Here is a 72,089-nt window from a genome sequence, read left to right as displayed (position 1 = left end):
ATATGAGAAGAAAGGAAATATTTCACAAATACACTGGTGTCAGCCCAGAAATAGACAGAAGTATACAATTCCAGCTGCAATCTTCATCTCCGCCTGCCACTTGTCCTAACTCTATGTCAACCTCCAGATGAGGTGCAATTCATCCATTTTTAAAATGTAGTGCCTGTAACAATCTGATTTTCTTCAAAATCTTTTTAGTGACGTAAAATCTTTATCAAATCTCTCCTTTGCTTTTGTTTTTAGAAACATACCAGAATGAGACTGAACAGAGATCCATCATTTCTTTTTATTTTCCTCTAGCTATTACTTTGCTTTTAATTAATCCTTCTCAGCAATGCTAATTCATTGTAAGTGTTCAAAAAAATTTCATACTGATCTCCGTTTTAGTGTGTTTTTAAATATATCCTTATTTTCCTGAAACAGAAAATATAAAAGAGGGATAGAAGTAAGGGAATTTACCATCAATGAGATTAAGAAGATTCATTGCTATCAGATAAATAATAAATTAAAAAGCAAATGTAAATACTAATCATCAGGGGGCACCTGGTGGCTCAGTTGGTTAAGCACCTGCCACCGGCTCAGGTCATGTTCCCAGGTTCCTGCGTTGGAGCCTCACATCAGACTCTCTGCTCATCATGGAGTCTGCTTCTCCCTCTCCCTCTGCTGCTCCCCCTGCTTGTGCTCTCACTCTCTCTCTCTGTCAGATAAATAAAATATCAAATAAATAAATAAATGTCAATAATCAATATCAAAATAAAATTACTTAAAACTGAAGATAAACTAGAATGTTTTATTATAACTTTTTAATGTCATAGAGTTTAAAAATGAAAATTTAAACAAAAAACCTCAAAGCATGCTGTAGCATGGTGGGTATACAAAAATATAAAGCTGCCCACCAAATCTCTGAACATGTGAGGGGAGGGAATAAACTAAATGCTGGGATTATTGTTCATATCAATTTTACAGATGAAGAACTTAAAGCTCAGAGGCTTAAATGATTCAGGGTCACATAGTATGATAGGTGAGGCATAAACTCATAGTTTAAACTACTATATAACTCTATTTCTTATAGAACAGTTGCTTCTCTTGAGTGTTAAATTTATTCTTAATATTATTTTTGAAATTAAGACCATGATAATTAGGTATTTCTAAGTAATCAAAAAAAATCAAACATGTAAACGCTCTGATGGAGCATATCCCAGTAATGAAATGAGTAATCAATTCAATGCTCCTGAATGCGAGCTTTGCTGGATTTATGGCAAGGTACTTTGAATCCCTGCACATTGGGATCAGAATTCCCTGAAAGGTCTAGTTCTTGAAATAATTCTGTTGCATGCACATCAGAAATAATTGCCTGCCTCACTTTCAGTTCAATTAGACTCTCTTAGTGGTTCCAGGTTAAATAAAGCTAAACTGGCATGCTGCCGGCAGTGCCAATTTTGAGAATAATTGTAAATAGACATTTTTTTTTTCTATTTGTAAAATCTCCAAACAGGAACATTTCTGATAGGAAAGCATGAGAGTGCACAATGGCAGAGTAGTGTCTTTGCCCATCTTAACAGCCAAATTGGATCAACTGCACAGATTTTTTGACTGATTGGGCAGGGATTATTTAAGACAGCCAAAAGAAACCAATTTAGCCAAAAAATATCAATTTTATGGCCATTGAGCAAGACAGTGAGAAGGATGGAATTACTAGAAGATTTGAGAAGCACCGCAGTTCAAGGTGTTCCTTTGAATCTTTGTGAACAGGTGGGATGTTGGTTTCTCTACACAAATAATAATATCTCTATTGATCTGTTGCTGAAATAATGGCTAAAGGGTAAAACATTATATTAGTTACATGAAGCCAAATAACCACTTACACTGATATTTTAAACCTTGAGCCCTTTCCGTCCTTCTTGGGGGAAAGGAGGAACTTTTCTGGTTTCTGTTTGGGGGTGGGAGTAGGAGAGGTTCAGTTTCAGGCCCACTAGTTTCTTCCTACCCCAGTTCAGTTTGCAGGGGTGCTGAGAGGAGGAGAAATGCATTGTTCCCATCCATAGATCCTTCTGGTAATGATGGTTGATATAAATATGAAACAATGGGTCCAGTCTCCTTACCCAACCCTTTTTACACTAACTCCCCTTTGCTGGTGTCTCATTGTATTCTATTATTGGGGCTCTATTAAATCTACTTTTGCTTTTACTTTTCCTCTGATTATTATGCTATTATCATTTAGGAGGTAATCTGCTCTCCTAGGAATATGTCCTTGTTATTGAGGCCAACGTTCATGGTTTTCTTCAAACATGTACCAACCATTTCCAGAGTGCACTATTCTATGCCCTGTATTCTTTTCATTAAAATGTAAGTTTTGCACTTTCACTTGTAAGCATGTAGTTACTTCAGGCCTGCATTTCCTCAGCCCATGTAAAAGAATCTCTGGATCTCTTTAAGACCACAGTGTCTCCAAGTTACTAGTTTCCAGTAAATGAATTTCTGGACAGGTATGAGAGAGAAGACAGATGCTAATGTAGGCGAATAAGAAGAAAAATGCTGAGCAGTCTAGGGATTGAAAAACTTAGGTTTTTAAAAATAAATTGGATTGTAAAAATCTTAAGAACAAGGACATGATATGAACCTAATAACCAATAAGTGTTTCTTAAATATTATCTGTGAATACCAAATAAAAAGACAATAAGATTTTTGATACATCTAAGGACTGTGCCTAATTTCTGAAATTCTTTTATTATTATCAACTATAAATAATACTCTCCAAATATGTATTTTTAATTTTAGAAAGTACATATTCAGTTACTTTGTCATCCAGAAAACTCTTAGAATTACTTCCCCCCCACTCTGGTTCCTTTATCACTAAAGAAATCAATGAATTTGGTTGAATTATCATAAAACAATGTGGGAGCCATTATTTTCATCACCCTAAGTTTATGGTTCCAGTAATAAAGTTATCCATACTAAGAACTTTATATTTCCTTCTGGTTATATCTCACTAGTATAAAGCAGAACATGGAGTTTTCAATAGATTTTCTGTTTTCTGAATTCCCTCTTCACACTTTGCCCACTTTTTCTACTAGGTTGTTCTTTCTTCTTGTCAATATAACACCTTTTACCAGAAAATAGTTTCTCAAATCTATTACTCATTCTTTAATTGATTTGTGACATGCTTTGTCTTTACCTTGGCTTTCCATTTTTTTCAGGGTAAATGCATCCTAACTTACGGAGAAGGATAAATACAATGTAGAAAATGTTCTATTTTACCTGGACACTGGAAGTAGAATAAGTTTAATGAGAAATTCAGAAAGGAGAATTGAGAGAGAAAATGTGCCTTTATGTTTTGTATCATTTTCCCTTACCTGTATACTCATATATGTTTATTTATATTTTACTAATGTATATAAAAATACTGTACATTTAAACATCTGGACATTTGGGCATCATACATGCATATATAAGAATATTGTGTGTGTGCATACTATACATATGTAACATCCCGTACATTTGACTAGATATGATATGCTGAGAGATATATACATACATAGATATCTGATAGGAAAGTTTTATAACATAGGTGTTAAGGGAAACAGAAAGTCACTCTTGGCAAGAGTCCAGAAAGGCTGCATGAGAGGTGGTGCTTGGCTACTAAGGACCTGGATTCTGGAATGATGGAAGTTGCTGAGAGCTGCAATCATCCAGCAGTGGCCTGAGTAAAGGCCTGGGTAGGGAACACAGCACTCGTGCATGGAGGCAGGCTACTTTGCAGTGCAAGGAAACAAGAAAGATGAGGGCTTGTCATGGAAGGTCTTTGGGCACAGTGAGAAACTGCATAGGTTACAGGAAACACCTATAAGGGAACACTGCTCAGATATGGGGCTCATGACAAGAGGACCCATGACATGAATGGAATCCTTCTATGTCGGTTCTAATTTTACGGTCCTACCTGTTTTTAGTCTTCTTCCTTCCTTCCTCCTTGGTGGGGATTCTGCCTCAGGGACCATCTGCCTCCATAGCTATATTTCAGAGCAGATTTGGAGAGGGGTTGTATAGACCTTATAAGGCCCAGAGTGTGCTTCAAGAGTGTTGTACCTTTACAGTAAAAAAGAGAAAGGAAAGCAAAACAGTATTCAAAATGCAATTATTTCTCTTTCCTAGGATTTGCCAAAAATGGTGGCTCTGTGAAAAAAAAAATAATAAAAGCAATACAAAGATACAGTAAGAGCCTTATTTAACCAGTTATTTGTGTGGATGAGGTAACAGGGCTAAGGATTTACATGCCATTTTCAGAGGTATTGCTTTCTGAAAGAAACAGAAAATCTCCTACATGTTTCTTCTTTTACTGCAGTGGGTCTTTGGAAAGGCAAGTTCAATGGGGATAAAAGAGGGGATCATGTCATTTCCTAGTCAAGATCCAGAAAGAAAAGTGAGAAAGCAGTCTCTCCACTAGCCCAATTCACTCTAATTTCTCTGAGGAACAAATATTTTAACCAAATGTATTTTATGTTTCACCCTTTTTAGAACTGTCAAGTCTCTGTTAATAATTTTCTTCCTCAGTACAATTGGAAGAAAGATTAATCATTTCACTCTATATATACCACAGCATCAATCTGGCATTCAATCAAAACCTAAAATTAGCTACTAAATTAAAATTTCTCTTGGTTTTCTACCTTTCTCATGGAAATTAGGTACAATTACTCATGTGGTTTTGTAGTCACAATTTCTTTCTTTATCTATTTAAAGATATCTAATAAAACTAGCATGAACTGTAGAAAACAAGGAAAGCATGGAAAACAATGGTCTAAAAATAATTGCTTATTGCTTATCAATGGGCTTTGACACAATATTTGTGACAAATTTTCTTTGTTAGTCTCCTCTAAGTGTTGAATTCTCCCATTCAAGTGTATCTTCAGCAGCCATAGGATAGCTTTGCTCTGATGTTTCTCTGCATAACTAATAGCTGTTTAATCATGACATATCATAAAATGCAATTTCAGGAATTTTTTGACTTATTTAATCCATGCTACCCTTTGAAAAATGGAAGCATTTGAAATACTAACAACCTTCTTTAATGTAGTTTGAAATGTTTAAATAGGCAGTATCATTAAAGTCCAAATAAAATTAGATTCATTTATTTATTTTTTAAATTTTATTTATTTACTCATTATTTACTCATTATTACTCATTATTTACTCATTTACTCATTTACACAAAGAGAGAGGCAGAGACAGAGGCAGAGGGAGAAGCAGGCTCCCTGTGGGGACCCTGATGTGGGACTTGATCCCAGGACCCCAGGATCATGCTTTGAGTCAAAAGCAGACACTCAATCATTGAGCCAGCCATCCAGGCGTCCCTAAAATTAGATTTAAACACTGTCATCACCAGGTCCCACTTCATTCTTCCAAATTCTGGAGCCAGGTTGATCCCCAGAAGCAGGGCTACCTCGGGAATAGCTCAATATAGCAAACACTAAGTCAAACAGCACTCCAGTAGGCAGAGAAGCCACAATGGGAGGCCACAGAGCAATTAGAGAGAATGAAACTTTACAAGCTCTTTAATGCTTGTCTAAGAGAACACGGTCCCTACTTGCAGATGTCAAAGTATAAACTGTTGACAATACCTTAAAATATTATTTCCTTATTTGAAAGAAGCCAGTGATCAGACATTTATGTTATCCTTTCAGTAGTTTCTCTTGTCCTCCATAGCAAGTATGACATCACTTGCTTCTGAAAGCTCAAAATTGCCACTTTCCCAGATGAGCTGACTTAGCTGTTATTTGATATTTCTGAGCCTCAGTGTCCTCATGACCAAACACTTATTTCATGTATTTTTGTGAGGGATAATTGACACAGGGTAGTAAAGAACTTAGCAGAGTTATCTGCATTCAATGAACTCACAAAACCATATCAGCAATTTTTTTTTTATTAGCCGTCAGTCGCTGTCCCAGTTGGTAATGTTTTCAGTTTATGTTAAAAGAACATTCTTTTGTTCAGACAACAGGTGGTCCAGAGAAAGAAAAGTGAGGGTTGCAGCAAACACAGAGATGTGTCCAGACTCAGGCATTTCCTATCCTTCAATCTCCACTCCGTGCATTGGGTTTGTCCCAGGCTTGCTGCCTTTTAGTATCAAACAGGTGTCCAGAGTCCCAGGAATCAATTTCTAATGTGAATGTTTCCAAAATAGCAAGGGAGGATCGAAGTTCAGATGGGCTTTCTCATCACCTATCTTTCATCTATGAGAAATCTTTCCTGTATCTCTCACTGGCTGGAGAGGGATCACATGGGCATCCTTGGGTGTGAAAGACTTCAGAAAACTGTTCAGCAGGACTTTTAAGACTCTTTAGCTTCTCTGCCAGTGGGTTGAGAAAGAAAAAGCCAATTGAGATTATGCAATAACCCAACAATATTTACATTAAATGAATAAATCTTATCTTTTATTCTGAATTCATCCGTTCTGTGACCATTAAACCCTTTCTGTTACACTGAACTGTTTCCATCAGTTCATTGTTAGCATCTTTTAGATTGAGATTGTTGCAAATCCAGATGAATTAGATGGCATAGCTGCTGGATGTTATCAGAATGCACAAGGAGTCCCCCTTTTGCCCAAGGCCAGATGCCAGTTGATATTTACCAGTTGATTGCAAAGCCAAGGGTGTGTCAAGGAGAGGCAAAGTTGTCACAGTGGACATCTCTCTACTAAAAGAATATACTATTGCAATTTGTTCGGATGACCTAAAAACTATCATATTCATGACTGGTCCTTATTCATGTTAAGTAGAGAATTATCAGAAATTCAGTGCAATCAACAACAAAGTAGTCACCAAGTTATGCACAAAGAAATATATTTTTAGGGGATGCCTGGGTGGGTCAGTGGTTGGGGATCGGCCTTCTGCTCAGGTCGTGATCCTGGAGTTCCAGGATCCTGGAGTTCCCTGCAAGGAGCCTGCTTCTCCCCCCTGCCTGTGTCTCTGCCTCTCTCTCTCCGTGTCCCTCATGAATAAATAAATAAAATATTTTTTTTTATAAATAAAATATTTTTAAAAAGAAATACATTTTTAGCAATGCTTGAAAGTGCTGTTTATTTGATAAGCAAATCTCTCACCTGTCATTTTGTTGAATACATTTAACACAAAGTACAGGTTCCACAAAGTTTATTAAATATAACAATGATAAATTCTGACTTCGAAATGTTTTTTTCTCCAATAGTTTTGAAATAAAATGATAGAATCACTCTGTAAAAGATCAATTATGTAAATACCTCTATTTGGTTTGTGGTATGAGTGTATTTAAATGTAAACATTTGTTTTTCTCTATTCAAGTGTTCTTAATGTTCTTGAAGCAAACACTTTTAGGTCTGCCTTTTTGGTGGATTTAGCATTTTTAGGACACCTATTTCATGAGTTGAGCTGAAATTGAGAAAAATGAGAGATATAGATAACAGAATTCGAGAAACAACACAAAAATGAAAAGCATGACCATGTTGGCTCCTAGCCTGGTTGGAACTAGGCATGCTTTTAATCTAAAGACAGAAAAAGTGATAATAAAATAAAGGGTCAGAATTCAAGCAGCATAACTTCAGAGGCTTCTCTTGGCAGAAATGAAAGCTGGATATGGAGGGGGGTCTCCCATTTCTCTGATAACACTGAGTTTCATAAACAGTTCAATGAGGATCAAGAGGTCTGCTGTATCATTTCATACTTTGGAGTGTGCAGATTTGGAATGTTTTTGATAAAAAATAAGATTTTCTCTGTCATTGCAAAATGCTTCCACTGAGTGGATTTAATGATGCAGGTACCTGAAAAGATGCCATAGTGAAAAAAAAAGAGATAAAAATAGTTATTAATATATAGCGAGAGCCTCAGTGCTACCAGAAATGAATGGAGAGACTTTGGTGTTGTGCTGTGGCCTGATTCTACAGGTGTAAACTATACGGTGCCAACTTAGGATCATTGTTTAATTGTGCACTAAATTTGTCATTCTTAGAAACAATACATTAATATCTCAATGTAATATTTCCTATAATTCTATTTATTTTTCTTTTTAAAAATATTTTATTCATTTATTCATGAGAGATGGAGAGAGAGAGGCAGAGACACAGGCAGAGGGAGAGGGAGAAGCAGGCTCCATGCAGGGACCCCGATGTGGGACTCGATCCCAGGACCCCAGGATCATGCCCTGGGCTGAAGGTGATGCTAAACCACTTGGCCACCCGGGCTGCCCTATGTATTTTTTTGATACATGTTGATTTATAGGTTTTTATGTATATTGTTTGGCTTCCAAAGGTTCTAATCTATTTACCTTCATTTCATACCTATAATGAAAAGCAGCAACAGTTTAAGAATGGAGTCAAACTGCTTCACCCCAAGTGACTCTGGGAGAGTAAGTTCATCATCCTGTATCTTTTCTCACCTATGTAAAATAGACATGATATAAACTTCTTAGCAAATGAAGAAAGAAGCAAATTACCAGCATGATCCTGGTACTGTTTAAATGTAAAATAGAAGTTACTATTAGCCTTGCCGTTATTATTGTTAACATCATCATGACATGATAAAAGCAGATATTAGCTGAGAACAAGCCTTGGTATTATTGTTTCAGAGAAAAATTTTGTCATGAGACAAGTAAATAACTTCTGACACCTACAAATAAAGCCACTTATTGGTATGAGACCCACTTTGCCTCCCGTTGACTGCCTTAACCGAGGAATCTAGTTGACGGCATGTGTGCAGATAATGCTCAAGATGATTTTTGTGAAAAGATCTAGTTAGTTGTCATGTATTTGCTCACAGGCTATGTGTAGTCTTTATTTTATGACTATGAGCTATGTTTGGCAGCATTCCTTCTATTATGCAGATGCACGTTCTCATTACCCAGAAGAATAACATTAATTGACATCCTTTACTTTCTTCTTACCTTCTGGAGGAGGATCGACTATTGATCAAGGAACCATCAAACAAGAGATTTTAAAGCCACCCTTTCAGATAAGGTATGTTGAAATGGCTAGGATTACTTTGCTATTCAGAGCCTTTAAAAGTATGACATGAGAGTTACTCTGACAAACATAAACAACTCAACAGTGTATGTTCCAAATAAATAAAACAATAGTAAGCTGTAGATCAGCAAGGAAGAAGACCTCCGTGTTATTGTACCTCTTATATGACTCTTTGCATCAGGGGGGACCCCATGATAGTGCATAATGCAACCAAAAAAAAAAAAAAGAAGAAAGAAAGAAAGAAAGAAAGAGACATAGAGAGTAAGAGAGAAGAAAGAATATACAGAAATAAAACCAAAAGGGAAAAAACCCTATGGGTTGATATGATGAAACATTCATTACATTGTGGGAAAGCAGCCAAAATGATTTATACTTCAATACTCCATACTGAAATCAAAGAGAATGGGGTAGAAATGCCGATACAACTCTGGATGGAGAGAGCTCTGAAGCATGGCACTGCAAAAGAATATTTTGATTGAGACATTTAATGGCAATTCAAACAGACTAATTATGAATTAAGGTACTAAAAATGCATGTGATTTCACTTCTGAGGCAACAGCTGAATTTTTATTTCTAGATGCAATATTTGGCTACTCATCATAGTATGATTGGGACAATATAACTTTATTGTGTAAGTGATTTTGTGCCAACAATGTGAAAAACGAATTTTAGATCCTACTTATATGCAAAATGGAATGCATTCAAGATATCGGTTAGACTCCCATGGCTCTTTAGCATTTACAAACAAATCACATGAAAACTAATGTTTTTCATGTTTTTCCAAAAATATTGCTATTAGCATTATTCTCACAAAAGTAGACACTTTAATCTTGACTACATACACGTAATACATCATGTTCAAAATCAGTTTTCCTTAATAAGGAAGGTTTAAGAAACGGTAAATGATTATAAACAATGTCTGGAGTAATAACAGAAATTGAAGTGTCTGGAATTTATATTTTTTTTAATTCCTTGATATAATTTATTTATGTGTTATTTATCTTTAACGTGAAAATGTGTAGATTTGCATATGACTATGTATATAGTAATGTAGTTCAAATCAGTGAGGTTGAAAGTGGATGCGTGTGTTTCAGTTTGTTGTGACTCTGGTTGTCACATACGTTATTCTGTATAACAGAGGAAGTGAATGTTGACCACTAATTTATTCTAAAAACCCTCCTAGGGCCTCATTTATAAATAATTCTTGAAGTTACTCTAGTTTTCCTTTTCCTTTTTATTTGTTATTATGCCCTTATCACTTGTAGTATATTTTCACCTCTCCCTGAGTTATAGAAATGACAATGCCCAAATCAAAGTGATATCATAACAACTTTGATCTCATTGCATTACACAGGCAAGTGAATCACAGGTGATGCAATTCTTCAAACAAAATAAACAAATGAAAACACTCTGAAATTGGTTTAGGGTACCAATTTATATATTTTTTTGCCATTGGTTTGAAAGTAGCTGACTTTATATAATGAGGCCATTTCTAAGTAAAAAGCTATAATCCACAAAATCATTTTTTAATAAAGGGAAAATACAGTCCATGTTCTAATAAGAATGACTTTTTAAAAAAAGATTTTATTTATTTATTCATGAGAGACACAGAGAGAGGCAGAGACACAAGCGGAGGGAGTGCTTCTTAAGCAGGCTCCATGCAAGGAGCCTGATGTGGACTCGATCCCGAGTCTCCAGGATCAGGCTCTGGGATGAAGGCAGGCGCCAAACCACTGAGCCACCTGGGCTGCCCTAATAAGAATAACTTTTTTTAAAAGAACAACCCCATTAATGGGCATTTCTTTGTAAAATATGGGAAACTTCACGTAATTTAATTGTTTGGCCATTAGTACACACATGCTTATTACGTATCAAAAACTGACAAGGAATTTCAAATCTTATGGTGGATTTAAATTCATCTTTTCATGACAAATTAGAAACATTTTAATGTACATATTACATTACATAGTTAACTCCAAACATGTATCCAAGTGTCACAATTACATACAATTAAAGCTAATTACAATGCAATATTTTCCATGGAAACAGTTAATGAATTGATGTATTTATAGCTTTCTAGAACTTTCTAACTTGGCCAGTTTATGAATAGTTTAGTAAAAGCTAAACACATAAAAAGGCACTCATGAATGTCTTATCAGCAAAATTAAGAAACACTATTACATTAAGGATATTTACAGAGGACCTGTAGGTATATTAAGACTAAAGAAATGTCTTAGCTATGAACAGCATAAAACATGTAGATGTAAATAAAAGGACAATTATTCCACTCAGACATCAGTTAACATTTTAAAATATCTTTCCATTGACAAAAGATGATCTTACTAAAAATATTAAGAGTCAGAAAACCAGGTCTGATGGGAGAATTTTTCATCCATTAATAGGATTCTAAAAGCAAGAGTCAGATGTGTGCAGTCAGTTCTGATTAGTGAATACATTATAGTACTTTTAAAGTTCTGATGTATTGCTTCCTAAATGTACCTCTTGAAGCATGTCCCTTGTTAATTAGAATTCCTGAATCACCTGCCTTTAACTTTCTGAGCTCCATTCTGAACTCCGTCCCTGAAACTTCCTTAAAGATACCGGATAAGACTAGCCATTTCCAGAGTTAATCAAATACAGTCACGAAAATGGAAATCTTTGAGATCAAAAGACTCCATCTTGGCACTTCAGGACACATTCCTTAACATGGCAGTGTAGGGCAAATAAATAAATATATGCATTTAAAATAATTAAATTATAGCTTTCCAGCTTGTCTACCTGATAATCCTATTGGCCCTCCAAAGTTTTGCCTGAAAATCACTTACTCCAAGACCCCTTCCCTGACTGCCTTCTCCCTGTCTGTACATCAGGAATATTTTATCACACTGTCTGCTGAACTACCAGCATACTTCATCCATGACACCTCTGTTTCATTTTACGCCATCATAGTGTGCATGTCTGCTCCCCTGATTAGACTGCACTTTGGAAAGAGCAAGAATTACATCTTTTGTCAATGTCATATCTTGTCTCTTTGGTATAATACCCAGTACAGAGTAAATGCTTCAGTAAATATTTGTGAATTAATTTGAAGGCTAGCTCCTTCCAGGGATTTTTGTCCAGAGCGTGACTTTACAGAGGAAAATATTTCCCCTGAGTTAAATAACTACATTTCTTAGATCCACTAGAGCTTACCTACTGCCATGTGACTGAGTTCTGGTCAGTAATAAGTAATGCAAGTGTTGTCTGGACTTTCAGAAAATCTCCTTAAACCAGAAGGGGTACATCACTATACTTTCCTCCTAGGGCACGCCTTAAATATGTACTAAATGTGTCATACGCAATAATTGGAGGTCCAACAACCATCTTGCACCATGATGTAACAGGTCCTATCTTAGGCATATGGGAGAAAGGAACTAAAAGAATGCTGAGCGGCTTTGTGGATGGCTTAGTGGAGCCATCACATTGGGCCAGTGACATGGGCTGAAATGGTTCCTCCTAACCAATTCAAGTCCTAACCACAAATACCTCAAAATGTATTTGGAGGTAGGGTTTCATAAAGGTAATTAAGATAAAATAAGGTCATTAGGTTGGGCCCTAATGCAATACGATGTTTTTTTGTGATAAGAGGAAAGGCAGACACAGACACACACAGAAGGGAGAAGACAGCCACCTATAAGTCAAGGAGAGGAGCCTCAGAAGTCATTGATCCTGCTGACATCTTGATCTTGACTTCTAGCATCTAGAACTGTGAGAAAATAGATTTCTGTCATTTAATTCACCTAGACTGTAGCACTTCGTTAAAGAAGCCGTAGCAAATGGGTCTTGAAACAGGGAACTGGGATGCTGCTCTAGCAAATACCTACACGTGAATGTGTCACGGGCAGAGGCGGGAAGAATTTTGAGGCACATGTTAGAAAATGTCTAGAATGCCCTGAAGAGGTTGCTGATAGAAAAAATGGACATTGAAAAGATTCTGGTGAATGCTCAGGAAGAAAGGAGGAGAGCTGTAGAGAAACCTTCTACATCTCAGTGGCATACACGGATGATTACCAATAGAATGTTGGCAGAATGTGAACATCCAAATTGCTTCTTGTTAGGTCTTCGATGGAAATGCAGATGCTTTTGGAACGTGGATGAAAGGTGAGCCTTGTTATAAGGTGGCAAAGAACTTGGCCAGAATGTTTTCTTGTGTTGTGGAAAGTAAACTTGTAAGTGACAGATAGTTACCTCAGGAGATTTTTTTTTTTAAGATTTTATTTATTTGTTTGATAGAGAGAGAGATAGTGAGAGACAGCAGTGAGAGTGAGGGGAGGAAAGGGAGAAGCAGGCTCCCCACGGAGCAGGGAGCTTAATTCAGGGCTTGGTCCCAAGACCCTGGGATCATGATCTGAGCTGAAGACAGATGCTTCACCATCTGAGCCACTCAGGCACCTCTAGCTGAAGAGATTTCTAAGCAAAATGTTCAAGGCCCAGCATGATTTTTCCCTGCTGTTTATAGTAAAATATAGGAGGAGAGAGATCAGCTCAAGAAGGAATTGTTAAGCAAAAAGGAACCAGAATTTGAGGATTTGGAAAATCCTCACCCTTTTCATATTGGAGAGAAAGAGAGAGAGAGAGAGAGAGAGAGAGAATGTTCAAGTCTTGGAAAAACATTTGCTAAAAAGATTATAGTGTGTGACTTATGGATACAATCAGCCATCTCACCAGAAATCAGGAATAGAGATGGGAGGCATACAGAGATCTGCGGGGGAACTTCTTGCCTGATGCCTTGGCCCTTGTGAATTGCATGAAAGACCAAGAAGATTGTTGAGAATTTTTTACCAGGAGAAATGTACAGTTTTGACTGAAGGAGAGGGAAACAGGACAAAATCAAGGAGGATGTCAGACTTCTGTGATTCTACAGGATAGGACCATAGAGATAGCAAACATTCACTATCCTCCACAGCCAGAGAACACGGACCCTGCAGATGGTTCAGAGGTTGGCATAGGCCCAGAAGGCTCAGGTCCAGAAGGCAAGGCTGTCTTCTCCGTTCCAGAGACTGGCGCTACCTCCTTAGATTCTGAGGGCAGGGCTATTTTCTGCAGGGCTTTGGGTGTGGGGTCATTCTGGTGGGCCCAGAGGACAGATCATGGAGCCAAAAAGCACTATGCTCAAACCTTAAAATCCAATAGAATTAACCCTCTTAGTTTTCAGACTTGCTTGGGATCCATGACTCCTTTCTTCTTTCCTCCTTTCTCTGTCTGTGTTTTGGAATGGGAATGCCTAGCCCATGACTATCTTTACATTGCATTTTGAAAGCAGATAATTTTTTTTTTTTTCTGGTTTCACAGTTTCAGAGCTGGAGAGGAGTTTTGCTTCAGGATAAATCATAACTCAAGTCTCACCATTACTTGATTTAGATGATATTTAGATGAAATTTAGAATTTAGAGCTGGCGGCTGTTGTGATAGGATAAATATATTTTCCCTGTGGGAAAGACATGAATTTGGAGGGTCCGATGGAATGCATAGAATTCTGTCCCTCTCAGATTCATGCATTGATATCACAACCCCTAGTACCTCTAAATGTGACTATTTAGAGATAAGGACTCTACAGAGGTAATTAAGGTAAAGTTAGGACATTAGAATGGGACCTAATCTGATGTGACTCATGGTATTCTTGCAAGAAGGGTTTAGGACACAGACACACAGAGGAAGACCAGTGAAGACACAGAAAGAAGGTAAGTATCTACAAGCAGGGAAAGAGGTCTTAGTAGAAACCAAACCTATTAACACTTTGATCATGGATTTCTAGCTTCCAGAATTATGAGAAAATACATTTATGTTGTTTATAACACCCAGCCTGTGGTACTTTGTTCTGGTAACCCTAGCAAATTAAGAAATCCAGGATGCCTACTTTAATACTTTTGTTAGGTGAAAGAGAAATACATTTATGTCCTATTGAAGGCACTAGCATTTGGGGGTTTTCAGCAGCAGATAACTAAATCAAATCTTATATACTCCAGGGAGTTGGAGAATGAAATAGATCAGAAAAATGTCATCAGACTTTATAACAGAAACTTTAAGCCAAAAGAAAAATTCACTCAAGATTCTATGCTATACATTCCAGGTTAGAAATCTATATTAATCAAATTAAGAATCAAACACAATAGATATTTTTAAAATAGATCCTATCAAGTATGTCAATGCACCCTTTCTCAAGGAGTACTAGAAGAAATTGTCCTCCAAAACAATAAATAAGTAGTGAAATCAAGTAGCAGGAATTTCTATCATGATGCTGAAGAGAAGCTTCAGGGCAAAAAAAATGTGGCAGCTGGTTTTTAGAGCAATAGCCAGATTGTAGCTGGGGAATAAAAAGGCATTTCGGGTGGAATTCAAACTATTTAATGAGTCATATGCCATCAGCATTGAGCAATTAGAAGCAATGCCAGCCTAATCACAATGGATGCAAGCTGAAACATGATGAATAGTTAGACTGTGCTTTACTGACTAGATATTAGCCTTACTTGGGGCTGGCTTCATGGCCACACAATTTGTGCAGTATGCACCAACACTTTTGGAAGAGCCCTGTGCTTGGTTTTATGCTGTTTTTCAGATATTAAATTCTTAAATTTATCTCTGGACTTGTGTTTTATGTGAAGTCCAAGGGACCAGTTGGAGCATGTGTGAGAGAAAGGGAGACCCACCAGGTGGCATTGTGTGCATATGGGCTCAGGCCCTTGGCAGGGCAGACAGCAGGCTTGGGCAGTGTGCATTCTGCATGCACATTAGGGTCAGTCCCAGGTGTAGAACCTGAGCTAAGATTAGTACGTACCAGCAGTGACAGCAGAAGTGGGAGCTGCAGAGAGAGCCAACTTGCCTTGTGAGAGGAGGCATTTCTTTTTGGGACAGTTTTCTCTGGCTTTTCAAACTGCTACAACATGTCAAAACAAATATCCACAATCTAATTAAATTTAAAAATCATCACATTTGATTGAAAATAACACAATTTTCATATTGAAATGTCCTTGCCCTGAAAGACACAACAATCAATGCACAAAGACAAATTTCAAATTATATAAAAATCATGAAGCCATTTTCATTACTGGTACAACCACTGGAAGTAACAGCAAGTAATGGAGTAACCATTGTAATGTCATTTTATAAATTTACATTTAAAATTGAATTCAGACTTATATGAAATGGATGTGTATGAAGAGTTAAATCTTTTGAGAAAAATCGTCCTGCAACAACCATCAGCTCCCCTTATATTAAAATTTAAATTCTGAAATAATTCATCCAAGTGTATTCCAATGTCGTCATTGCCTATAAAAGACTCTTAACTCTGTATCAGTTGTATCAGCAGAAAGATCTTTCTCAAAATTAAAAATCACATGAAATTATTGTGATCTTGTTTCATCCAAGAACAGCCAAAGTCATTTCCAATTATATTGATTGAAAACAAGGCTGGGAAAATAATAGATTTTGTTGAAGCAATAAATGAATTTATAGAAAACAAAGCCAATAAAATCTTATAATCAATCAAGATATATTAATAAATTAATATTACTTATATTATTTTAAAGTATGATATCAGATTTTTTTGTAATTTATGTCATAATTCATATAGCACTATTACCCTTACTATGTTTTACAAATAATGTCATATCTTTTAAGAAACAGACTTTATCTTTTAGTACCTTTAGTGGGATTTTTGAACCAGAGGACTTGTTTTTTCATTTTGTCCTGGAAGTGATGTAGCCAGACCCTGCCTTACTGCCAGGAAAAATAACAAACAAACAAACCAAAAAAACCTAACAGAATGCCAACTATTCTTCTACAAAATGAAAAGAGCTATAATTTTATTAAAATATTTGGAGATGAATTAATGGTAAGTGCTTAGGAAAAAAAACTAAACAAACAATGAAAAGTAGCATTATTTATTCCAGAGGAAACCAAAAAGCCTTAGGAAAAAAAATGCAAACCTCACTTCATGCTATGCCATGAATTTTGATTATATTGTCATAATAATGAGAACACTGGCTACGACAGCCCAAAATTATGTTATACCTATAATGGAGGCATTATAAGCATAGTAGTGGCAGGTGTGTGGGTGACTAAAGGTGTTAGCTTCTCGCTTTCCAAAACAGCAAGACAATAATAAATGCAAAACCATAAAGTCAATCCAGAAATGTTAGTAGGAGCATGCTAATTAAATTATAGGTTTAAAAATGAAAAGAAATTTCCAACAGTGGTGAGAATATGATCTCCATGAACACAAGTGAGTGAGGGATGGGAGGAATTATGATATTGCTTTCTTTGTGTTAAGCCTGAAAGAGGATATTTAAAAATATATATTTAATCATAATATGTATCACTTGATAAGATTTCAAATTAAAAAATAAATACTACTGTACAATATGGAAAATTAGTAAAATAGTATGTAAAAATATAAAAACCAAATATTAGAAAACATTTTATAGGTCAAAACATAGAAAAACAGAGTTTAGTATTTTGGGGGAACATTAAAAGCAAATTATTCATATATAGATCATCCTTCTCTGCTCTTCTCTGTAATATATATTTTTTATAATAAGTGTTATTCACAACAATAGTTTTGAAGCTGCCAATTTCAACTTCTTTTTTAATCCTTCAAGCTCCCCCAAAATGTCTGCAATGTCTTATTTAACAGCATGGGGAGCCCTTACCCACAGACAGCTCCTCACCATTTTATCGATGTATTTTGCAGCAAGTTTGCCACAGGAGTGCTTTAAAAACATCTGGAATACATGCATACAAAATGTTTGTTACTTGCAGCAAATAAGTGCAAAAATATCCATGACAAATATTTCAATTATAAGAAGCTAAAAATGATTTTTGGATTTACAGACTATTGTTTGACAATAACCTATTGCAATATTGTTTTTGTATATATTTTTGCTATATTTCTATTAGGTGAATATTCAGAAATAACAAAAATCAATTTACATTAATTGACTCAGATAGTTTATAATTGCCAAGGAAACATCGAATCCCCAAGGTTTGGTTACATAGGTTTATTTGCTATCTTTAAGTGAACAGAGTTGGTCAGAGAACTGGGTTCTCCAAAGAAACAGTTCCTTTAAATGGGTACATCTTCATTCTCCTCCCTGATTTTAGTGTAAAACAGACATAAATAAGCAAATATATTGTTGTTAAGAACTACTTTTAGAAAACAGCAATTCATGGTCCAGTTAATGGCTAAGTCACTACTTTCATCTATTGAGCATGAAATGTCACTCTCTCTTCTGTCACTAGGACCCGGCTCCACCCACTGTAATGTCAGACAAGGGAGTGTTTCACATTTGGTGGAAAGGAGGCAATGGATGGCTTATTTTTTCATCTAAAGACCATTCATATATTTATTAAAGTAATTGCAAAAATAAAGCAAAGAGTGGAGCCTGGGTGGCTCAGTGTTTGAGTGTCTGCCTCCGGCTCAGGGCGTGACCCTGGGGTCCTGAGATCGAGTCCCACATTGGGCTCCCTTCATGGAGCCTGCTTCTCCCTCTGCCTGTGTCTCTGCCCTCTCCCTGTGTCTCTCATGAATTAATAAATAAAATATTAAAAAAATAAAGCAAAGAGAAGCCACCACCAACAAAAATTATTAGCCACCACCCATATAACCATATTCAAGATATTTGGAACGTAGTGGTGCTAAAACAAAATTTGTCTTTATGTAAAAGAGTCTAAAATAAGTGTTCATTTTTCCCTGAAAGCAGTCATACTACTGCAGAATATATAAAAACTCTGAATGTATATTCGACATTTGACATGAAGATCTCTAGTAGTGTTATTTTCATGCTATTAAGCTACCATTTGATTGGATAAATATATAATTAAATATAAACCTCTAAAATAAGTCCTTTTAAAAAAAAAAATAAGTCCTTTGTAACATGGTGGCTGGAAGGAGTTGGAATGACTACTGCAGGTTATTTTCTACCACTATTTTTTTTTCCTTTAAGACTTACTTTCCCAGGGATCCCTGGGTGGCTCAGCAGTTGGGCATCTGCCTTCAGCTCAGGTCGTGATCCCGGGATCCAGGATCGAGTCCGTCATTGGACTCCCTGCGAGGAGCCTGTTTCTCCCTCTGGCTGTGTCTCTGCCTCTCATCTCTCTCTCTGTTTTTCATGAATAAATAAATAAAACTGTAAAAAAAAAAAATAAGACTTACTTTCCCAAACTAAGTATACTGAAGGGTTGTAGGCACAGGTTGTAATCTCAGGGTCATGATCTCAGGGTCAAGATCAAGCCCCACCTCAGGCTCTGTGCTCAGAGCGAGTCTGTTTAAGATTTTCCTCCTCACTCCCCACTCTCTCTCAAATAAATAAATCTTAAAAATAAATAAATAAATAAATAAAACATAAATTTATTACTTTATAATACTGGAGATCACAGGTCTAAAATGGACCTCAAAAGCTAAATTTAAGGCATCAACAGGGCTGCATCACTTTCTGGAGTGTCTAGGATAGAATCCACTTTGTTGTTTCTTCAGGTTCTAGAGGCTGACTCCATCCCTAGGCTTATGGCCCCTATTTCATCTTCAAAGCCAGCAACAATGGTTTGGATCTTTTGCACATCACATCTTTCTAAGCTAGCTGTTTTAGTTTTTCTGCTTTTAATGATTTGTTAGATTAAATCAGGTTCACCCTGATAATTCAAAATAATCTTCCCATCTCAAAGTCCTTCACTTTAATCATATCTGCAAAATCCCTTTGTCATGTAACCAGAGGTAAAACATCCTCTGGTTCTGGGGATTAGGGGATGGACATTGTGTGTGGGCCATTATTCTGTTTACCACATATTCCAATATATAGAATGAAAGCATATTTTCATTTATATGTTTTTTTTAAGATTTTATTTATTTATTCATGAGACACACAGAGAGAGAAGCAGAGACACAGGCAGAGGGAGAAGTAGGCTCCTGGCAGGGAGCCCAATGCTGGAATGAATCTCAAAACTCCAGGATCATGACCTGGGCCCAGACGCTCAACCACTGAGTCTCTTATATGTTCTAATAATATTTTCACTTATATGTTCTAAAATACCATTCATCCATTAGAATAATCTGCTGCAGTCTAAAATAGAAAAGGTAGAAATTTTATTTTATTCTTCTATATACCCGTGGTTCTCAAATTATGATTCCTGGACAGCAGCAGCTGTGCCATAGGAAATTTGACAAAAATGCAAAATTTCGAGCAACATCCTCAAACTACTGAATCAGAGTAAAGCCCACAATCTGTGTTTTACAAAGAACTGCAGAGAATTCTGATATATAGACTAAAATTTAAGAACCAAGTTCTCTACGCTGTTGAATTGTGGGTGAGGAAAAATAATTTCATACAATCTACCTAAAAAACATGAATTATCCCACTAATATTTCTGATAGAGGGCCATCAATGAATTAAATATTGTATATTTTTATTAACTTTGTATTCCTAAAAGAGTCTATAAGCATTAATTATGAGCCATGTGCCAGGCTAAGCTCTTGTAATAACTTGAGGTGTGCATCTCTCTGCAATTCTACATTCAGTGACCTCATGGGAGAGTATCTACAGCACAGTTGTGATGGTAACTTTTTCAGGAAAACTGCTAAGTGCCACAAATCAAAGTAGAATCTGATTTTCCTCCAAATGTTCAACATTTGCCAGCAAACTTTTGAGGATACTAAAGTGTAAACTCTCTATCTTTAAAGAATTTATATATAATACAGGGTGAAAAAATAGTGGAGAATGAGAAATGGAAAGAAATGACAGGAATAAATGTCTCCCATGGAATTTAGAAATCAGTGAAGGTTGTTCTTGTGTTCTTAGTTTTTTTATTTTATTTTATTTTATTTTATTTTATTTTATTTTATTTTATTTCATTTTATTTTATTTTATTATTTTATTTTATTTTATCTTATTTTATTTTATTTTATTTATTTTATTTATTTTATTTTCAATTAATTTTTGTTATAATGGTTACTATTCCATTAATACCATAAAATTAAATACAATGAAAATAAATATTTGATCCACACCAGGTAAATATACATAAATAGACTCAAATTATTTATTAAAAAGAAAGGAATTCACATAAGATTACAACATAAAATCCAACTCATTAGGTAAAAGAAACATGCCTACAAAGTTGGATTCAGAAATGCTAGAAATAAAGAAATGAGGAAATTTATACTGAAGTCAAACCAAATACATAGTATTTGTAATCATGCTACCCAACAAAGTGAAATTCAGAATAAAAAGCATTAACCAATCAAAAAGGACAACCTATGGTGCTAAAGGCTATGCTAAACAAGGGAGATATTACCGTCATGGAAAATGTACTATCAAATAACATGGTGGTAACCTTCATAAAGTGTAAGTTACAGAAAACATGCAATGAACTCTTGCTTTTAAAAATATATTACTAAATCTAGCAATTAAGAGACCCAGGATAAAGAAATCCTAGTATCGGTGAGCAGATCAAGTGTCACATTATAATTTCTGAAATCCATTCCTAACCAAAAGAATGTGAAATTCTTTGGAACAATGGCTCATTCTGGGTTTGTGGCAGAGAAACGAAGTGAGCCGGGAACTTCTTATTGGGCAAAAAATTAAGATCCTGGCCAAGAATTAATTGTTTTAGAAGTCACAAAGGGACGTCATGACACAGAACTCAATGAAGGGACAGAGCTGACCAAATGCAATTAGTGGTTAAAAAAATAAAATAATAATGTAACTTGTGGGATGCCTGAGTGGTTTCATGGTTGAGCGTCTGTCTTCAGCTCAGGGCGTGACCCCGGGGTCCCAGGATCAAGTCCCACGTCGGGCTCCCTGCATGGAGCCTGCTTCTCCCTCTGCCTATGTCTCTGTCTCTCTCTGTGTATCTCTCATGAATAAATAAATAAATAAAATCTTTAAAAAATAATGTAACTTATAATATTGACCAAATAAAAATGCAGGTATGTATAAAGATTCCAAAAGAATCCAGCCACGCAAAATATTATTTTGTTATACTTGTTATACACATGTTATACGTCATGCAAGTAGGTATGGCTTTGGCTAAAAACAAAACAAAAGAAACAAAACAAAAACTTAGCCAGCTAAAAGTCTCACACTTCTGTGTGGAAACATCTATTACTGTTCATCTAGTGAAAACCAAAGGTTTTGTTTCATTTTTGAATAGGCAGAAAAGAAAAGGTACCATTTATATACAGAAGCTACTGTGAGAGAATAAACAGCTGATGAGGATGTGTGCAATGGCTTTCAGTTTAAACAAATGGTTGTGGCAAAATAAGAGGAATGATGTCAACCAGATGGTGAAATAGGAAGCCCCAGTCCCTCCTTCCTCCATGGAGACACTGACTTCAAATCCATACACGAGCCAGGTTTCCTTAGTCAGGACTCCAGGCCAGTTGAGAAAGTCTAGCACCTCAGGCAGGCACAGAGCCAACAAGAGGTGTGCTGGAGCAGTTAGGAACCCTGTTCTCCTTCCCCACGTTAGCCCATCCCGCCCCTAGCACACAAGAACGCTCCCAACTCATGGCATCTCCGACGGGATGGAAAGAGGAATGTGGAACATGAGTTCAGTGCTCTGCCCTGTAAAGATGCTGCCCCAAAACTGTTTTCAGCTCAGAGCATTTATGGAAAGGTAGCGGCACACTTTGGATGCCTGGGTACCTACCACACTACATAGTAATGCCAAATCATATATCTGATATGGGGTTTATATCCACTATATGTAAAGAACTCCTACAACACAACAACAATCACACTCACACAAAAATAATCCAGTTAATAAATGGGCAAAGTATCTGAATAGACAGTCTTTCTTCCTTCCTTCCTTCCTTCCTTCCTTCCTTCCTTCCTTCCTTCCTTTCTTTCTTTCTTTCTTTCTTTCTTTCTTTCTTTCTTTCTTTCTTTCTTTCTTTCTTTTTTTTTTAATTTTATTTATTCATGAGAGACACACAGAGAGAGGCAGAGACACAGGCAGAGGGATAAGCAAGCTCCATGCAGGGAGCCCGATATGGGACTTGATCCCATGACTCCAGGATCACGCCCTGAGCCAAAGGCAGACGCTCAACCATTGAGCCACCCAGGCGACCCTGAATAGACAGTTTTTCAAAGAAGATATATAAATCTCCAATATGAAAAGATGCACAGCATCACTAAGCATTAGGGAAATGTAAATCAAAACCAGAATGAGGCTATCCCCTCACACCCATTAGACTGGCCACTATGTAAAACAACAGAGAACAGCAAGTGCTGATGGGGTTTGGGGGCATTGGAACCTGGGGACATGTTGCCTGTCTCTGAGCCTCAGGTTCCTCATCTATGAAAGGGAGTATAATAAGAGTATTATGGGTGGGGTAGGATTTTTTTTTTTTGTATTTAAATGAGCACCTCTCCAATAAGCTTATTCAAAATGATTCAGAACAGTATCTACAGAGTTCCGCTCTACATCTTTGAGTGCACTGCTGGTGGGAAGGGAGAATGGTGCCGCCACTATTGAAAGCAGGGTAGTTTCCTCAAAACATTAAAAATAGAATTATCATATGATGCAGCTCTCTCACTTCTGATTATATATTTGAAAAAATTGAAAGCAGGATCTTGAAGACATATCTGCCCACCCATGTCCACTGCAGCATTATGCCCAATAGACAAGAATTGGGAGCAGCCCAAATGTACATAAATAGATAAATAAAGAAAACATAGTATATATGTGCAGTAGAATATTTTTTCAGCCTTCAAAAGGAAGGAAATTCTAACACCTGCCACTTGTACGAACTTAAATATATTATGCTGAGTGAACCTGGCCAGTCACAGGAGGACTGGTTTTGTATAATTCCATTTATGTGAGATATCAAGAACATAGAGGGGAGCCTGGGGGGGCTCAGCAGTTGAGTGTCTCCCTTCAGCTCAGGGCGTGACCCCAGGGTCCTGGGCTCCCTGCATGGAGCCTGCTTCTCCCTCTGCCTGTGTCTCTAGCTCTCTCTGTATCTCTCATGAACAAATAAATTTAAAAAATATTTAAAAACAAGAAGATAGATCATTCAGTGTGTAATTTTTATTCATTTCTTTTCTTTTGAATTGTCCCACCCACACCTCTCACAGGTGGCTTTGTAGATAGCCCCTGACAAAAAAAACCTTATATTTTCCTCCTTGAGAAATTGCCTCCAAGTCTAAGGTGGGAAAGGGGACTGGATCTCCAACTGCTTCCGAGGACACAGCACATGTTCTTGTTTTAAGCTCATGCACAATTAATTTTCAGAATCCCTGAGCTAATGATGGTGGTGGTGAGTGTTTGTGTGTGCATTTGAGTGTACTAAGTGAAAGAATGGTGAGGAAACCAATGATCAATTGGCTGTATAAAAGTGATCAAGATAAATCAAATTAAGAATATTCAATGTAAAAAGCATAATGGAAATCATGACTGTCAGTGTGTTCCTATAAATTACGTTGAGGACAGAAGCAAGAGAATGGAGAGCTTCAGAGTTCAGATGAAATTGGCTGGTCAAAAGTTAGATTTTCTTTAAAGACTCATTTTTGCCTTAAAAAAAAACAAAAAAAAACCCAAATTTACATTCTCTCTCATAACTATTTATCACTAAAGTATTTTAATGACTTTATATTAATGGATGTTCCAGGAACTGTACCACATTAATCATATGGCTGTGGATACCTCCAGGAGATAGAGATAAGCCCATCCATCCTTGGAGATAAGCATTGCTGTAGGTCTGAGAGTTTGGGTGGAATTTAGATATATAAGCTATGCCATCCATAAACCGAGCAATCTCCCTTCCATTTAAGGTCCCAATCACTAAGAAATGGCAAAGTACTTAAACTTTCCGTGACTCTTATTATCACATTCCGTGTTACTAATAAATTGCTTCTATAACATTATAGTGTATTGATGTACTCCTGAAGTGTGTGGCTGCTCGAGAATCAAAAATTCTAAATGATAATTGGTCTAACACAACGCATTTAATGTGAATTTTTATAAAGCCGCATATTTACATCTATTATCAATCCATCATTGTATAAAATACTATGTAGAAGTGGAATTCACGTAGATTAATTGAATTTTTATGATCTCTGATATTGAGATATGAAATACCTCTAACCCACAGTAAAATATTAAAAAAAGTAAATCAGAGGATGAGAAAGCTCACTTGGGATTTGAATGACCCTCCTATATTGGCTGAGGGTATTTTCTCAATCACAGGAACAGCATCTCTAAAGCAAAACTCTTATAAGAAACAAAATGTGGGCCGGACTGGGGGGAGGAACATACAGAAGTCATTTCTGACCCCCTCCCCCACCGCCGAGGGCCAAAATGAGTGAACTCGTCCATTGAAAACTTTGCAACTTGCTCAGAAAACTTTGAACACCTACACCTTGCTGAGCTCTGAGGCCGTTCCACACCCCACGGCTGCTCTGGATCTTCCTCAGAAGGTTCATTGAGCCTTCATTGAGGAGACTCTTGTAGACTTGAAGGACCAACCACTTGGGAAACCAATGTGCTGTGTGACATCCTTCCCTTCTTCCACGGTATGTAATTCTTAGTGCCAAGTGCCTGTTTTCCTCTGCTACGCCCAACCACCCCAGCTCATGTTCCACTGCTTTTTGTTCTTTTCTCTTAATTCACATGCTTCATCAACAAGCACTACTGGTTTTTACCCCACATTGTCTGCCATTATTGCCAGATAGTCCCTGAAGTCCTGACTCCAGCTCTGAGTTTCCTCATTTTAATAAACGTTCTTCTTGATTACCAGCAGAACAAAACCTAAGTGTCCCAGGCATCCTCCTCAAGTTGGTAGTCTTTAAACATTTGTTCAACATACCCAGAAGAGCAAGACATCCCCCCAACTCTGGTGTTACCATTCCAGCTCTGGCCTCAAATTTGCACACACTTAGAAGACAAAGCTCTGGCTGTGCGACTCAATGTATTTTCTTGTACTGTTGGAATAGAGTTGGAGTACATGTTCTTATCCACCCTGCTTATGGAAATTCATCCAATTTTCTTCAAAATCTCTTTGCTGAGAGCCATTAAAATTTTAACATTAAATACAACATATCTAAGATTTTGTTCAACCACTGATCTCAAGTTTAGGGAAATAGTGTGTCTTTTTACAAAACATTTCCCATTCCGTTGAGTCATTCTGGAGAAACATTGTACTGATCCTTCCTCCATTCTTTCCGGCACTTCAGGCCTCCGAACCCGAATTCCGTAATGGCCGGTTCGCAGGCAGTCCACAAACGGGTAGGGGAGGCGTGCGGATCGGATGTGGCTGGAGGTCGGGAGGGCAGGGGGATGTAGGATGGTCGGTCGTAGGAGTGCGGCTGTGCGGCGGGCGTGCGGGCGGTCTTTCTGTCTTGGTCGTGAGGGTCGGCTTTGCTGAGTTCGTCTGTATTTCTTTCTTCTTCTGTCTTCTTTCGTTTCTTCTTTCGGATCTTATGGCTGATGTTCGTATTTCGTTCTTCTGTCTTCTTTCTTTTTCTTTCTTTTCTTCTTTCTTTCTTTCTTTCTCTCCTTTCTTCCTTTCTTTCTTCTTTTCCTTAAACCCCAGTGCTGTGAAGCAGCTCTAGTATGATGGTAGGAAAGTGAAAGCAAGGAGGTCTTTAGTTTGGTGGTAATAAGGGGATCAGTACTTGTGTACTTACAAGGGGCTCACACTCGGAGCAACCTTTCCAATATAATTTGCTTAATGCTTCTAATAATGCCATGTCTTTTACTTTTCCCATTTTATAGAGAAGGAAAAATTAGGTGTAAAATGCTAAATGAAACCTGTCTAGAATCACAAAGATAGTAAAACAAGGACCAGATTCAAATCCTCACTGTGGCTTGGGGGTGCATAGTTAAAACCAGTTACCATGATTTAATTCTTAGAAAAAAAAATCTTTATTTTACACTCTATAGTTGGATGCTCTTCCCCAAAGTAATACAATATCCCATGCTTATCGCTGAAACATCATTCTTTGATTCTTTTATATCCCTCTATAGTCCTTGAGTCTTGGTTCAGCAATTGTTTTTAGCAGTAAGTCATAGAATTCAGGTTTTGTGCTACCTGCCACTTTATCTCCTTCTTTCAAACATAGCTGTTGTTTACCTTAGTGATTTATCAAAATTTCTCATCAATTCATTTTTTAAAGCTATCAACCTCATTCAAAGCCACTCTCTTTAAAACTGGGGGAGATCCACTTTGTCAAAATAGTTACAGAAGCTAAAGGCAGAAAGGGCTGCTACATCTTTCTTTATGTTCTAGGGTCCTTTTCAAAGTGCCAATTTCATTTGTACCTATAAACTTTAAAAGATACTTAGTTCACCCAAACTTTCTGGCTGACACAAAATGGAATTCTCAGTACCTGAATTGCAATCATGGAAGATAACAGGCTCACACTGTGTGCCTTGTACCGTGATTGATTTTCAGATGCTCTTCAGCAAAGCACTTGCAGCTTAATTGAAAAAAAAAAAAAAATCATTCCTCTAGGCTGTGTAAGGTGCAAACTTTGAGCAAAGTAGATTTTTTCTTGATTAGAAAGAATCCAAATGCATTAGAGAATAGATATGAACAGAGACAATGACTACACAGCAACTGCCTAGCCCCACTTGTGTTGCTGGGATCCTATTTTTCTATAGCACAATGGTTTCCAGAGTTAGGGATTTACAAACACTAAAATGTCAATAAAATATTTGAGGACTGTATGAAGTTGCTAATATTTCCTAGAGGAACACTTAAATACATACACACGTGCATTCTCACACAGTCCACCGATCATCATACCACACACCCACAGATATTACCACTTATAATCTAATCATAGAAATTTCACTAAAATGTTCCAAGTTTTCTAACTTTCCCATGAATACAAGACAATGTATCTATAGAACAGAAATGGCCAAAGGAATAATTAATTACTTTATAGGCCATAAAGATTCAGTTGGGATTCTTAAATCTGCTAAGAAAAGCAATTCAATCCCTGGATATTATATTTTGAACATATCAGACCTCCAGCTACTTGGGTATCTATTCACTCAACAAATATTTGTTAAATTTCTTTTTTTTAAGATATTATTTATTTATTCATGAGAGACACAGAGGGAGAGAGAGAGAGGCAGAGGGAGAAGCAGGCTCCATGCAGGGAGCCCGATGCGGAATTCGATCCCAGGACTCCAGGATCACTCCCTGAGCTGAAGGCAGGTGCTAAACCCCTGAACCACCTAGGCTGTCCCATTTGTTAAATTTCTATTATGTGTCAATTTTCTATATTTAAGCCATGAAATGACAGCTTTATAAATGAGCAAGAAGCAAGGGATTATAGATTTATGTGTACATGAGGATGATGACATATATTCAATGTGTGCATAGTGTATCATGAAACAAAATAAATAATCCAATACAGTATCTGCCTCTTTATCTTGGGGGATATGTTCTAAAGCCTCAATGGATGCCCAAACCACTGATAGTAACAAACCCTTTATATATACTGTTTTCTCCCTCTATAGGTACATGCCTATAATCAAGTTCAATTTAAATCAGGCATGATAAGAGATTAGCAATGGTGACTTATAATAGGGTAGTTATAACAAAACACTATAATAAAAGTTATGCAAATGCGATCTCTCTCTCTTTCTCAAAATATTTTATTGCCTGTACTCACCCTCCTTCTTCCTGTGATGATGTAAGATGATGACATGCCTGAGTGATAAGACACAGTGAGGTGGATGGTATAGACATTATGATGTGGTGTTAGGCTGCTATTGACCTTCCAACAGGGCATCAGGAGGACCATGTATTTCTAGACCTACAGTGAAGGGGAGTCTACTGTGTAAAAGAAAAACACAGCAATTAACTGAATTTGATAGAGCTCACATTTTTTTCTTTTTTTTTTTTGTCTAAATTCATTTCTATTAATAGAAAATAAACACGTATTCCTTGTTTCAGCTGTTTTACTTGAAATTACTAATAAAAAAAGATTTTAAAATGATCACTTAATCATCCTGTTTTGACTAAGACAATGAAACTGGTTTAAAAGAAAGAAAAGAAAAGTATTCAGCACCACTTGCTCATTGGCTTTTCAGAATTTGTTCCTAAAGTTTCTGGAGATTTCTTGTCTGTAAAGTATAGGAGTCACAGAGTTACATGAGGAAGCCTTTCTGGGACAACCAAGGAGGAGTTAAATAATCATCATAAAAAGAATCCCTGTACATTCAGCTCAGTAACCTGGACTCGACGATGACCCTCTCCCCTGTAACTCAGGAGGGACATGCTTCCATGCACTGAGGTATGAAGAATCAGACTGTTATTTGCTGTTAGAATTAGCCAATAGCAGTGGCTCTCTGGCATAGATGCTACTGGTCCTTAATATCCAGTGGCTTTAGGAAAGTCTGCAAATAGTTTTGATCTAATTCAATTTATTCAGAAATTAAACACATGTAATATGGTTCACTACTCTACCAGAGTATCTGCTGGTTTTGTGTCCTTATATATATATGTGTGTGTTATAAGGACACACACATATGTGTGTGTGTGTGTGTGTGTGTGTGTGTGTGTCGGTAAATCATAGTCTTAAAACATACTTAGAATGCTGCATTATGCAGACCAAAACCCATTTTAACAAAATGTCTATAATTAAAAGCAGCTGATGAAACAAAACCCAAAATATGACAAGAGAGACTCATCTCACTTGAAAATGTGTTGCTTAGAGATTAAAAAAAAATGTGCCCTTAAAGCCATCCAAGGACAAGGAAGGAGACACTCTCTCCTCATTCTTTGCCATAGGATTCCAATCAAGGATGGGCCAGAAATTTGCATTTCTAAATATTTCAGAAAAGTCCATAGAAGCGTTAAAAAGACATTTAATAATGTTTCTCTTTATCTGTGAGTAGTAGTGCTCATAAGAATTTCCAAATAATGCAAAGACTCATTCACTCAGATGTGAAAAGAATAGGAGGTGGACTGTTGGTCATCCTTTTTTTTTTTCTTACTCTTTTTTAAATTAAAAAAAATATTTATTTATTTTAAAGATATATTTATATATATATAAATTAATTATATATTAAAATTATAGTTAATTTAACATCTCAGCCTGCTTAAATATATATATATATATATATATATATACATAATTGCATTTTGATTTACCAACATCTAGTATAACAACCAGTGCTCATCCTATCAAGTACCCCCCTCAGTTCCCCTCACCCTGTTACCCCATCCCTCTGCCCACCTCCCCTTCCACTAGGTCATTCTTAGCCATAGCTGCTTCTATTTTGTTTAAATACTTGTTTATTTATTTATTCATGAGAGACACACAGAGAGAGGCAGAGACACAGGCAGAGGAGAAGCAGGCTCCATGTAGGGAGCTGGATGTGGGACTTAATCCCAAGATCAAGACCTAAGCCAAAGACAGACGCTCAAGGTGCTCCTTTAGCCATAGCTTCTATGGGCTTTTTCTATATGCTGATCACCAGTGTGACTCAGGTGGGCTTTTGTGAGAGAAGGATGTTTGATGACCAGAACCAGACATTTCTTCCTAGTGGAATACACAACAGATAAGGGAGTAGGGGAGGTAATTTAGGGGACCTTCTCTTTCCACCTCAGAAGTAGTTGGTGAAGCCCATATACACATTTAAGGTGTCCATGGGGTCCTCTAGCTGTGAATAGTGGCTTCTATGGACATCCAGAATCTACACTGTTGACTGTGTGGTAGCATTTTCCTATACAGCTCCAAAAACTCTGGGTAGGGATTTGTAGGATCCAGTGGCACATAGACAAAATAAATTAATATAGTCACAGAAGCAAAAGCTACCACCAGAGTCTTCTGAACTTCCTTTGGTTGATGTTCCATAAGAGATGGTCGATAACTAAGTTCCCTCCTTGTTGGGTATCCCTTCCCACATGTTCCACAGCTCACTCTCAGAGGGTCAGGTATGCAGCCCAAAGGCTGGGGTGAGACCTCAGGAGAATACAAAGAAGTTCATCAATCATGTGAGGATGGGTGACTGCTTGCTTTCATCTTTGAGAATCTTTTGGAGAAGAAGACAGTGAGTCTCAGGAAATATACCTCCATCTGACAGACAGAGACTCTTTATAGTAAACAGACCCGATAGATGCTGCTTGAACCTATAGAGCAGCTCCTGAGCAATGATATCTCCATAATCATGAGACAAAAAAAATTGATTCTGTGATTCTGGAGCCCCAGATGCCACAGACATGCACCCACACTGCCAGCCTGCTTAACTATGGAATAGTCATATGGTCTCGGTTTGTCACTGAAGCCAAAGCTCAAGAAAGGAAGAGCAATCACTTGATAAAACCTCAAGGTCAGACTTTCCCAAATCGTGTGCCAATCATAGCTGGATGTTGGAAAGCCATGTGAAAGTACAACTATCTCAGGACTTCCAAACACACCCACAGAGTCTTGGTAGAGGATGTGCAGTCCCTTACAGATGAGAAATTTGCCTAACAACTTCAACGAGTGATGAGTGAAGAGCAAGAGGAAGCAGAGAAAGGAGGCAGGGGGAAGATATGAAAGTAGGCCACAAGCAAGGGCGCAACCACTTGCCCCACTTGAACTCACTACCTCCTTACCCTGATTCAGTTAACACCTGGGCTACAAGACTCCATGTTTGGAGGACACTCATATTTCATATTTAACTAGAACTCATGGCTAATAGGAGACCTGGGAGAAAATAGCAAGACAGAGAAGTGAGGAGATAGGATATTATATAGCTTAGCAATGTATAGCTTAGGCAGGAAATGCAGGGTCCTGGAATTAGGGAATCCTAGTAACAAAGAATCCACTAGTGTTTATTAGGAATCAAGGAGCAACAACATCTCACATAAGTCATCCAGATCACAGGAAGGTACACGGAGTACTGTTCTAAAGCAAGGCACCAGAATATTAGATGATTTAAGCAAAATAGTGTGATGCCAAGCTTGAGGGAGGGAGACATTTGCCTTTAGTATACATGCATATGTCTTGTGCAAACAGCACTGGATTGGGTAACACCAGATATGAATTCTGGTCCCAAATGTCTTGTGTGTAAATCAACCCACCTCAATTTCCCTCTCTGTAAAAGGTAACTTTTATCTATTTCTCAGGGACAACATATTAATAAAATGTCCAATAAAAAAGAATGGGAAAATACACACATGGATATCAATTTGTATTGTGCTCAGAGTAGTGTGGCAAATAAATTTCAAAGTGTGTGAATACCAATATTATGAACGGGGGTTGTTCTGGGAGCAACGTATCGTGACAGGGATCCAGGAGCTAAACAACTATCATATGGTTTGAAATCTATCCCCTGCATTATAGAAACAATATATAATTCTGGAACTGACCAGCAGAGGTCAATGGTACCATTTTCATATGCAAGTGCCATACACAGTTCTTTCCAAAGACTTCCTATATGTTCTACATTTTCATTGGTTGACATAGCTGTAGTCTCTGGGTGCCTCTGTTTCTTTTAATGATGTGATGAAACCTGATTATCTACTATTCAGACTTATTTTTCACAGTTTCCTTTGAACTCATCTACTTGAGATCTAACAAAGGGAAAACTAGCATTGTTGCTAGGGGCAACATAAGAAATGAATTCTATCCTGTGTGAAACAGGCTCTTCCCTTGGAAAGTCTGTCAATAATGATTTCCTGCACAGACATCTCCAACAGGTAGATAGTAACCCATCAATAGCTTCATCGCCCTGTGTTCTCAACCCCAGAGTGTCTTCTTCTGTGCAACTTCAATCCACAAAATAGGTAATGATTGGCAAGAATTCCCCATATCTCTGCTGTCCCAACCCCTTGTTGATAATTAGGTAATAAGTAGCAAACTTAGTTTGCATCAGGCATCTGTCAAGTACTTTACAAACATTAACTCACTCAATCCACATGAGAGTGGCATGAAATAGGGATGATTATTATGTCCGAATTATAGAAGACAAAAGAAACAATGAGAGCATGTAATTTGCCTGAATTTGTACAAGTAGAGCTGGGATCTAAACCCAGATATTCTATACGTAATGGGTTCAACCACTCTGCTAGGCTGATGCCCAATACTTGAGGTGACGATTTGTGTAGAATGAGTAATAAATTCACACAATTATATTTTAAAGTCCTTTACAAAATTCTCTGATAACTTGTTTTTATTGTAAATTTTTGCTTAAACTCTTTGGTTTAATCTTATTCTTTTTGATACGACCACATGATGTCAAATTTGGTTGGGACTGAGTTTACTGCACAAGGTCAAAGGAAGAGCATGGGGCCTCATACCTTACCTGGACACAATGCACTGTGATTTGTAGGGCAGCTTTTTGATTACTAAATTACACACCCTAGTGCTATATCTCTAAATTGGTGAAGGCCATTATAGTGTCTTTTTGTGGCCAGAAACAAATGTTAGAGGAGTTGCCCTGGTGTTCCAGCTTGGAGGAAACCTGCACCCACAGTCTTTTAATTGCAATTGAGTTGATGTGCAATGATGCTGCTGAAGGCCAACATGTGTGTCTTTCCTAAGATTTCCCACCGCCATGTCCTTCGGCTTCCCTGAGACTGGGGCTCATCTGCTGATATTAGATGTACCAAGTAAGCTTGCCATTTGTTTACTTCAAGCCAACTGTGATCAAAAGCTCCTAACATAAGCTAAAAAGATAGCTTAGTGGAATCAACATCTGGTAGATAATACTTAAATTCCCTGCAATCCTGCTTTTACATCCTAGTAGGGTAAAATCAATCTTCCTTTTACTGGGAAAAATGCAATAAACTATAACTTTCTCAGTGTGAGTTTGTTGGTTTTAAACTTTTAAAACTAAATCATATTTGTTTTACACAGTGACAACTGACAACTTTTGAAGTGATTTGTGACTTCTTCGGACAAACTGGGTATATAATGAAAATCTGTCAATACCTCTTTATGACTACTGGATCAAACACAAGTTTCAGGTTGAGAAACAGTATCTTAATGAAGTCTTAAAGTATGTTTATTTTTATTATGAAATGATGAAAATATCACAACAGAAAACTCAAAAGTAAAGCAGGATTTATTCCCTTAGATGATTATAGAAAGGTGGGTTTTAAATTTGAAAATGACAATAATAAAAAAAATAATTAAATAAAATTATATTTTACTTATATTTATCTGTAATTAAGTGACTTTGAAGGATTTGTTATTTTCAACTGTGTGGACCTTTCCCATTCTGAAATGAATTTTGACAAATAAAAGTTATTGCCACAGTGAGTCACTATTTCTGATGAAATTATTTTAATTCCAGTGTCTTGGAAAATATTTTAGACTACTGATTTGAAAACTATCATATGAGTTCATTATATTGCTATTGATATAACTTTATCCAAACTGGATAAAGACGTGAATAAGCAGAAAAATAGTATATTAGAAAGAAAATACAGCCTTAATTAAGTGTATTATTTTAATTTTCTATAAAAGTAATCTTATATATAATTATAGGAGTACATAATTTGGATTTCAAATTCCAAAGACCAGACCAAATCAAACATCTGTAAGATGTAAGTATTGAGATTGATATAACATAACAAGTAATTGGTAGATAAAATTATTTGAATCAAACTTTATTCTTATTTTGTAAACTTTAAGTTATAAAATAATTTTAGCTGAACTCAGACACCAATCTGGTATAATTATTTTTCTTAGAGAGTTTCTTAGAGAATTCATGAGACTCTCTAAGAAGTCCTATTAGAAAGGAAAGAGAAAAAATAGTTCTTTATTTTCTCACAGATCTTCTTTTAGACTCTACATTGAAAGTCACTTACCTGTATACTTACCATGTACAAAACAACTTGTTAGGAAAATGTACAGGATGCTCAAACCAAATGAACACATAATTTTAGAAAATGTTTTGTGCATTTAATCATCCTTCTTGGAGAAATAAGACCTCAGTGCAGCTTCTGAATGGTAACTAACTGATTAACCCAAGTACTTCTCTATGAAAATTCCAACAGTATTCAGTACTTTGGGATTTTTTATCCCAAACAAATGGATACTTTGGGAATAATTGGGCCTATGCAATGCATGGAACTATATACACTTTACGTAAGTGTATTAAACACAAACACAGCAGAAACTTATCATGGGGCACAACCACGAATTACAACATCATGTAGTATATATTTGAATCCTGTAATTAACTTCTAATACAGCCACATGTTGGCGAAACATGACCCTATGCCAAAAACAACCAACAACAGAATCAACAAAAAGACACTGTTTTTTCACTTTTATCTTTGGTCAGTGTATTGTCCAAAACCTACTTCCCATACTTCAATGGAAAGGCTATGGTTCTTCTCATAAGACCCTTACTACTAAATGGAAATTTCTTCTCATTTGGATCACAATTGCTTGCTCCATGTTGGATTCAAGAGAATCCTTTTCAACCGTATTTCTGTCTGAGTCTTTATTTTTAACTGAAAAGTACTCGCTCCTTACTGCTCAGAAACAGCATCACCAGGTATTTCAAATTCCATGAAATACCTGATCTGAGATCTCTATCTTTTCCCAATTGTAGAACAGGACGCAAAATATGTATAAAGATGTTGAATCCCATGATACTTCTTGGATAAATCAAATATACCTGCTCCCCCCCTTCCACAACTGACCCTGATGAGAAAGATAAGGTGTGATCTGGTTGCCCAAGTAATGCCCTGTTGCTCACAACACGGCCTTTGTTGATTTATCTGTTTGTTGTAACCCTCTTCTCTCTGTGCTTTGTGTGTCCCACCTGAAACAAAACAATTGGTTGAAGTCTATGATTTTGTCTTCAGGAGAGTGGAAAGCCTCTACCTTCTAACACTTCCCCAAAACTTCCACTTGGCAGCACAGGTATTGTAGCAGTTCCTCTCTGTCTAACTCAAAAAGGATGAAGACAAACTTGTAATCCGCAGAGCTGCCTCTAAAGGAAGTGAACAGGTATGGGAAACACATCTGCCCCAACACACTCCATCCATTACCAGAGTAAAAATCAAAGAAATATAAGGTTGGCAGTTACAGTGGCTTGAGAGGTCACAACTAGCAAATGAAATCAGATGGGAAGGAGGATTCATATAATTCTGCTGAAAAGGAAAAGAATGTGGTGAGGTTTAGAATCAGACAGTCAAGGCCAGCAAAAATGTGGGTGGGATGGTGGCATGTTTGGGAATTAATTTAACGACAGTAATGGACCTTTTATTGTTTTCTACTTCAGAACGATATAGTAATATATGAAATCTTTAATTACTCAAGACATTCTAAATCATTCTGGTTACTTCCTTGTTGGGTGTAGCAGGAAAGGGGCCTCACCGGGAGCTCTAAAGGAAAGATGACATATGTCTCTAGCTGTGCCAAATACTGATGACCTTTCATTGAGCTCTTATTACCTGCTATGCACCACATCATGTGATTATTTTTTATCTACTTTGATGTCATCTGCCTGACAATCTGTGGAGTGGTTCTAGACTCCATTTTACAGATGACAAATTAGAGGCTGAAAAGACAGATAACTTTTCTCTGCTAGCAAAGAGTAAAGTCAGATTAAAGATTCCATGACTCTTTAATGAAATCTAACTTAATGATTGATCTGAAATTTCATTTCTGGAGAGTCCTTTCATTACATGAGATATTGCAAGAGTCACAGAGAGAATTAACTTCAAATAATAATAACGATGGATGTAAATTCATTTATTCATGATATTTTATGCTGGATGCTGCTGCTGCAGTGAACAAGAGACAAGGCCCCTGACCTTAAGGAATAAACATAGAGTGAGTAACTAAGGAGAAACAGAAAAAATAAGCATATTTACATGATATGTCAGATAAATAGATGAGAGTAGGAAATTTATTGAGAATGCCTTTTTATAAAAGGGTTGATTAGGGATAGTCTCCTTGATAAGGACACAACTGTGATGAAGCAGGAAAGAATCATTTTTTTGTTTGTTTGTTTTGTTTTGTTTATTTTTATTATTATTTTTTAGGAAAGAACCATTTGGATATTGCTATAGAAAGACTTCCAGGAAGAGAAAATAGCAAATTTCAATGGCTTTGTGAAAGCAAAATGTACTTGGGAAACAGTACTGAAGTTCGTGTAGTGGAAGCAGAATGGAACTGGAACAGATTTGCACAGTGGACCCTTGAGCAATCTAGGGGTTAAGGGCCTGACCCTCTTCATGGTCAAAAATCTCCATATGACTTATGAGCCTTCCAATTTAAATACTAAGAGCCTCTATTGTTGACCAGAACCTTTACTGATAACACAAATAGTTGATTAACACATGTTTTATATATAATGTGTATTATATAATGTATACTTACAATGAAATAAGCCAGAGCAAAGAAAATGTAATTAAGAAAATCAGAAGGAAGAGAACCTATGTTTATAGTTCTTCACTATATTTATTGACAAAAATCGTAAATTAAGGGGCCCACATAGTTCAAACCCATGTTGTATGAGCATCAACCATAGAAATTAGAAATAAATGCAACCACCAGGCTTAATAGAACATGAAGGGTCATCTGAAGGTTTTGAGCAGAAGAATATCATTGTTTCTGCAGCAGAGAAGTTTTTTAAGGGGCCAGGTGTTAGTCGGTTTCGACTGCTTGAACAAAACACTGTATACCATATGACTTAAATACTGAAAATTTATTTCTCGCAGTTCTGAAGCCTAGGAAGTTGAGATCAGATATCAGCATGGTCACGTTCTGGTGAAAGTGCTCTTCCTAGTTTGCAGACAGACTTGCACCTGCTGTGTCCCCACATGGCAGAGGAAACAAGCGTGGGCACCTCCTCTTCCTAAAAGAACACTAATCTCATCACTACCTCCTGAAGGCCGCACCTCACAATACCATCAAACTGAGAATTAAAGCCTCCACATATGAGTTGGGAGGGGGGCCTCAAGCATTTAGTCCATTGCACAGGGAAATCAAAAAGGAGGTGTTACAATCTGCACTACAGTCGAGGTAACAGATGCTGTGTGTTGTCAAATGCTTACTATGCTTACTCTACATCTGTTATGATCATATAATTTGTATCCTTTATTTTGTTAATGCATCAGGTTTATTCCTTTGTGTTGAACCATCCTTGCATCTAAGAGATAAATTCCACTTGACCATAGAGTAAGATTCTTTTAATATATTGTTGAATTTACTTTGCTAGTAGTCTCTGGAGAATTTTGCATCTATATTCACCAGAAAACTGAACTAGACTGTGATTTTCTTTTCCTATAGTGTCCTTACTTTACTTTTTTATCAGGTAACATTGGCCTCATAAAATGAGTTGAACATGTTGCTTCTTCCTTAATTTTCAGAAAGACTTTGAGAGATTTGTGTTCATTTTTCTCTTTTTTTTTTTTTGAGATTTTATTTTTATTTGAGATTTTATTTTTCTTTATTCATGAGAGACACAGAGAGAGACAGAGACACAGGCAGAGGGAGAAGCAGGGAACATGACGTGGGACTCGATCCTAGGACCCCGGAATCTCGCCCTCAGCCAAAGGCAGATGCTCAATTGCTGAGCCACCCAGGTGCCCCAGTAAGTAAAATCTTTAAAAAAAAAATAAAGAAAAGGGGTCTGTCTTTCAAGAATAAATAAATAAAATCTTATTTATTTGAGAGAGAGAGAGAGAGCAAGAGAGAGAGAGTGGACAAGCAAGGGAAGAGGAGCAAGGGGAGAGAGAGGAGCAGGGGCTCGATCCCAGGACCCTGCGATCAGGACCTGAGCTGAAGGCAGATGCTTAACTGACTGAGCCACCCAGGCGCCCCTATTTTTTCTTTAAGTTATTGCCAGATTTCACCATAGAAGTTATTAGGTCCTGGGCTTTTCTTTGTTGGGAAGGTTTCATAGCTGATTTGATCTCCTTAGTCATCATTCATCTATTCAGATCAAAATAGAACAAAAATAGATTTTTGTTTCATAATTTAGCCTTGGTAGGTTGTATGTTCTAGCAATTTACCCTTTTCTTCTAGGTTATCCAACCTGTTGGTGTATCACCGTTCATAGTCATCTCTTATTCCTTCATGTATCTGTGGTATCAATTGTAATGTCTCTTCTTTCATTTATGATTTATTTGATTCTTCTCATTTTTTTTTCTTGGCCAATTTTGTTTATCTTTGTAAAAACCAACTCAGTTTCATTGATATTTTCTACTGTTTTCTTATTTTCTATTTTACTTCTTTCTACTCTGATCTTTATCATTTCTTTTCTTCTGCTAACTTTGGATTTAGTTTATTCCTCTTTTTCTAATTCACTTAGATAAAAATGTTAGATTGTTTATTTCGGATCTTTCTTTTTTTAAATGTAGCTATTTATTAGCCCTAAACTTTCCTCTTAACTCTACTTTTGCTGCATCCTATAAGATTTGGAATGTTGCGTTTCCACATTTGTTTGTCTCAAGATAAGTTGTTTAATATATTTTTTGATCCATTTGTTGTTCGGGAGTGTGTTGTTTAATTTCCACATATCTGTGAATTGTCCTCCTGTTATCGATTTCTTTTTTTTCATATCTTTATAGTCATAAAAGAAATTTGATATAATTTCAATTTTCTTGCCTTTTTAATACTTGTGTTGTTTCCTAAAATATGATTTATTTCGGACAATATGATGTGTGCTTGAGAAGAATACATATTTTGCTGCTGTTGCGTGTTCTATTAGAAAGCAAAGCCTGTTAGGACCATTTGGTCTATGGTGTTGTGCAAATCTGCTTTTTTCTTATTGATTTTCTGCCCAGATGATTTATCCGATGTTTATAGTGGAGTCACCTACTAAAGTTTCTTACTATTATTGCCTTGCTGTTCATTTTTCCTTTCAGTTCTGTTAGTATTTGCTTTATATATTTAGCTGTTCTCATGTTGGATGCATAAGCATGTGTAATTATTACATCTTCCTAATTGACTGTTTTATCATTATATAAACTTTCCTTGTCCCTCCGGACTACTTTTAACTTAAAGTTTATTTCCTTTCTGTAAATGCAGCTTCTCTTGGTTATCATTTGCTTGGAATACATTTTCTACCCTTTCATTTTGAGAGTATATGTGTCCTTAAAGCTCTTTCCTCTTCCTTTTCTTCTTCTTCCTCTCCCCCCTCTTCTGTCTTCCTCCTTCTGTTCATCATTTAATCCATTTAGCCACCCTATGTCTGTTGACTGGAGAATTTAATTCATTTACATTCAAAGTAATTCTTTTTAGGTCAGAACTTACTACTGAAACATTTTTAATTGTTTTTGACTGTTTCATAGTTCCTTTCTTCTTTTTTCTCCCTTGCTGCCTTCCTTTGGATTTGATCACTTTTTTGGCAGTATGCTTTACTTCAATTAAATTCACCATTTTGCGTATCTACTATACAGGCTTTTCCTTTTGTGTGACTTACATAAAATACCTTACCATTAGATCATCTTATTTAGGCTAACAACAACTTAACTTTGATACTAGGGCAGAACTATATTTTTATTTTTTCCCCTTCACATTTTACATGATCAATATTTAAAATTTACATTTTATATTATGTATCTAATAACAAATGATTGCAGTTTTAGTGATTTTTAATGTATTTGTTTTTCAACTTTTAAACTAGTGTTGAAAGTGATGTACGTACCACGATATAATATTAGGAAATAAACTAGACTATGTATTTACCATTATTGGTGAGTTTTACTTTGTATGTTTTACAGTATTGATTAGCACCTTTCTTTCCCCTCCCATTCTTTTTTATTTTTCCAGTTTTTTTTTTTTCCTTTACTTTTTACTGTAAAAATTTCTATTCACAGACTCAGAAGTTCGGGTATTTTTTTTTTTTTCTTTAGCTATGTCAGTTTACTAATGATCCCATCAAAGGTGTTCTTGATTTCAATTAGAGGTTCTTTTGCTTTTTTCTTAGAATTTCCATCTCTCTGCTTAGATTATCATCCAATCTCGCATGTTATCCAGATTTTTCATAGTTGTTTCACATTGAATGTTTGGTAATTCCAACATCCCTGCCATAGCTGAGGCTTACTCTGATGCTTACTCTGTGGCTTCAATTTTTTTTCTTTTGTCCTTGGTATACATTATATATATTTTTTTAATTTTGTGGAAAGCTGTACATGATGTACTAGGTGAAAGGAACACTACTAAATAGGCCTTCAGTGAGGTTGTGATGAGGAATATGGAGAGGAAAAGAATTCTATAGTCCTTTGATGAGATCTCAGCCTCTTCGAGAGCCTGTGCCCCTGAGCTGTGAACTTCACAAATACCTCTCAGTTCTACGTCCCACCTTAGGGGATGCAGAATGGCTTGAGGAGCTTAGGGTGACTGTAGTTGGGTCTTTCCATTCCCCCAAGTAGTTAGGCTCTAATAAAACCCCAATAGATTTTGGTAATAGGTTCTGGTAAGATAATTTATCTTGAGAGTAGTCTTTTTTAGGAAGAAAAGAATGCTCTGGCACATTTCCACATAGTTACTTTTCAACTTCCCCTGCTTAAAGCCCAGGGGGATTTTTCTCAGCTATTCACTGTCAAAACCTGGGAAAGGTCCAGGAAATAAAATTCACAGAAGTGTGGGGGACCCCCCTGGAGTTTTTAACTCCCAGACTTTCTGGCACTGATCTCCCAGCAATTTGTCAATCACAGTTCAGGTTTTCCTGCCCTGAGACTGGTTTCCACTGAAGTTTCTGTTCCTGGAATGGGCTTTCTGCTCTAGTAAGTTGTGATTCCCAGTATCAGCCTGTATGTTTCTCTAATTTTTAGGGGAAGCTGTTTGCCCCATGACCTTAACAGACCTTTGATAGCCCTCAAAAGAGCTGTTGATTTTTCAGTATGTTGAGCTTTTTACTTGCACTGAATACTTTTCTTTTAGAAATAAAACACAATCACAATACAAAATTTCACCAAAATGTATTTGAACAAAATGTATTTGATCTTTTTTTTTTTTTTCATAAAGAAAGCTAATAGCAATCAGGCAGGAAAGAGGTAACAATTAAAAAAAAAGCAAATTTAAGTGTGTTCTATTAAAAAACACTAATAGCAAATAGTAGCAATAAAGGTAATAAACCTGTACATCATTTTGTTGGTTTAACAAATGAGAAAAAAAAGGAGAACTAGACTTCTATAATGATGGAGTAAGGATGTTATTCAATCTTCTGCCGCATAAAAACAAAGATGATATTGAAAAAAAAAATTCTGATCTCTGAAATTTAATCAATAGGACAGAATAAACTAGAAAGCATTTATTCAAGAGGAGCTACTGGATATTGATAAGAACAGCAAGGCCTGTGGTACTTTAACTGGGGTTGCACCCATTTCTACCTTAGGGACAGTGGTGTGATAAGACCCTTATAAAGCCCCCAGTCTGAAGCCCTGTGTATTTTGATAATACTTCCAGCATTTTCCAGGGGAAACTGTATTCCCATGGCATTGTCAATCTTGACATGATTCTGATCCCTGCCCCCAGGATAAAGCCTTTCCTCCAAGGTGTTAATAAACAATAGCAATTGGCTGGAATTCAAAATTACAGTTGTCTAAGGCTGTGAATTTTTGTGGAGCAAATATAACAGCCCAGCAAAAATTTAAATAGAAAGCTTCAGAAATAAGAAATGGATGATTATGCATGACTGAGATGCTCTAACACATTCTGCTGTTATGGACTAATTGTCTTTCCCCAATTAAATTCATATGTTAAAACTGTAATCATCAGTATGACCATATTTGAAGATAAGTCCTTGGGGAGGTAATTAAGGTAAAATGAGGTCATAGTGTGGAGCCCTAATCTTACAGGGTTAGTGACCTTCTAGGATAAGGAAGAGTCATGAGAGACCTCTCTACACACACAGAGAAAAGACCACGTGAAGATACAAAAAGCAGGTGGCTGTTTATGAGTCAGGAGGAAAATTCTCTTGAGAAACTCAGCTTACCCGTAACTTGATCATGAACTTCCCGCATCCAGAACTGTGAGAAAATAAATGTCTGTGGTTTAAGCCACAAGTCTGTGGTCATTTACTATGGCAGCCTGAGCTGACTGATAGGGATGCACATATATAAGCATGGCTATGCATATGCCCGAGATTGACCCTGGTAACTTATCTCTGCTGGTGGTGAGGTCCTACAGAATAGGAAATGATCACTAAGGATGACTTCTGTTAGCTTTTCATCATCCTAAAATTTGAAATTATGCCTTTAACAATCACAAATCACTATGCTAATGTGTGTAATACTTGCTGGGTCAAGGCATTTTAGGGACTCTTCTGACCCATTATTGGCTAATCATCAAACTATGCTGACTGAGAGGCAGACCTTGAGAAGTGTAGGCTTTTAAAAATGGATTCTAAAAAAAAAAAAAAAAAAAATGGATTCTAAAAATAAAGGTGATCAGAGAACTCAGTGGCTGCATGTAGCCTTGAATACAGAATCTACAAAATCAGTCCTGGAAATCTGGTAGGCAAACAAACAGAACAAGAAGGAAAAAAAACAAAACAAAACAAACAAACAAAAAACTGTTAGGAAAAACCCATGGGAGGGGAAGAATGAATTTCAGATTTGTTAGATCATCTAACATTCCCGCTTTTCAACAACAACAACAACAACAACAACAAATCATGAGAACCTCACAACAAAACAAAACAAGAAACAACACAAACCAGAAAGACTGTCCTGATGGGCTTATACTGTCTAAAAATGTAATCTGTATGATAATGACACCAAAAAGGGAGAAAGAAGAGAATGATATGGGAGCCATTTCAATGTACTAGATAATCAAATTATCATTAATCTGTAATAGATTGGTTTAGGTTAAGCTGCATATTGTAATATCCAGAGAAGCCACTAAGAAAGTAATTCAAGATAACATTTTTTTAAAGAAATTTAAGTGGCACACAAGAAAAGACCTGTTAAACAAAAAAGCAGGAATAGAGAAACACATAAGACATAAAACACATAGAAAGCAAATTGCAAAACCCAATCATATTAATAATTAAACTAAATAAATGGATTAAATACTCCAATTCACAATCTGGTGACTGTATTAAAAAACAGAATCTAAAATAATAATAATAATAATAAAATAAAAAACAGAATCTAGCTACAGACTATGCAAAAGACAAATTCTATTCAAAGACAAATAGTTCAAAAGTAAAAGAATTGTAAAAGAAATGTCTTACAAACAACAACCAAAAGAGAATTGTAATGGCTATACTAATACACAAAATAGGTATTAAGGCAAAAATATGATACTAATAGTAATACTAGAGACAAAAAGAGATATTTTGCAATGATAAAAGATTCCATTCAGCAGGAAGCAATTACAGATATTTCGCTAGCAACAGAACCCCAAAATACATGATATTTAGTCAGAACTGAAGACAGAAATAGTTCATAATAGTAGTTGAAGATTTCAATATTTGATAGAACTCAATAATTGATTGAACAACTTGTCAAAAAATCAGAAAAAATTAGACAATTGAAGAACACTGTCAACTTGACTAGCTTATGATAACCAATAACAGCAAAAAATACATTTTTTTAAAAGACTTGTTTATTTATTTGAGGGGGGGGAGGGACAGAAGGAGAGGAGAGGGAGAGAGAGCAACTCAAGCAGACTCCCTGCTAAGCACACAGCCGGATTCAGGGCTTGATCTCAAGACCCGGAAGTCATGAACTGAACTGAAATCAAGAGTGAGAGATTCAGCTGACTCAGCCACCCAGGCGCCCAAAGCATATTATTTTCAAGAGAAAACAGAACATGTAAATATCAATATGATGTTCATAAATAAGGAGTATAAACCACATGATTATCTCTACAGGCATAAATAAAACATTGGGAGAAACCCAACACTCATTCACGATTAAACACTCTCAAATTTTTCGTAGACATTAACTCTTTAATAATGGGCATCTATACAACACTCGCAATGAGCACTGCACCTAATGGTGAAAGATTTAAGATATCCTGCCTAAAATCAGTAGTAAGTCAAGCACGTCTGCTTCTATCATTTCTATTAAATGTTGTCCTGGGATTTCTAGCTAGTCCAATCAGGCAACAAAAAGAAATAAAAGGCATCTAGATTGGAAAGGAGGTGGTAAAACTACCTTTTCTCACAGACAACATGATCTTGTATATAAAAAATGTCCAAGGGCATCTACAAAATAATTAGAAGTAAAATATATAGAGAGCAAGTTAAGTCAATACTGAAAAACCAACCATGTGTCTTTATACAAGCAATGTCTAATAAGAAAATGAAATGAGGAACAAAATTTTTCACAATCACATCAGAAAGAATAGAACACTCATGAATAAATTTAACAACAGTAGAGTAAGACTTGTATGCTAAGAAATAATAAAATAAGAATTGCCGAGGGAACTTGAATGTCAGAATAAACAGACATTCCATGTTCTTGGATTGAAAAACTCAACATTGTTATGATGTCATTTCTCCCCAATTTGATACATAGATTCAACAAATAGGATTAAAAAATATAGATTGTCTACAGGATCTACAAATATTCTATAAATATTACAACAAACTTTTTTTACAGATACTTTGAAGCAGATTCTAAAATGTATATAGAAATGCAAAAATCCAGATAAACTATTTTTTTTTTTTTGAATTTCAATAAACTGTCAGAGCAGTTTTAGGTTCACAGTGAAAGTAAGCAGAAGTCAGAGCGTTTCCAAATACCCTCTGCCCCTGCCCCCACAGTTTATCTCTCCCACTATATAGCACCCTGCATTGGAGCCATACATCTCCTACTATAGATAAACCTACACTGACACGTGATGCCATTATCACCCAAAGTCTTTATTCCACATTAGGGTTCACTCTTGGTGTACATTCTATAAGATTCAGCAAATTTATTATGACATGTGTGCACCGTTATAGTTCCATACAGAGTAGTTTCACTCTTCCCAAAATCCTCTGCCCTCTTCCATCACCTCTGGTTACCTCTGATCTTTTTACTGTTTCTAGAACTTTGCTTTTCTTCCACAATGTCATATATTGAAATTATACAGTATGGTGCCTTTCAGACTGGCTTCTCTCACTTAGTAATATGCATTTGTGTTCCTCCATGTTTTTGTTTATGGCTGGATCACTCATTTCCTTTTAGCGCTGAGTAATATTCCATTGTCTGGATGCACTACAGTTTAGTTATCTGTTCACCTGCTGAAGCTCATCTTGGTTGATTCTGAGCCTTGGCAATCATGATTAAAGCTGCTATAGATATCTATGTGCAGTTTGTTGTGTGGACATAAGTTTTCTTTCTTTCTTTCTTTCTTTCTTTCTTTCTTTCTTTCTTTCTTTCTTTCTTCTTTCTTTCTTTCTTTCTTTCTTTTTCTTTCTTTCTTTCTTTCTTCTTTCTTTCTTTCCTTTCTTCTTTCTTTCTCTCTCTCTCTCTCTTTTTTTTAGAGTTAGTCATTTGTTTATTTGATAGAGATATAGCGACAGATAGCAAGAGTGGTGGGGAAGGGCAAGGGAGAAGCAGAGTCCCCATTGAGCAGAGAGTCCTATGTGCTGTTCAATCACAGAACCCTGGGATCAGGACTTGAGCTTAAGGCAGATGTTTAAATGACCCAGCCACCCAAGTACCCCAGTGTGGACATAAGTTTTCATCTCCATTGAGTAAATACCAAGAAGCATGATTCATCATAGGGTAAGAGTATAGTTTTGTAAGAAACTGTCACACTTTCTCCCAGAGTGTCTGTATCATTTTGCATTTCTACCAGCAATGCATGAGAATTCCTATGCTCCACATCCTCACCAGCACTTGGTACTGGCAGTATTTTTTAACTTTCACATATTACTAGGTGTGTAGTAATCTCTCCTTGTTGTTTTGCTTGCCATTCCCTAATGACACATGATGTTGAACATCTTTTCAACCAGTTACAAGTTTTAAAAGAACAAAGTTCGAGGACTTTCACATACCAGTTATGAAACTTAATATATAGCCATACAAAACTTGCACACAAATATTCTTAGAAAAATTATTTATAATGCTAAAAAATCGGAAACCTCCCAAATATTTATCAACTTGTGAAGGGACATACAAAATCTAGTATGTCAATACCACAGAATATTATACATCCATAAAGAGAACAGAATGCTGATACATACTACCACGTGAATAAATCTCAACAGTATTATGCTAGCTTAAAAAGCAAGACATGAGATGACACATATTGTATGATTTCACTTATATGAATACTCAGAAAAGGCAAATCTGTAGAGACAAAAAATAAATGATTGATTGTATGAGGCAGAGCTTGAAAAATCAGGATTAATAGTAAATGAGACTAAGAGATCATGTTATTTGAAAAAGAATGTTCTAATACTGCTTACCCATGATGAATTTACAACTCCATAATTTCTAAATATCATAGAGTTGAAAACTCAAAATGGGTAAATTTAATGGTATATAAAATGGGACTCATTACAGTATTTTTCACAGTAGCCAAGATACAAAAACAACCTAAATGTCAGTCGAATAAATAGATAAAGAAAATGAGATACTGTATAAATATAATATACACAATATAATATTTTTCAGCCTTTACGAAGAAGGAAATTATGACATTCATGACAACATGGGTGAACCTGGAGGACATTGTTAACATGAACTAAACCAGACACAAAATACAAACACTGCATGATCTCACTTTTCTGTAGAATCAAAAAAGTTGGACTCATAAGCTGAGTCCAGTTGTTATCAGGGTTTGAAGAGTAGGGGAAACAAGATATTGGTCAAAGGATACAAAGTTTAAGTTGTGCAGGATAAATAAAGTTCTGAAGATCTAATGTACAACATGATAATTCTAGTTAATAGTATTGTACCGTATACTTGAAATTTGCTAAGAGTTGCACACACAGTAACTGTGTGAGCTGAATGATAATGTTAATTAGCTTGAGTGTGGCAATCATCTCACAATTCACATATCAAAACATCAGGTTGAATAGTTCAAGTATATACAATTTTGGGGACGCCTAGGTGTTCAGTGGTTTAGCGCCTGACTTCAGCCCGGGACGTGATCCTGGAGTCCCAGGATCGAATCCTAGGATCGAGTCCCACATAGGGCCTCCTGCCTCTCTTCTTTGTGTCTCTCATGAATAAATAAAATATATAAAAAATATATACAATTTTTATTTGTCAATTATACCTCAGTAAAGCTGGAAAAAATTGAAAGATATGAGACCAAGTAATCAACAAAAAAGTAAATACTCTCCACATGCACATCAGATATTCACTTTGAGGAATAACAAATTCCATCTCAATAGGAGTCAAACTAAAAGCCCTGAATCTGTGGAATGTAATGGGAGCAGGAAAGAAATATGTTATGCAGTCTTGTGTTCTCAGTGGCAAAACTGCAGAGCCAAAATATTAAGGAGAGAGCTGTAAGAATCATGTTCAAACATGATTTCAAATGCTGTAAATTTTGACAAGTTGAAAAACCAGTTTTAAAATTTTCAGCAGTATTAAACATTTACAACCATCATTATCTCACAGCTCACCAGGAGCACACTGTTGGGAACACAGAGGCAGACTGTCCTGGTTCCAAAAAACACAAATTACCATACCCCAAGGTAGGATCCAATAGCTCCCATGAAATTCAAAGGAATTGTAAGTGTATCTTGCCCAATGGTGGTCAATGCTTGATACTCTTAACAGCTCGATAAAACTACAAGCAAGAAGAGAGTAAGGAATTTTCTTTTCAGAATTCATCATTTAAGAGATTCTGTGACTTTGTTATAGACTTGGGATTTTTGCAGAACCTGGATCAAAATGTCATATGGAGATGCCTTTCCAACAGAGATGTTTATTCTGAAATAGGTCGTTGCCAGCCATAGCCACCTGTATCCTTAACTTACATTTAAAAAGTATAGAATGAAAAAAAATTAAAAAAATAAATAAAAATGCATAGAATGGTTTTCTTTAGTGTAATACATACTCTCCTGCTTTAGAAGATATAGAAACAAAGGTATTATCAGAAACAAATAGTGGCTTCAAGAAGTATGTGAACTGCAATGTCGTTTTACGACACTCCCTACTCGAAGACAAGCCAAAATGGCCTGAAGCATATGGTTGACATATATTCTTTAATTTTCAGATGGATAAATAAAATCATAGCATAAGTCAGTTTGTCCTATTATAGGGGACTCAAAATCTGGTGGTTTCACCAGGAAACACTATCACTTAAAAATAACATTGATTTCTACTCAAGGCAACTAAGTATTAGATAAATTGTATTTTCCATGTTTTGTGTCTGCTACAGTAAAATTTTCTAGCTTCTGTTAGGCATTTTTGTAGTTTTAGTTACTTTGGAGTTATTTAAAGTTGTTCTTTGAGGAAAACCTTTGGCTTTCCATAAGGAAGTATTAAAGACTACCTACACAAGTTTAATTATTTATTTATTTTTAAATATTTTATTTATTTATTCATGAGACACACACACACACACACACACACACACACACGCACACAGAGAGTCAGAGACATAGGCAGAGAGAGAAGCAGGCTCCATGCAGGGAGCTCAATGTGAGACTCAATCCCGGGACTTCAGGATCACGCTGTGGGCCAAAAGCAGGTGCTCAACTGCTGAGACATTCCCTACCTACACAAGTTTTAAAAATAATGTTTATATTGGCAACCTAAAAACTAATATTCAGTAACTACAAATCTTAATTTGATTAGCAATGTAGACTCTCACCAAATTCAATCTTGGATAATTTTGCCTGTTAAAAGGAAAATTATCCACTTTCCCCCCCAAATCCTGACCCACACAACATATACTTGGGTAAGGAAATGCATAATAATTGTTCTTAGAAGAAAGATAAATTAAAGATTCAATCTCATTCACAATTGCACCCCAAACTATAAGATACCTAGGAATAAACCTAATCAAAGAGGTAACATCTCTGTTCTCAGAAAACTATAGACCACTCATGAAAGAAATTGAGGAAGCCACAAGGAAATGGAAAAACATTCCACACTCATGGATTGGAAGAACGATTATTGTTAAAATGACTATGCTACCCAGAGCAATCTATATATTCGCTGAAATCCCTATCGAAATACCATCAACTTATTACACAGAGTTAGAACAAATAATCCTAAAATTTGTATGGAACCATAAAAGAAGCTGAATAGCCAAAAGAATGTTGAAAAAGAAAAACAAAACTGATGGCATCACAATTCTGTTTTTCAAACTCTATTATAAACTTGTAATCATCAAGATAGTATGGCACAAAACAGACACATAGATCAATGGAACAGAATAGCAAAACCAGAAAGGGACCCTCAACTCTATGCTCAATTAATTTTCAACAAAGCAGGAAAGAATATCCAATGGAAAAAAAGACATTCTCTTCAACAAATGATTTTGAGAAAATTGGACAGCCACATGCAAGAGAATGAAACTGGACCATTTCCTCACCATTCAAACAAATATACTCAAAATGGATGAAAGACCCAAATGTGAGACAGGAATCAACCAAAACCCTAGAGAAGAACACAGGCAGCAACCTCTTTGACCTTGGCCTCAGGAACTTCTTGCTAGACATGTCTCCAAAGGCAATGGAAAGAAAGCCAAAAATGAACTATTGGAACTTCATCAAGATAAAAAGCTTTTGTACAGCAAAGGAAACAGTTGACAAAACAAAAAGGTGACCAACAGAATGGGAGAAGATATTTGCAAATGACTATCAGGTAAAGGGCTAGTATCCAAAATATATAAGGAACTTATCAAACTCAACACCTGAAGAACAAATAATCCAATCAAGAAATGAGCAGAAGACACAGACATTTCTCCAAAGAAGACATACACGTGGCCAACAGACATGTGAAAAAATGCTCCACATCACTTGGAATCAGGGATATACAAATCAAAACCACAATGAGACACCACCATACACCAATCAGAATGGCTACAATGAACAAGTCAGGAAATGATGGATGTCAGCGAGGATGTGGAGAAAGGGGAACCCTCTTACACTGTTGGTGGGAATGCAAGATGCCGCAGTCACTCTGGAAAACAGTATGGAGGGTCCTCAAAAAGTTGAAAATAGAAATGCCCTATAACCCTGCAATTGCACTAGTGGGTATTTACCCCAAAGATACAAGTGTGGTGATCAGAAGGGCCCCTGCACCCCAATTTTTATAGCAGCAATGTGTACAATAGCTAAACTGTGGAAAGACTCCAGATGTCCATCGGCAGATGAACGGATAAAGAGGTGGTGTATGTACACAATGGAATACTACTCAGCCATAAAATATGAAATCTTGCCATTTGCAAAGATGAGGATGGAGCTAGAGGATATACACTATGTGAAATAAGCCAACCAGAGAAAGACAATTATCATATGATCTCACAAATATGTGGAATTTAAGAAACAAAACATAGGATCATAGGGGAAGAAAAGAAAAAAATAAAACAAAAGAGAATCAGAGAGACAGAGACAAACCCTAAGAAACTCTTAATCATAGGAAACAAATTGAGGGTCGCTGGATGGGAGAGGGTGGGGAGATGAGGTCACTGGGTGATGGGGATTAAGGAGGGCATGTGATGTAATGAGCAGTGGGTGTCATATAAGACTGATGAATCACTATGACCTCGACCTCTGAGACCAATAATACATTATGTTAATTAATTAAATTTAAATAAAGTGAAAAATGAAAAAAAAAAAAAAAGAATAATTCTTACGAGTTGCCTACCTAAAATGTAGCCCGTTGGCAGGTGTAGGCTCTCAAACTTTTTTCTTTCCAGTCCATAATAGTTTAAGAACAGGGAAATCTAGAAACTTTTATAGTAACTTGAGAAAATAATTATTTTCTGTTGAAGATAATCATTAAAAATAGAATGTTGTATTGCATTTCTTTTTATGTTATTTTTCTTTCATTTTTTAAGAGTACAGATCTGAGAGGTATTGGAAAAAAAATGTTCTTTCCCCATAAAAATGGGTTGAGAAGCAAGATCTGAGGTTTTGCTAAAAATAATGATTTCCTGTTTGCAGTTGATTTCGTGGATGTGCAAATAAAATGGGAAATTGTTTTGTGTTGATAATTCTTCAAAGTAGACCATCCTTTTACTTAATTTTAACAGTAGCTAAAACAAAACCACAGCTGCTGCTCAAACTGTGAAGGTGTAAACCTCTAGGGTAGAGTTCCCAAGTATATGAAAGGGATCGTGTTGAGTGTGGGTCATAATGGACGACCGCAAGGGGCCAGATGGGCTGGAGAAAGGCCAAGTGTTCTGAGGAGAAAGTCCAGGAGTGTCTGGAGTCCTCAAAGCAGTGAAGGGGACACGGTGAATCTTTCCGAGGCTCAGACATGGTAACTCTCTTGTCCCGGCTCACACAGCAAGGCTGAGGGGCAGGGCCAGGCCCGGGCATTTGGCACAGAGCATGGCGTGCTCCCCTTCTTGATGTCTCCTCAACCTCTGGGGCTTTCAGGGAGTTGGGGTGTCTTACCTCCGACCGTCTATGTAGATCAGTCTGTGGCGGCTTTTATAGATCCTGTCCACATTGTGCTCGTGTGTATGCATGTACACACATGTGAACACACAGATATGCACAGATATACATATGCCCCGGCCTCAGTCCTGTGCACCCTAACCCCCGACACCCCCATCCTCAGTTCTGCAGGCACCTGTGTTTCTATACCTGCCACTCAAGGCAGTAGCTCTAGCCCTGCATCTGTACCCCGCCAGGCCCCAGCCTGAGAACTCTCTGAGCAGAACAGGTACCTCGCCCAGGACAGGGGAGCGGCCTGGTCTCACCTGGTCATGCCTGCACTGCTCCCATTTCTTCCTACACTGCCAATTAAAGTGGGTTTGCTTCTAAAACAAACAGAAAAACAAAAACAAAAAACAAACAAACAAAAAAACACATGAAACTGATTTCTCCCTAAATCCAACTCTCTGAGTGATTTGGCATCTACTTCTGGGTCCCATCACTTTGTACATCATTTGGAATTTTTAAGGATATTTTTTAGCATTTGGGTTTGTTAGTATGGATTTCTAGAAAACATTTAAAAATGCTTGGGTTTTAGGAATGGTAGATTTATTTTGTGTAACTGGGATTCTCTTTTAAACCCTGTATTGGCAGCCCGGGTGGCTCAGTGGTTTAGCGCCGCCTTTGGCCCAGGGCTTGATCCTGGAGACCCAGGATCGAGTCCCCCGTCGGGCTCCCTGCATGGAGCCTGCTTCTCCCTCTGCCTGGGTCTCTGCCTCTATCTCTCTCTCTGTCTCTCATGAATAAATAAATAAATAAATAAATAAATAAATAAATAAATAAACCCTGTATCATCCAAAGAAATAGAGGAACTTTAGTGAGTTTTCATAAAGGCAGGACAAAACATTTAATTCTGCCTTTAGTTTTATTTCAATGTAAAATAAGCAAATATATTAAAATGACATCAAAAGTGATTTCCTTTGGGGGCATCTGGGTGGCTCATTTGGTTAAGCATCCAACTCTTGGTTTGGGCTCAGGTCTTGATCTTCTGGTTATGGGGCTGGGCCCCAGACGCTCAGTGTAGAGTCCACTTCAGATGCTTTCTCCCTCTCCATCCCCTTCTGCCCCTCTCTGCTCATGCACACTCACACTTTTTCTCTCTCTCTCAAATAAATAAATGAAATCCTAAAAAAAATGATTTCTTTTGCATTTAAAAATATCATTAAATAATTCTTCATGTGGAAACTGGCTATAGGTGAAGCAGTCCATGTGGGGAGTATTCCATAATTCAGCGATGCTGAATAAATTTAAACTCCTCTTAACTTATTTGCTTGATTTTGCAGGAACTCCCTGACTTATTTGTGTAACCCCATGTTAGAGATTGTGTTGGAACTTTTTAGATTAACTTTGGATTAACTTCCTACTCCCTCATAGCTGTAATTGACTGATTTTACTTAATTCTCTAGTAGAGCAGGAACCATTTCGCCAGCGTAGGGTGGTAGCAGTGGAGGAAGGGCAGTGTGTTTCACTGTCTCCTTTGCCAGTTATACATATTAAATTTATAAAACAGCGTACATTTTTGCCTCCCCCCTTTCTAACACACACACAAAGGGAAAGTAAATAGTTCCGGTGATTGATGGAATCTGTCACTACAAGTTGAAAATCAATGGATGCCTGCGTTCTATCCATTTTTTCCAACAAATTTTAAGTTTGTCCTTGCCTCAGGTTAGGTGTTAAATCTCATTTGATTAGCTTCTCACAAATATCACTTCCGTGAGCAATGGCATCAGGGATGCTTTGCTTTTTCTGAGGATAGATACAGCTACTACCACCTAAAGAATTTCTGTGTAAAACCACTTTTTAAGTTTGTCCAATTTCTTGTTCAGTGAGCATATGGCAATTTTTGTTTAGGTAATTAGTTTCAGTGATCAGCTTCAGAAAAAAAAATTAATGATATTTTCTTTTATTAGGCACTGAAAACAGATACAACTTTCTTTTTTATGTTTCAATGGCTGCAAAGCCCTAAGCCAAATTTCCTATAAAACTGTGAAAATGAGCACCAAAGCTTAAATAGCTTAAATATCTGATATATATATATATATATATATATATATATATATATATATATTTCCACCCTTGGGTGGTAAAGTTTTGTTCTCCTTGTATTCTAACTATCAGAGGCCAATGCTTTTCTTCTATTCAAGTTCTTCAAGTCTTGTCAGTCAATCACACGTTCTCACTGAATACATTATTACACTATTTCCCTTCCTGTTTTTCATATTCTGTAATTTGCTCTAATTCCACATTGTAATTTTTCACTTAATTCTTTCTGTACAGAAAATGTTAATTCCTTAAAGCATTTCACAAAACAGCTCTACATTTTTCTCATGACAAAAGTATATGATTCAGTTTAACGAGGTAGGTTTCATACTGAGGATTGTGTGTATGTGTAACTCTCCCTTCACACACACACACACACATGCGTACACAACAAATACAACAAACAGACATTTTGAGCAGAGTTAGAAACATAATGATGTGCTCATCTGTGATATTACCTGCCTTACAATCCAAATATTTATTAAAGGCTGCACTTCACCTTCCAACACAGTTATTGCAATTTCTATGGGGCATCTCTATGAAGGCTATATCAAAACCGGAAGCACTTCTTTACATTTGGGTTATAAAAAGAAATGTATGCAAAACCACCAAATCCATACTATAAATTTAAATTAAAAAAAAGATTTTATGTATTTATTCAAGAGAGACAGAGAGAGAGAGAGAGAGAAGCAGAGACACAGGCAGAGGGAGAAGCAGGCTCCATGCGGGGAGCCCGACGTGGGACTCAATCCCGGGTCTCCAGGATCAGGCCCTGGGCCGAAGGCAGCGCTAAACTGCTGAGCCACCCAGGCAGCCCTAAAATTTTATGTAAACATAAACTAAGCATCTATAAAGTAGTATTTCCAAATAGAATTGGTTAAATTGTAAACTGTATGGGCTAAACCTATTTCCTTCTTTCTGTTTCTGTGTCTCCATTGGGAATGTTCCTCTCTCTTCTCTGTCCTGTACTTGCCTGAGTGCATTTATATCACTACATCTGAAAATCATGGTTGAGGATTTTCAATCCTTTCTTTCTTAGATCTCACTTTTATGTCTCTAGCTATTTCTGATCTTAATTCCGTAGATGTTAATCCATTTTTGTTACTCATTTTTGCATGTGGTGTTTCTTTGTCTATAAGACACCATTATCTCTTGTTCCCTCCCTCTTCTTCCAATTCCATGGTTTTCCTCTAAGTGTCCTAATTTTGACCCCAACAATGTTGTGTTTAAACCTTTGCTTATAACACTGACTTCTGCATTATTTAGCACAATGGGGTCTAATCCGCAATTACCACTAAGTCAGTTTACCAGTTTTCACAGTACTTCTAACTTCATATGAGCTCAAACAAACAGACTGCTACTATGAGTCACAGATTTCTCTGTCGGGGAAAAAATGTGTGTGTGTATATATATATATATATATATATATATATATATACATATATATAATTTATATATTTATAAATTTTTTAAAAAAAATTTTTATAAAAAATTTATAAAATATTTTTAAAATATATATTTTATTATAAAAATATAAAATTATTTTATAAATAATATAAAAATAATTTTATATTTTTAATATTAATTTATAAATAATATAAATTATGTTATAAATATAATATAAATATAAATTTTATATTTTTATATTAATATAAATAGTTTTATATTTTTAAAATATAACATATTTATAAAATATATAAATATATAACCCCCCCCCCCCGGAAAGAAAAGGAAAGCTGTATCCTGCACATCTGACTGCTCTGACTGGAAAGGATTCAAGTTTAGTTGGAATGTCAATGGCTACTAGACCAAAGCTCAAGTTAGATTCAAAGGCAACTTGAACTTATGATCTGTTGGATGCTGTTACAAATAATCCTAGAAATCTCAGTGGCTGAACAAATGTAGGAAACTATTTTTTTAGTTATGTAGAATCAAAAGCTAGTTCCTCATTTGTGGGTGAGCTGGCTCATGATCATTCCAGAACCTACATTTCTCTAATCTGTATTCTGTTTTCTTTAAGACCTGGTGTTCCTTGCCATTAGCCAATGGGTGGGGAAAAAAGCAGTAGAGGAGTCATACCTACTTTTATACTGCTCTGGATATAGGATCTAAACACAAACATCTGTTCATGCTCTTTCTGGAAGAATGAGTCTTTGACTCCAATAGATGCAAAGACAGCTGGAACTATAGCCCAACCAGAGCACACACATCTCCAGAATTCTGCTTGATGAAAAGCAAACACAAACTTGTAGTTAGGTGCTGTCAGAGTGATGCTCGGAAAATATTTATCCCCCAAATCTTTAATTTTATAGGTGCTAAAACTGAAGCCCAAGCATGCAAATTATATGTCCAAAGTCACCAAGATAAATGGTGGCAGATACAGCTGGGAGCCACTTACTTTGTCCTCCATGGTGCCTTCTGTGATGTTCCCATGATGTAAGATCTCAAGCAGGGCTTGGTTCCATCCATCATTAGTTACCCGGGAATTATGGCTTTCATGGAAGATGAGAACTGGGCTGAAAGGAAAAATACAAGTTGTAACTAGGGTAAGCATACAATTTATATTCCAGACTAGGACACTTTGAGATTGTCATGGGCAAACCAGAAATAAAAAAAAAAAAAGAAAGATTATATAAGTTTAATTTTCCTCACAAAATTCACCTGGGAAGTTTTCATACCAAAATCTTCAAGGTGAGAGTTGATAACATATAAGATTTTGTTTTCACTTTTCTAGTCCCAATTTAACAATTATAACACATTTCTTGAGCAGAAATTATTTCCTGTTGACATGCCCATTGATTTTTAAAAGAACTCAAAATATATTTCTTAAAACTCTATAAAGAGCTTCAAGGAGCAACCTCTACAAAACAAACCACTCCATGGAATATAATTCTGACAAGTTGTTTCCATTTTGCATCTGACAATTTCAAAATCATCTATTGCCAAGACATGGTAGGAAGACAGAGATGGGAGCCAAGGGTAGATAGTGATCCAGGAGCCACACTCTCTTCAATTTCCAAATCTCCCAGGTATATGAAGTCTTTTAAATATGAAGCAGAAGTAAAAATGGACTACAGATAAAATATTTCATAAAAAAAAAACATACCTTTATGTCATGTTTCCTGGGCAAGCTTCTCCACGTGCCAAGCCCTGCAATACAAAGAACGTCTCCCTCAAAGCATCTGTAAACATTTGCAGTTCCCCGTGGAATGCCAACTGTAGCTAACATATGGTGCTATCAACGAAGTAGTCCAAAATGACTGCCCACACAGATAAATTCACTTTTAGCTGTCTTGTTATTCCAGTTTAATGATGTAGTGTTGGCTAACTCCTGTGATACCTTACGGCGGGAGAGAAAACGGAGCGACTTCAAAATCCTGTTTCAAGAACATTCTTTAGTCAAATTACACCATCATCTATATCAATTTTGCCCCGCCGTCATCAGTTTTGATCAGACCTCAAACACGATTCCTGCTTGGAGATGTTGACTCTATATGGTTGAATGTGCTGTGCAAACATCATATCCACACAGCCTGGGATTCGCAGCCCATTGAGGAGAGAAGGAGCAGTTTGAGCCTCCATTTGGCACAGGGAGAAACAGCGGCCTTCCTAAGGAGATGATTTTTTTTTTGCTGTTGTTTACTTACACAGTTTATAATGTCATTTATGGAACTGTTAATTAATAATTGATTATACGGGCGAGCCTAAATGCCTCAGTCGATTAAGCATCTGGATGTTGATTTCGACTCTGGTCATGACCTCAAGGTCCTGGGGTTAAGCCCCACATCAGGCTATGGTGCTGGGCATGGAGCCTGCCTGGGCCTCTCTCTTTCCCTCTTCCTCTGTCTTTCCCCCTCCCTCTCTAAAAAATAAAATAATAAGACAATCTATTATCAGAACATAATAATTCCTATTCCTAGCATAAGGCGATGGATGCCTAGAAATTTGGGACTTCATAGTCTATTAAAAAAGGAGTGTGGTGTGCATTACCTGGCATGGTGTACAACCGACAATAATAGCAAGGGCCAAATATCATGGGTTTCCTGTGCACCAGACCAGGGGGTCTTGGTGCTTCTCGTGCTAATTCCCTTAATCTTTCCAACTCAAACCCTAGAAGGTAGGTGAGTGAGCTTAGCAGCCCCACTGTATTATTAAGGAAACTGAAGTTAAGTAAATTTCTCCAGACGTCTGGGTGGCTCAGTAGTTAAGTGTCTGCCTTCGGCTCGGGTCGTGACCCCGGGGTCCTGGGATCGAGTCCTGCATCGGACTCCCTGTAGGGAGCCTGCTTCTCCCTCTGCCTGTGTCTCTGCCTCTCTCCCTGTGTCTCTCATGAATAAATGAATAAAATCTTTAAAAAAAAAATAAGTTTCTCAAGGTGGCTATTCATTTAGTAATAGATTAAAATAGACACACACACATATATATATATATATTTCTGGTGTATACATTATATCATATACAGTATATACGTCAGAATAGACATTCATATATACACATATATATCTAGCATATATATGATATATGCATTATGCTTCAGAATAAATACAGGTGTGTTTACATATATATGTCTATTATATTTGTTTATACACACAATATACTATATATATAAATATAGTATATTTATATATGAATATACTATATATAAATATACAATTTATATAATTTGTATATAATTTATATTGTTAGAATATATTTTATATATTCTAATATATAGATATTATATATTATATATAATACATACTAGAATATATAGAGGTATATAATATCTATATATTAGAATATATAAAAACTCTAATATTTATCTGCTCCCAGTCAATGAAATCTTTCCTTATAATATTAACCATAAATTCAACCGTCTGTTTTATTTCCTTTAACTTCTTTTTACAGATTTTAGATGGTAGTCATTCTTAACTCCTTTTTCTTTTCTTTTTTTTTTTTCCCCATTAAACTAAAGCCTGTCTCATAGCTCTTCCAATTCTGCAGGTGCCAGGAGCCTTCTCCTGTTCACAGCTGACAGCATCTATAATAGTGCCTGCATACAACAGGCATTCAGTACTCAGTTAAAATGATTTGATTTCACAGTCACTGTCGTATCCAACCTGCTCTTCCCACCCCCACTGCCTGGTATTTACATTGCCAGGGCAGGGGGCATCAGTTTGAAAAATCAGTTGTATAAAGTTTAAATAAAATGATCCTGGATAAATCCCTTAAATCTTTATTCTTCAGGTTTCTTATCTGTACTATAGGGGTATAAGCAAACAAAGAATATTATGAGAACCTCTATAAGATTGCCAGTGAATCTGCTACATCTAACTTTGTGATGCTTAAACTTGATTTCCACCAGGATTTCAACATGAATGACTGTCCTCTATTTATCTTGTTGGAGATAATAACTCCTAAATCACTATCATGCATGGTCTTACGCTTTTAAACAAATCAAAGTTAGTGTTTCCCTTCCAAGCCAGGAGGGCAGTTAGACCTAAGTCCAGAGAAGAAGCAAAGCCATCAGTCCCCTGTTGGCACCTGTGCCTGTGTTGTGTGCTGTTCCCTACAGGCACCTCTGGCCAGTTGGCCCTGTGCTATTCATGCAAATGGGGAGAGTTAGAGCAGTGAACATAAAGTTCTCTGAATGTATGCTTCCTGAGATCTTCATTTCTTTTTGTGGAGCACACAAATGCTTTATGAGAAAGCATTATTTATAAAGCATCTATTTCTCACATATTGTACTAAACATATGTATTTTCTCTAATATTCATAGCATTGCTTAAATGAATAAACCTGTTTGGTGAGCTAAACTGAGGCTCAGAGGTTCATAGATATAGCTCACTTTCACATAATAAGGAAAAGAGGGGCTGCAGTAAACATGTCAGTCATGAATGGCAGACTAAATGGTTCTCTAAAAGTCTGGCAAAGGAGGGTTTGCTCTGAAGCTAAAAAAATTTAAGCTGCATGGGCTCTCTCTTTCACACCACCTGACAGCGTTCTGGGACAGGCCTTAGCAATGTGTTTCCATAGCCATGTGTTTTGATAAAATATGTGAGTGTGAGATTATCTTTCTTATAATCTACCCCTCCATCCAAATTTTATCAGCTTCAGCATTCACAAATCATGTCTCTGGCTTCCAGTGATCCAATTCAGTCCCTTTATGCCTGCGTCCTTGCTCTTAAATCCCAGGGTAAACAATTCTTGAAGCCTGACAAATAAAGTTAATTGGGCCTTCTCTGGGTCTGTGTGTTCCTCTCTATATATATGTGTACACATGCATGCACATGCACACACACATACACACTCTTGGTCAGGCTAACTAAAAGCCATTGAGCATTTAGTGTATTCTGAGGAGAGTTCTACTCTCATATTATTACATTCAAAGAATTTATAATGCAGATAGTGAGATCTAACCAATGTTGATATACATGGGAAGAGGATATGCAGTCATACCTAGAGTATTCATTTAAGGTTTCTGGATATTTAGACTATTTGTAGATTATACTATTATGTGGATTATTACTATTTATTAATACCATATCATATTTTCATGTAATTAGGCAAAAATATTTTGGGCATCCCTCAACATAATAAAGGCCACATATGAAAAACCCTCTGCTAGGGGTGCCTGGCTGGCTCAGTTGGTGGAACATGAGACTCTTGATTTCAAGGGTACAGGTTTGAGCCCTTATTACTTAAAAATAAAATCTAAAATAAAACAAAGCAAAGCAAAACAAACAAACAAACAAACAAACAACAACAAAAACCACACAGCTAATATCATCCTCAGTGAAGAACAACTGAGAGTTTTTCTTCTATGATTAGGAACAAGACAGGGATATCCACCTACTAACTGTCATTTAACTAGTACTGGAAGTCCTAACCACAACAGTGAGACAATAAAGAGAAATAAAAGGCATCCAAATCAACAAGGAAGAAGCCAAACTTTCAATATTCACAGGTGACATGATAAACTACATAGAAACCTGAAAGACTCCACCAAAAATTTGCTAGAACTGATACACAAATTCAATAAAGTCACAGACTTTAAAATATAAAATCCATGTATAGAAATAAAATCCATGTATAGAAATTCACTGCATTCTCTACATTAATAATGAAGCAGCAGAGAGATAAATTACGGAATCAATCTCATTTATAATGGCACCAAAAAACCATAAAATACTTAGGCTAAACCTAACCAAACAGGTGAAAAACCTGTATTCTGAAACTTATAGAACACTGAAAAAGAAGTTGAAGGTGACACAAAGAAATGGAAAAATATTTGATGCTCATATGAAGAAAAAATATTATTAAAATGTCTATGCTACCCAAAGCAATCTGCACACTTAATGTAATCTCTATCAAAATACAACAGCATTTTTCAGAGAGGTAAACAACTTTAAATTTTTTATGGAACAACAAAAGGCCCTGGATAGCCAAAGCAATATTGGAAAAGAAAAGCAAAGTTGATGGCATCACAATTCCAGACTTCAAGTTATATTTTTGCACAAAGCTATGTGCACAAAAATATATGGTATGAGCACACAAATAGATACATAGGTCAATAGAACAGAAGAGAAAACCAGAAAACCTAGAAATGAATCCACAACTCTATAGTCAATTCATCTTCAACAAACTAGTAAAGAATATGCAATGGGAAAAAGACAATCTCTACAAGTAGTGTTGGAAAAACTGGACATGCAAAAGAATGAAACTGGACCACTTTCTTACATCAAAGACAAAAACAAATTCACAATGGATTAAAGACCTAATCCATGAGACATGAACCATTAAAGTCCTAGAGGAGAACCCAGGCTGTAACCTATTTGACATTTGTTGTAACAACTGCTTAGTAGATATGTCTTTTGAGGCAAGGGAAACCAAAGCAAAAATAAACTATAAGGACTACATCAAAATAAAATGCTTCTGCACAATGAAGAAAACGATCAACAAAACCAGAATGCCATCATGGAATGGGAGAAGACATTTGCAAATGACATGTCTGATAAGGGGTTAGTATTCAAACAGATAAAGGACTTATAAAACTCAACACCCAAAAATGAATAATCTAATTAAAAATGAGTAGAGGACACATGATTAGACATTTTTCCAAAGAACACATACAGATGGCCAACACATACATAAAAGATGTTCAACATTACTCATCATGAGGGAAATGCAAATAAAAGCTATAATGAGATATCACCTTCACACCTGTCATAATGCAAAAAACAAAACAAAACGAAATCACAAGAAACAACATATGTTGGTGAGGATGTGAAAAAAGAAAGGAAACTTCTTGGACTGTTGATGGGAATGCAAACTGGTGCCGCCACTCTGGAAAATAGTATGGAGGGTCCTTAAAAAGTTAAAAAAAAAAAAAAAAAAGTTAAAAATAGAACCACCCCAGATCCAGCAAGTCTATGACTAGGTATTTACTCAAAGAATACAAAAATACTAATTCAAAGGGGCACATATATATGTTTATACATATGTTTATAGTAGTATTATCTATCATAACAGAATTACATAAAGAGCCCAAATGTTCATCAATTGATGATTACATACATATATGTTACATATGTTATATACATGTGTTATATATATATATTACATACACATGGCACACAATGGAATATTACTCAACCTTAAAAAATAATGAAATCTTGCCATTTGCAACGGCATGGATGGGGCTAGTGAGTATTATGCTAAGTGAGATAAGCCAGTCAGAGAAGGACATACACTGCTTGATTTTATGATTTTCTACATATGTAGAATTTAAGAAAGAAAATAAATGAACTTGGGGAAACAAAAGGAGGGGTAAACCACAAAGCAAACTCTTTTTTTTTTTAAATAAATTTTTATTTATTTATGATAGTAACAGAGAGGGAAAGAGAGGCAGAGACACAGGCAGAGAGAAGCAGGCTCCATGCACCGGGAGCCCCACGTGGGAATCGATCCTGGGTCTCCAGGATCGCGCCCTAGGCCAAAGGCAGGCGCCAAACCGCTGCGCCACCCAGGGATCCCCACAAAGCAAACTCTTAAACTGTAGAGAACAAATTGATGTTTACCGGAGGAGAGGATGGTGGGAAGATGGGTTAATAGGTGATGGGGATTAAGGAGGGTACTTGTGATGAGCATCAGATATAGTGTTGAATCACTCTATTGTGCACCTGAAATTAATATTACACAGTATGTTAACTAACTAGAATTTAAATGAAAACATTTTAAAAAGATGTAAAAGAATGGGTTAGGAATATAACTGAATACTATTTTTTTAACAAAGGAACAGATTGCCTCATATAAGACAATTTTTCAAAATCAAATTATTTCAGTACAATTTAAAAGAATACTTTTTGAGGGGCATCTGAGTGGCTCCGTCCGTTAAGCGTCTGACTCTTGGTTTCCAGTCAGCTCATGATCTCAGAGTCCTGGGATTAAGATTGCGTTTCATGTTCAGTGTGGAGTCTGCTTGTCCCTCTACCTCTGTTCCTCCCCTGCTCTCTCTCTTTCTCCCAAATAAGTAAATAAAATCTTAAATATATATATATATATATATATATATATATATTATTTCTTAAAACTCATTCTTTTTCACTACTACAGCACTGTTCTAGGCACAGAAGTTTAAGTTTTAAATTTTTGTAAGTTCAATGAATCTACTATTTGAGTTGCATTATTGAATTTATTCCTTCTGGATACCATGTAACTGTGATTACCATTGATTACAATTGTTTCACAACCTACGTGTACAATGCTGACCAAAGAAATCCGGTTAAAACATTGGCAATCCGGGAACAGGATGTGGAGTAGAGCGACTTCCTAGATTGGCGTAATCACACTCCTGCCAGAAAGAATATCGTACAGAAACCCCTCCATTTTTGCACGGTAAGGCCAAATCATCTCAGTGGGGGGCACCCTGAATGTCCTTTTTGCACCACTGTTGCTAGCTCTGCATGGGTTAGGTGCTGGTTATTGACCTTTACCTCTGCTGACTACATGCTCCCCAAGAGGGAAAACAGTGGCCATGGAGAGAACATGCAATGCCCCTAAAAATCTCCAACAATTTTCCTCGAGGATTTTTCCCTTGTTGTATTTAGATCCCACAAGCCACCACGCATCTGTCTCTAGTCCTATGAATTCCCACTGCTTTTCAGAGAGAATATTACAGGGAGATATTAAACCCACCATGGCTGAGGCCTCACAGTGGAGGATGACAAATGAAAAGTAGAGTTGAAAGAGCCATCTGTTTTCCTTACGTGACATCCACCACAACATTTGTAATGGGATTAACATTATTCCTTCCAGCCTGAGTCAGGAGCGTCCCTGCTTTATCTGCAAAGGTACTCCACTTAATTTGTTTTCCCTGTGATGGATGTGTGATTGGATTTAAGACCATCATGGGGAATCAGATGTGCATGCCTAGAGTGAAAGAGCGCAGTAAAGAATTATAGGTAGAATGTTACAAAAGTAATATTTTTGCTGAAGTCATTTGGATAAGGGAGAAAAAAAATAGATGCTATAAAGCTGGAAGGCCCCGGTAACAGGATGTTCTAAGGCGACCTATTGCTCTCGTGTATTCTCAAGGGATGACAGTGTGACCCTTACATCCGAGTGGGCTGTGATTAAACATGAGGACTCTTCCTCTCTGAGAGGGGAGTAAATGGTCCTCTGAACCCCAAATGACACTAGAGTCACTGCTCCTTGGAATCCTGCTTCAATTAAGATAGAATTCCCGTTTTCTCCATATTCTTAAGATGTAGGACTAAATCACAAAACAACACACAGGCCTGGGTAACAGTTTACAAGTCGAGGTTAACTCCTATGCTTTGCAGTCCGCCTTGGTTACCAGCTCATTACCTTAAAAAAGACCCGGCTCTTGTATTAAAATCGAAGACATCCTGAATTGCTTATGTCTTCGCAGCCGTTTACTTAGTGGAGACAGGATGATTAATAATATTAATCAACTTAATTTAAATGCCAGAGGGTAAATATTTTAGGTCACATGTTTTGGTGCACTATTTTTGCAAATGTTGCTGGAGATAAATGAGTGTATTTTACATACACAAAGTCTATATACATTTTCTAAGCATTGATATATGATTAATTTTAAATCTTTTATGACCTAAATGTGAACATTTTAAAAGCTCATTAACAAATTCCCCGGCTTTCAGATACTTCCAGGAAAATTATTTACAAGCTCTTTTTAAACCGTATTTGACAAGGAAAAAAAAAAAAAAGAAAGAAAGAAAAGAAAGAAAGAAATCTTACTGCCTTGAAAATATAGCAGGAAATCTGGGATTTCGGGGGCACCTGGGTGGCTCAATTGGGTGAGCATCTGACTCTTGGTCTCCACTTGGATCATGATCCCATGGGTTGTGGGACTGAGTCCCACATTGGGCTCCAATAATCGGCAGGGAGTCTGCTTGAAGATCCTATCCCTCCGCCTTCCCCTGCCCCCAACTCACAAGCATGTGTACATACTCTCTCTCTTTAAGGTAAATGAACTTAAAAAATAAATAAATAAATAAATATCTGGGATTTTCAGGACATATAGTCCTGCTTTTTATTGAAATGTAAATATTTTAAAAATAATTAAAATATAGTGACTACCATAAAACTGCCTTGTCAGAGTCCTACTATTTTGGTGACAATGATTTTGGAAAAGGTAGTCTCTTCTCTCATCCTCCAAGCTTAGCTGCAAGCGCCTCAGATTCTGTCTTTATTTTATTTATTTATTTATTTTTTAATTTTTATTTATTTATGATAGTCACACAGAGAGAGAGAAAGAGAGAGGCAGAGACACAGGCAGAGGGAGAAGCAGGCTCCATGCACCAGGAGCCTGACGTGGGACTTGATCCCGGGTCTCCAGGATCGCACCCTGGGCCAAAGGCAGGCGCTAAACCGCTGCGCCACCCAGGGATCCCAGATTCTGTCTTTAATTCCTGAGTCACCTGGTCTGATCCAGATGCTCATCCCTGGACCTTCACAGCAGAGTAGGATCGCTTGTTACTTAACACTAATGATCCCACAGTTGGTTGTTTCCAGTTGAACCATTGTCTTCCCTTGTGTGCCTCTCCTAGTCCAGGCAACCAGGGGCCATGTCTGTCATGGAACCTGAATTAGAGCCATCTTGTAATGGTTGGTGCTCTGGGCTCTGACCTTGAACTAGAGACTTATTCAGCGTGTGATGTACAAAATTAGGGACACAAGAATCAATGGCCACATCTATAAATAGATGAATACACTGGGGGGGGGGGCACAGATCAGCTACTACTCCTGCTTCCATGTATTCACAATCTTGTGCACTTGTTAATCAATTAATGATAATTAAATGCAAAACAGAATAGCTTTTGCCTGGGTGGCTCAGCAGTTGAGCATCTGCCTTCAGCCCAGGGAGTGACCCCGGGGTCCTGGGATCAAGTCTCACATAGGGCTCCCAGTAGGGAGCCTGCTTCTCCCTCGGCCTGTGTCTCTGCCTCTCTCTCTGTGTGTCTCTCATGAATAAATAAAAGCTTAAAAAAAAAGTGTTATGAGAATATCCAAATGTCCATCAACTTGAAAACATTTCATGATTCTTCTCTTTCTAAAGGGAAAAATGGACAGGCATCTTCACCCTTCACGGGAGGGTCTCTATGGAACCCAAATAACCATCCTACCAAGAATTGCAACCCAAAGATTTTACCACATTTTTGTCTTTTCCCAGCACACTAATATCCTCTCTTCATTGCTTCCATATACAAGCTCAAACCACTTGCTCCTTTTCAAACCACGTCATATTGACTAAGGTAAACTTCAACACTGGTTATGTGAAAACATCCTTCTGCACTTTCAGACACACATCTCACGATGGCTTCCTATTTTATCTTTAAAAAAGCAAGCAATCTGAAAATATAAATCCACAATTTTTTTTTCTATCATGTCTACCAACTTACCAAGATACAATGCCTTACACTCTGCTTTTTCTCCTGCTTTTATGGAAACACTCATTTAGAGGAGCATTTGGAGGAGAAGCCAACCCCTCTCCTTTTCCACCAAGCTCTGCCCCTGTTCCTTGCCCAGAGTACCATTGTGGCAACTCCCCATTCTTTTTCCTACATTTCTAACTTGTCCTTCTCTACTGGATTATTCACAACAACACAACATACATTTGTAATCATATAGTTTTTTTTTTTTTTTTTTTTTTAGGATTTTATTTATTTATTCATGAGAGACACAGAGACAGGGAGAGAGGCAGAGACACAGGCAGAGGGAGAAGCAGGCTCCATGCAGGGAGCCCGATGTGGGACTCGATCCCCGGTCCCCAGGATCACTCCCTGGGCTGAAGGCTGATGCTTAACCGCTGAGCCACCCAGGCTGCCCAAATCATACAGTTTTGGAGGCAGGCATCTAAAGAGCTAAGGCGTTAGTATGGCTGGTTAGTTCTGGAGGCTGAGAGAACAATCCATTTACTTGTCTGTTCAGCTTTTAGAAGATGCTTATATTCTTTGACTCATGGAATCTTCCTTTTATCACTCCGACTTTTGCTTCTGTCATCACATTTTCTGCTATTGAGTGATCCTCCTGCTTTCCTCTTATAAGGATCCTTGTGATTACACCGGATGCAACCAGACAAGATTATTTCTCCACCTGAAAGTTTTCCACTAATCACACCTCAAAATATGTGTGCAACAAAAATAACATATCGACAGCTCCTGGGAATTAGGACATGGACATCTTTGGGGGACCACTATGCAACCTACACATCTCTCATCTAAAAAGAAAAACAAGTCATCTCTTGATCCTACCTCGACAAGCACATCCCAGTATCTGTGTCATCCTTAACATCGTAAATCCTTGGAAGTGTCACTGTTTCTGTTCTTTACGTCTCCTCTTCTTATTCTATCTTGAACACAATTTCGACAGTCTTTCATACCTACCACTGCACAAAGCTCATGTTAAGTTTGCCGCCATCAGCATTACTACATCCCAAAGTCAACCTATTCACTGGACTTCTTGGTAGCATTTAACAAAGGCAATTTCTTTTCCTCCATAGCTCCGTTGAGGAGTTTGCATTCTCCTGTTAATCCTCCAGCCTTCTTAATTTCCTTCTAGCTTCTTTTCATCTCCTTAACTCAATGTCCTTGGGCTCAGTCTTTGAATCATCCATCTTCTCAATCTGTGGTCATTCCCTCGGTAATCTTGTCCAGATTTAAGACTTTAAACACCATTCACACTCGAAGTCTGTATATCAAGCCTGAGGGTCCTAATAAACTCTGGACTCTTCTTCAACTAATAGATATTCAAATGAAATGTTCAAAAACATGACTCCCTCATCTTCCACTCCAAAAATCTCCTCTACTCAGTGGAAGATTCAGTCTCCCATTTCTTAAATAAAACCTATAGACATTCTTGGTTTCTCATTTTTTTCTCACATTCTCAATAATCATTTACTGTACCCTATGGTCTCTGTCTTCAAATGATATCTGATATGTGGGCACTCTACCACTCCTTCCAAGACTCCATTATCCTTTGCCTGGTTTACTGCAATGGCCTCTGAACATGGCACCTTGCTTCTACCATTCTTCCCTTCAGGACATTGTCAACACTGCTATTGAAAAATCATCTTTAAATATAAAGTCAGAACATGACATGTATTTGATGTAGGAAATGAAGACAAAAGAAAAAAAGATAAGTCCCCTTACTACTTACAGTCCATTGACAAATCCTTGAAACAGGGAATGTGACCTTCCTGTTGGAGCTTAGCTGCCTGATACTTTGCTGGGGCAAAAAGGCAATTTAGCTTAACAGACCCCTCTCTCATCACCACCTCTAACCTGAGAGTCAATTTTAACATATAAATTCCTTTGAAAACTTCCAATTTCAATCCACCCCCAAGATATATGTTAGCATTCATCCCTCCAACATATGACCCACCAATATACATCTGAAGGGTCTCATGACTGAGGTTTTATTAGATAGTAACAAATGACCTTTTCCTAACAATAGTCCCCTCAAGTCCTGGAAAGCTTGTTTCCAAAATTCCAGATTTATGCTAATCCCTAATCCCCTCCCAATTTAAATTTGCCTAATGGGTCACCCCTCCCACCCCCAGTGCAGTTTTTTTCTGCCTCACAGATCCTGTCCCTGTGCTTTATTTAATAATACCACCTTTCTGCACTGAAGATGTCTCAAGAATTACTTTTTTTTTTTTTTTTCAAGAATTACTCCTTAACCATTTGCTGCAACCCCAACATGTTCACATCACCAGGAACTGGTATGGGGAATAAGGATATAGCAGTTATCAAAACCAATAAAAATCCCTGTCCTAATCAAGATACACCAAAAAAGAAACAAATAAATTAAATGCTTCATAGTATAAGGTGATAAATGTTATAAAGTATGGTGTGTTGAGATTGGAGTGGGGAGAAATTTTAAGTAGGGGAGGAGGAGAAATAATTTTTCTCTACCCTACTGAGTTCTTCCTTGAGACTCCCTGTAATATAGAACAGATTAACAAAAGGAAAACAAACAAGTTTATTAACATGTATACCATACGTATACATGAGAGTTACTTAGGAAAACTGAGTAACTCCCTGATATGGCCCAAGTCATCACCTTAGTTACCATCTTCAGCTAAAGAGAAAAGAAAGAGGTAGGAAGGGGGGTGGAGCTAGTGATGGGAGGTGACCAGGGAAGCACCTTAAACAGGGTAAAGTTTGTTACACAGATATAAGTCCTGCCTTCACCACTGATGAGAATTCCTTGTGATTTAAAGTCTTCTTTCTCTTCCAAGTACACAGAGACAATTACAAATGGAAATTTCCTTTATACATGTAAATGTATCTTACAGAAGGGTAAACTACTTTTGTTTCCACAGGTTCTCCTGTGTCAGCTGTTTCTAAAAAATAAAAAAAATAAAAAAAAAATTTGAAATAATCTTTATGCCCAAAAGGCATATGTGGCTACCCTTCAGTAGTCAGGATAGATTTCACTGAGAAGGTGATATCAGGGCAAAGCTTCGAAATAAATGTGCCCTACAAATACCTGGAGGAAGACCTTTCTATCCAATAAGCAAGTCTGTCCTTTTTCTTGTGGCTAGAGAAGAATAAACAAAAGACATTGAGGTCCTCATTAATTGCAGTCAGATCATTTTCCATATTTTCTCAAAGCTTGTAGACCATAGTAAATTTTTGACTTATACTCTGTCTAATATGAGGGAAGCTTAGAGAAATTTTAGTAAATACAATGTAGGAAATGTTGAGGTTTGGAGCCGACTGCCAAGAACAATTATTGAGACATCTTCAGGCGGTTTTATTAAAGCACAGGGACAGGATCTGTGAGCAGAAAGAACTGCACTGGGGGTGGGAGGGGTGGTCCATTATGTAAATTTAAATTGGGAGGGGATTAGGGATTAGCATAAATCCGGATCTTTGGAAACAAGCTTTCCAGGACTCGAGGGGACTAACTATTGTTAGGAAAAGGTCATTTGTTACTATCTAATAAAACCTCAGTCATGAGACCCTTCAGATGTAAATTGGTGGGTCATATGCTGGAGGGATGCATGCTAACATATATTTTGGGGGTGGGTTGAAATAAAGGAAATTTTCAAAGGAATTCTTTTTTTTTTTTTTTTAATTTTTTATTTATTTATGATAGTCACAGAGAGAGAGAGAGAGAGAGGCAGAGACACAGGCAGAGGGAGAAGCAGGCTCCAGGCACCGGGAGCCCGACATGGGATTCGATCCCGGGTCTCCAGGATCACGCCCTGGGCCAAAGGCAGGCGCTAAACCGCTGCGCCACCCAGGGATCCCAGGAATTCTTATATTCAAATAGACATAGGGTCTTGAAGGGGTTGGGATGAGCTAAAATTGCCTTTGTCAACATTGATGCAGCTGAGTTTCTTAAGGAAGGTCACTCTACCTGTTTCAAGGACTTGTCAGTGGGCTGTAAGCAGTAAGGAAATTTTTTTTTTCTTTTATCTTTGTTTCCTACATGACCAGGCATATTTAGTGATTGCTCAAAAAAACACCTGTTGAATTGATAAAAGTTTAGTTATAAAAACAGACACATAAACAAGATATGAAACAATATAGTAAGTAAAATTAAAATATATATATTTTTATGAATTATTAGACACTTCAAGGAAAACATTAACTGTGACTTTGACAATAGGATATTAAGTTGACTAACTCTGCCACCTTCATTGTGTACCATAGACATGAAACAAGCACAGATAATGTTATCAGTGATGATAGAATATGCACCACTGGAAAGGAATGAAAAGCAAGTTAAATGTGTTGATATGCAGAATAGATGACAGAAATCAGCAGAGAGCTAAGGGAAGGTTCATGCTGAAAAGATACATAAAAAGCGTCATCCATCACAGCACTTTTGGCATATGATAAGAAATTTTGAGTAAGATCTTTTGGTTATAGCTAAGTATAAGACAATAGTAAGAGAAGGACACACTAGTGGCTCAGCGGTTGAGCATCTGCCTTGGGCCCAGGGCATGATCCTGGAGACCTGGGATCAAGTCCCACATCGGGCTCCCTGCATCGAGCCTGCTTCTCCCTCTGCCTATGTCTCTGCCTCTCCCTTTCTCTCTATGTGTCTCTCATGAATAAATAAATA

General features: G+C 36.9%; 1 pseudogene; it reads right to left on the bottom strand.

The window, feature by feature from the left end:
- Positions 1-30,578: 30,578 nt before the first annotated feature.
- Positions 30,579-64,875, bottom strand: LOC100687611 (annotated as a pseudogene).
- Between the last annotated feature and the right edge of the window lie 7,214 nt (positions 64,876-72,089).

The sequence above is a fragment of the Canis lupus genome, chromosome 18 (genome assembly GCF_011100685.1).
Source record: "Canis lupus familiaris isolate Mischka breed German Shepherd chromosome 18, alternate assembly UU_Cfam_GSD_1.0, whole genome shotgun sequence".
Classification (NCBI taxonomy): domain Eukaryota; kingdom Metazoa; phylum Chordata; class Mammalia; order Carnivora; family Canidae; genus Canis; species Canis lupus.
Note: the sequence above shows the minus strand (reverse complement) of the source record. Positions and strands in the feature narration are given on the sequence as shown.